Below are 64,659 nucleotides of genomic sequence, written 5' to 3' on the forward strand. Positions count from 1 at the left end.
GTTAGTCATTTTTAACTAGTCAATATATTATACTTCCAAGTTTGAAATCCTTTGGGATGTTTTCAGGGCAATATTAAGCTAGTAAGATATCAAATAGTCAATGATCACGTTTTTGTAAAACAATGCACTTGGTCACTTTCTCCTGTGTGACTACGATATAAAAATGTAACTATTAATCCCTTACAAAAAAGTAATCAAGACCAATGATTCTGAATTATGATAACTCTGTTCCTATACATCCCATTCACCAATTTTTTCAGTAAGAACTAAATACTATATTCCAGATTGTCATTTCGATAGTCTGCGCTGACATGCCATTTTTATGGGGATGTTAAGATAAGATACAATCGATTGTAGATGAAATTTTAAAAAAGGTAAATCAAAAATATTACAAACAAATTTTAAGGAGCTCCATTATAATAACATTAGGTAGAACAAAGGGGTTTAAAAAATGAGACCAATGCCATATGAGGTCAATGATTCGTATGAACTTGTTTTTGAACCTTTATGTAATTGCACCTTCAAATAATATCCAATTGTACAAAATCAGCATTTCCATATATATTTAAAAAAAAACAAGTTATACCTTTGCAGAGTCACGCCAGATGATTTCAAGGTACGTCCAATGGCAGCAGCAACATGGCATCCTAGAGAGTGTCCTATAACATGTAGACGGGTCTCGCGCAACCCTTGCGCTATAGCCTGTAGCAAATAATATCCAACTGCCCGACCAACCTTAAATTATTCACATAAAGAAACAATATTCACAACAATAGAAAATAATATACTTTAAATTTAATATATTGTCTATTCAATTCTGAACTAAAGATTAAGCAAACAAATTTTTAACTTTGGACTGACTGGAGCATTTCGTCGTAACGTAACATTCGCGGCGAGCATCCGACTTCGGTTGGAGCACTCGGAATGCTGTACTGACTATACGAATGAATGCATCGTAACGTGTTACGTAACGACCAAATGACTCCAGTCAGTCCCCACCTTCATACATCGAGCTTTCGAATAAAGTTTAAAGATGTAGTATAAAAATCCACAAAAACTGCTCAAAATGATATATTTAAATAAATCTCGACCAATGAAAATATTTGATTTCTTTAAGAAAAGTGAATAAATACATTTAAAATTTCACAAAACATATTTATTTTCTTTGATAAAAATACCCAACAGATTCTTTGTACTGTAATCAGAACGCTCCACTAGTCCGAACAAAGGGTAAATTTTTGCCATTCGGATTATAGAGATCCTGCTGTATTTCTTATAAAGTTTTATATGTCTTAATAGAATCAAAATCTAATGATTTAATGAATTTATAAAATTGTGCTTGATTAAAATATCTACACAACCCTGCCTTCCACTAAAATTCAGTTCTGCAAGGACATAAATTCTTCTTTGTTCTACTAGAAATCTTATCTTATCTTATAACCCTTATCCGCACCCAATGATGCATAGGGCACTGCATAGAATTGACGCAGTGTTATCTTGATCATTACTTACATGAAGGCAAGGTGATCACTCCTGCGCTTCAGGAACCAGTCCAGGGTAATATTAAATAAATATTACAGTGTAAAATCACTAATATTTAGTTTCACTCCCCCTGGGAATCGAACCCGGGACCTCCAGCGCGGTAGCTAAACACGCTGACCATTACACCACGGAGGCGGACTTTTACTAGAAATACCCGAGGATAATTAATACAACTGTAAAGTGTACCGTCAACGTGTTGGTTGCTGCATTGGTGAGATATGAATTAGTAGCCATGTTTATCCAGTCTAAGGTTATCACATTTGTGGACGGTCTCGCTTGGAGATATGCAGTCACCACCACCATATCTCTGAGTGAATTCACGCTTTGCTCGTATCCGTGAATATACAAAACAGTGTTTTCATTCTTCTTGTAACTTTTGGAAGACAATACTTTGGTCAAATTTGCCAGTACATATGTACTATATTGTTTTATGGTAGTTCTGAAATAGAATAACAATGTTTTAATATATAATTTATATTTCAAGCACTAACTTTGTGATTTTCCATTTTATAATTAAAATGTAACTTACAACATTTTGAGTGTATCCAAATATGTACTTGTTCACAAAAATAATGTGAAAATGTGACTTTGTTTTAAATATTTTATCATAACTTAATTATAATGTCTACCGGTTATTATCTAGTATTAATCAGTCTTGATAAAGAAGCGGTTAGTTTCGAAACCGGTGGACATTTTAATTAAGTTATAATAAAATATTTATAGTGATTTTAAAACAAAGTTACATTTTAATTACGTTTGAATATCTTTAAAATATCAAGATATTATATGTTTTAATGGAGTAGAAGTATCTTTTAAAATAAAGGAAATATGAAAGGGCATTTACGGAGATATTTGAGTTAATTGATCACTTTATACACTGTAATGTTCATCATCCCGCCCATTATCGAACATTCATATTACTTGGATTCTCTGAAGTTTTATGTATGTTTCGCCTACTTTCAAAATCCGCCAGATCCAATTTTATAAGATTTTAAAATAAATACTCTATCGGAATGCCAATTGTGGGTTTTATTGTTTAAAATATTCACATACTTGAAAACACTGCTAAAAAATACTTAAAACCAGCGTTGTACTTCAAATTCCGCTATATTCATGGAACTTGCCTTCTGACCCATGTCGGCCAATCAGAGAACGGGGATAGGTGAAAAATTAAGATGGCGTCATTATCGGTTTGTGTCTCGTGTTTTTTTTAAATACTGAAAAAAATCTAAAAAAAAATTAAAATTCTCTATTTTATAATATTTTATCTAAAGATAGACAAATCTTTTAAACATGAATGTTACCTGGAGAATTTTGCATGTTTTATAATAGGCGACACATTTACAATGTTGTTTTTTTTTTAAATGCATTGTTTTTTTATACACATTGTTAGTGGCAGTTTTTTCATCGACCCCAATCGTAATTACAAGTAACCTAATCACAAGTAACCGCAAATGCAAATCCGATGTGTACAATATTTTTTGGCATCCCTCGCTGCACCAAAAGTAAGCAAATAGAACGCTTATAAGCATCTCCCGGTCTCTACCAACAGTATGTAAAAGATACTTTTAAGCATTTCCTGCAAAGAATGTGCTAACAACTTCTTTTGTATCTCAGTTGAAACAATCAATGGAAGTTTAGTGCAACCAAATAATTAACAAAAATATTGGTTCCGAAATATTTGATAAATGAAAATGATGAAATACCACTTTTGATAACAATGATGGTCGATTGAAACACCACTACTTAAGAAAAGTGAAGTAATATTTGGATTATTTTCTTATGCATGACTGATTAATTATCATTGAAATAAAATATTTCAGAAAAAAATTGCATGTTCAATGTTGATTTGAACACAGAACCTCATAATTGCTAATCGTTCTAATACAATGCAGAGACAGATGAACCAAAAATACGAGTATGCAATACACCAAAAATGTATTTACCCTTGAAATAGTTTTTTTATGATATGCACTATTATATTTATATCTATCCAACCTCATAAAATAATAAGAATCAGTGACTATAATGGTTTGAGATGACTATCAGCATATCATCAATGTGCAAAAAATAATAATCATGTATGTTATACTAAAGTTACAATTGGCTGACGGCAAAAGGTTTGTTGGAAAAATATACACTGCGATAATATTTCATGTAACTTTGTCCATTGAATATAAAATATGCGCAGTGTAAAGGATACAGGATACAATTGATAAAAATGACAATTTATTAAGAATTAATTGATCATCAGCGGCATAGAAGTGACTTAAACATTAATAATATTATTAATTTTCTCCGCCTCCGTAGTGTAATGGTCAGCACGCTCGGCTACCGTTCTGGAGGTCCCAGGTTCGATTCCCAGGAGGGGTTAAATAAATTTAAGTGATTTTTCACAGTAAATTTATTCAATATTACCCTGGACTGGTACCTGAAGCGGAGGGCTGATCACCTTTCCTTCATGTGTTAATGATTAAGATAACACTGCATTTATATAATGCAGTGCCCTATGCACCATTGGGTGCGGATAAGGGTTTGAATGAAAAATAAATAAAAAATCTCCAGTAGGCTAAAAATTCATTTCATTAGCACTGAAAATTTAAGCTGTTATCCATATTGCATAACTTAATTTGATTTTATAATAACTAGCGTCTAAAAGTGCAAAACTAAATGGATCAAAAATAATAATTTTTATTGTGACACATACCCATTATAGAGCCTCAATTGAAGATCTTCGACAATGTTTTCTCTCTTGCTCGAAACTATAAGAATGAGTATAATATTATAAAATAATTAAATAGGCGTTTTGATAAGAGCTTTTCTAAAATCAGCAACAATGATTCTTAACTTACCTTTTTTATTACATCTTACAACTCATATCGCTCACTCCTTTCAAGAACGTTATAAATCAAAAACCATCAATATTCAGTTGTGCATGTTTTCAGAATGCTTAGAAAATGTACTATATCCCAGCAAAAGGGGTATATTTTTAAATTAATATTTACCCACTACTGGGCAAAAAGTGTTGTTTTTGCATTTTGAAGAAAAGGTATTGTTTAATTTTTTTTTTTTAAATACTAAATATTTTTCAAATGGAGAAAAAAACTTCAGGTTTTACCTAAAAAGATCTGTGGCACAGTAAAAAGTTCTGTAAGTGGCTTGATATTTATTTTTAAAACATTGCATTATATTTTTAAACTTTATAAATGTTCTCTTGAAATTTTTTTTTTTTGATTTATGACGTTCTTGAAAGGAGTGAGCGATATGACAACCAATTACTCAAACAAAAGTTTTCTTGATTTTTTTCATGTATTTTTTTGCCAGATGTCTCAATAGGTCTTACTTTCCATTTTGGCATAATAATGGTCACTGGACAAGTTAGCAATAAGTTTTTCAGATAAAAGACCAATAATGACCTAGGGACCAATAATGACAACGCGACTGCATTTGCTTCTGCATGCATTTTCTTTTCAGGTATACGATGTACTAATCATCGTGCTATCTTCTTTCCACAAGTACCTGATGGGCATCTATCTCTTTTTTTTTCGAACAATGTTTTATGTTGTTCATGCCTTTAGCACATTAAATGAGAAAAAATTCCAATGCATTTGCACCATTCGCACTCTCGTTGCACACAAAAATTTACATCATATCTCAGCTACAGCTTTTTGAAAGAGTAAAAGGTCTGTATATAATTAAAAGACACTAAACAAACTGATACAACATCTTAAAGACACCCATTAAACTTTCTCTAACAACGACCAATTTCGGTAAATTTTTGTAATTCATTACGTTCCCTGGAGCCTCCTGATTGACACCACTGTCCGTACATGAGAATTGCAATGTAGTACACGCATCAGTAATTTTAATACGGTCACTTTTGAGATCACAAACTGCATGTAAAATAATTTGGAATCAAATCCAACCATATTTCATATAAGAGCATTCTTACCTCAAAGCATCAATCTCTGACAAAACAAAATACATTAACACATAATTAATCGTACAAACCTGTACACCAAAATACACAAAATATTACAAAGAGTATTGCTTTAGACATTTCTATAGTCCTCAACCACATCACAGCTAATACTGATTTTAGATATACCTAAATTATCATAGCCTGATGGTATACTACAATATAGAGGGCATAAAGAACTAATGATTCAGGAAGGTAATTTATTGTGCATTACCATAATTGTAATACAAATAAATATTTAGAGATTTATTATTCTCATAGAGCATTTATTTAGTATGTTACATAGCATTTGACGGCCTAAAAAGGATTTTATTAATCTACCAATTTTGGAAATATCACTAGACTAGCTTTGATTACTTGAGAAAAAACTAATTTTTAATAGATCCCCATATTTGAAAAAAATGAGAGGTCCAATCGATTTATCATTGAATGCATATTTCTTAACTGCAAAATGTAATACTAGAGATGTGATTTGAAAACAAGTGGTCCAAGATTACCCATTAAAGAGTTTGTATTGAAAACCCTTGCTAAAATAAATTATTGAAGAATTTTATTTATTTTTGTCAGACATTGTAAAGTTTGAATTTACAAAAATAAGTCCTTATTGGGATTTCGCATGCAGAAAACACGTTTTACAATACTTTTTTCTAAAGAAATTTATTCTGAATTACTTGTCTCTCAAAATCATTATTTTGTTGCTACTTTCCTCCATTATTCATTTATTAACCCTTACTGGTCCAATGTCGAATCTCATTCGGCATTGATTTTTTGCTCTTAGGTCCCATGTCGGATGTTATTCGAAATTTTTTTCAGCATTAGTATTATTTATTTAAATTCTAGGCTTACATTTTTGTCACTCGTATCTATTACAACAGTATGTGGAGCAGAGGACAAGTTTTTTTCCAATTGGAATGTAACTGTCTACCTAGATTTTTTTTTTAATTTTGGGGGACCGGAAAGGGTTAATAGTTCATTAATACATTATTTAATGACATTATGGATAATAGAGGTGGATTGTAGAATTTTGATGCATAATACTCACAGTTCCATTTGCCAAATGTAGTATCTGTTTTTTTATGTAGATTTTGTTTTATTTATTTCCACATAGTTGATCTTGTTTTGTAGTCTATGGGTGTTTTCATGCAGTGTGTTATTAGTGTTTTTTTGTTGTTTTTCTTGAGATATGTGTGAGTGATTTGGAGATCTAATAAATAAAACACAAAATTAGATTCATCAGTTTATTTACCATATTTACGTACATTTAAATACAGTATAATAGTACATAATTTTACATTGACAACAGAATTTTTTTCCAAAAATCCAGCATAAGAATTATTTCTGCAACAAGTATTAAGTAAGCTAGTTTGCGAAAGACTCATTGTAGAATCCTCCATTTAAGAACACAAATAAAAAAATGGAATGTCGAAATACGAAAATACAGATATATTTCAATTAATCCATTTATTTATTTCATGAAAGATCTTTGAAAACAAAATATCCCATTATTAAAAATATCCAGAGTGTTTTGAAATAGTTCCAATTGTTGAAACAAATCATTAAGCATATAAATGAACAATTAAATATACATTACGAGGAAATTTGATAGTACGTATTATCGACAAAGTATTATTCTGTTGCCACGCATTTTTAACTCTAGTGGAAAATAAAATTTGAAATATTATAACAAATACATATTGTATATATTGAGTAAATTCCATTATATCTATATATATGCATTTATGATACACAAAGTACACCGATTTATGGAGAGACTCACAAAAGAGGAGAAACATTATCTTTATAATAAACAACACCTAGAAGTATTTCCCAAATAGATTATAGTTATAAGAATTTGTTTCATATTTTAGAATGAGAAACTGTTTACTCCAATTTATATATATTCCTTTATATGACCTAAAGTAAATATATTTTAATACGACCTTTCGAAAACATGGTTCGAAAGATAACATTTAGTGAAAACCGATGAAACATTTTAAGAACGGACATTACTTTAACATTAAATGAAAACTTCGATATACCATCGTAGGGATAAATTGTTTAGATGTCTTTTTACTTATTAAGGTAAACATCAACAGCAAATTTACATCTAAATGATGTGTTATTTCTTTTTTATGAGGCCTTCATCTTTTTATCCCGTATCTTTTAAACAGGTTTCTCACCAGACACGCAAACCAGATATCACAAATGGAAATTATAGGATTACATACATATAACTAAACTTATATATAAATAATCAACATACAAGTAAATTCAAATTTAATTATTATTTTAAATTAATTTATCTAAAGCTACTACACATAAGATACAACGAATGTATTGCCCAATAGTACATTTTCAAATAAATTTTAAGTAAATTATTAAATTATAAGTCTTCACGTAATATGTATACACATAGTTTTAAGCTAACGGTTAATGGCCCAGACATTGGAACATAGGCATAAATGATATGTTAGGATGAAATTATTGTAGTAACTAGATTATCATGGCCTTTTAGATATTTATCATGCCATATGTTGTGTATCAATACAGATAATAAACACTGCAATTTGATATGCAGCATATTAGACCCAAAAAAAGCATCGGAAGTTATAGCAATTGCATAAAAACATCAGTGACAAAGTTAAAGGCAAAAATTGTTAAAACATTTTTTTTATTTTGAGATTAACAAGATATCAAAGACATATGTAATAAACCATGTAATTCCCACCAGGCAAACATGTTTCACATGATTGTGTAGTTATAATTTACAATTTTTTTATAAACTTTGTTTAGTTGATTACACAGACAGACATGATTTTCCTGAATTGGCCGTGCTGATCAGGAATCTGACATAAGAATTTTAAAATCGATTTAAATTAACGGTTTACACCATGGCTCATTCCATGACCTGATAACATCAATCCAATGAGATTATGCATAAAACATTTAGCCAAAGGAGCAATCTATGCAATCACACATGTACCATATATGTATTAAACATACTGCTTATTCTTAAAGAGTATTTTCGAGAGCAAAATTACATAACTCTCACATTATCAAAGTTAAGCTGTAAGATGGACTTTAGTGATTTTGCACAAAGAAATAACTAATAACAATAGTATGAGTATTAATTATTTGCATTTTTTTTTGTAATAAAATGTTTTTTGTTCCCAAATAAACACATTTTACCGTTTAACCTTGAACCTTAAACTTGAGTGTTTGTACAAATTAAATAATCGAAGCTAAAAAAATCTCGTAGTTAAATACTTGCATAAGGAAGCATTTAGTATTTTTGACGATTGATTTTATAATTTTCGTCGGCCTCCATGGTGTAATGGTTAGCGTGTTTAGCCACTGTGCCGGAGCCGAGTTAGATTCCCAGTGGGGGGTGAACATAAATTTTAGTAATTACCTATAACGTTGAGATAGGCATTGTGTTATCAGAGGGACAGTTATAGGCAGGTTAATGTTTTAACTATATTTTTATTTTAAATTACTCATTTCAGTAATTTCTGCTATTTAAAATGTAAAAATACAGTTTAAAATATCACCCTTTTAACATTCTCTAAGATAAAGGGGTACCCATCTGAACGCTGTAGGGGAGTTGACTATATTTAATTATTACCCTGGACTGGTCCTGAAGTAACGAAGTCCTTCATGTAGGTAATGACTGAGATAACACTGTGTCAATATAATGCAGTTCCACACCATTGGGTGCAGATAAAGGTTAGAAGAATATTTTAAAATGCATATTTTTTTAGAGTAATAGTATAATATTGTTATTTCACCTCAATGTAATTATGTATAGGCTTTGGCGGATGGGTTTTACATGGTTATATCTCTAACATCTTATGTTAAACTTTACAATACACTGCTGAACAAAATGCGTTTATTAATATGGGTTACAAGTGGTACAGTCTTTAAGGAGATGGTTGTTTATTTCAAATCTTCATCATCGTCACCGAGTAAATCTTGACACTCCTTCTCCCACTGTTTGTCTTCAGTTTGCAGGGGCTTGTCACCTGCCAACACCTCATAATCTCTTAGTTCCGCTTCCAATTCTGTCTCCCATTCTTCTTCTAAACAATTACTTACATGAGGAAAAATCATCTACAAACTTAAAAAATGCCAGCATTCTAGAATTTTTGGAACACTTTGACAGAATACATTTTTCGATTCGACATTTCGAAGGAAAAAAATGGAGAATGTGAAATATGAATGTATAATATAAGGTTGGATACCATTTTAGAATTACTAATTAAATAATTAAACAGTTTGTCTTATGGGAACCTGTGATCATCAGAAGTAACAAGGATAAATTTAATGAAATGAGAAAAATAATATTTGCCTCTAATATGAGAACAGTAAATTTACAAAATAATCAAACAAATATTGAAGTATTTTATATTAAAATATGCTTCTTATTCGACACCGATGGTGCATAACGCGCTGCATCAAAAGAATACATCATCTTGATATAAATTACCAGCCATCCATGACAATCAATGTATTAGATATTATAGTTAAAAGATATTTTATTTAATGTGCCACATAAAACACCAGAGCATAAATGATTTATTTTTAGTTTTACAGAGAAGACCAATGAAAAGGCACTGCTGAATAATAATTTTACGCAGCCTTGCATACAAATTAACTATAAAGTAGAAATAGCTACCCTTAATAGAGATACCTTCATATAGTATCTGTCAAAATATTCCAAAAAACTTGAGCAAAAAGAATTCATACTCAATGAGAAGTAAAAAGCATCTCATCAAACAAAGAAAAAAATTACTTAAATTTTTGTAAATCATGCAAACAAATGCACTGAAATAGATATTTTAATTAATTATAAATATTTTAAGTCAATTCTTTACAGTTTTATTTTTTTAAATGTTAATTTACTGTACTAGAGCCATGTGGATATAATTATCAAAATGAAGACAGACAACGCTAAAAATAAAATAATGAAGTAAAAAGTAAGCATTTTACTTCACACATACCTCGACTATAATTTGTAAGTGATTTTTGAAATGTATTGTCAAATTACAATGATACTCTAATTTTGGTGATTTGCAATTATTGAAAATGCAATACCTACATATATCATCTAAGTACATAATTTATATTTATAATCATGATAATATATAACTATTAATTACATATACATACACGCGTTCATAACAACTTAGGTCATCAAAGTCTTGTCTCCCTTATACAGGAGACACGATATAACACTTTCAATCTTCAAAGGAAGCTTCAATAAAGACAAGGGTTTATGGTACCAATATATTCCGAACTCCTTTCAGTTCTTAACTAATTTTATGATGTATGCGATATAAAACTTGCGAAACGTTTGTATATCATTGTTGTTTTCAAGATTCAGATGATAATCTCATAAAAACTCGTAAATTTTCAAACATTTATATCTACGATACAAACCTATCTACCTCCCTTTTCCACTCTTTAAATTTTCAAATACCTCTTCAAAATAATGGTACCTAAATTGAAAATTGTAAGCTTTCCAGTGAAGATTTTACTTTCCGAAATACATATTACGAAATGGAAATGAATACACCGATGATAAACAGTTTTAATCAATTGGATGAACACAGATATTAAACAATTTGTCAACCATGCGCAAGAAAATAAACTCTCAATTGTTATAAGATGCATTGTTTAATTGCGAACATACGACGATTCCTTGTACGCATATTTACAATTTTCAAAATAATTTTTGGCAAATCATAGTATTGCTCGAAATATTATGTAAATAAAAATGGAAATACAATCATCTTTTTATGTTTTTTAGTGAATGTCAACCTTTACTCTAAAGTTCCTATGTTAATAATAATGATCATTAAAATAAATATCTACATATTGACATTATAAACTAAATAACTTTGAACAGAAAAATAGTTTATTTTTGTAAGAATTCAACTTTGAACATGCCATTCGGTATAATATGTAACGCAACATTTATCTTTAAATAAAAGTCATACATACCACTCAAATTCTGAGCCAAAGTATTGTAAATATAAATGCCACATTTTGAAATATGTAATACGGGTAAGTTTGCAAAAACAAAACCAACTATCCCCATGCTGTTAAAAAGTTGTTACATGAAAAAGCGTTATATTTTCAGTTAACAGTAATTGTATATATGATTGTGTGCCTTCGTACTTTGATACAGTGCAAACATATGTAAGCTTCGTAAAATCTGTTCTTATTTTAATAAATTCTAAAGACTTAAAATTACGAACAATACAGTTTGGGAACAAACACAATGGAAGAATATTACAGTTTGACATTACTCAAAATTAGATTTTAAAAAGAAAATGTTGTCACATTTTAATTACCTTAACAAAACGCTCAATTACAAAGTTTGTCTCAGTACATTAACAGCGGAGTATATATTAGTTTAAAATTTGTATAGTATTTTATTGACATGGTAACACATTGAATAATGTTAGGGCAGAGTAAAGTATAGGAATGCTTTTGTGTCGTCAGTTGACAGTTAACTGGTAAACTTCTTCCTTTAGGCTGGGACCACCGAAGAGACACCACCAAGAAAAAACACAATTTAAACCAAATCACCCTTTTGCTGATATTTACACAACCATCAAATGCAAATAACTCAAACAAAAATATAGCACAATAAAATATTTCAATAACAAATTCAAGACTTATTTCATCCGTCACCTACAAAGCTGTCTTTAAAAAACTTAGTATGTAAAAGCTCATTGATTTGAACAGTGATAAATTCGACCTTTGACGATTTTTATACAAAATTTTCAGGGAAAAAGACAATCAATCTAAGTTACCAATTTCATTTACTGCTTTTTTTCATTTTGTCAACAAAAATACAAATTTTATTTGAAGCTTTGGTCACCACGAAAGATTTCTTATTTATTTTTACTAAACCAAATTAGTATATGGGTTAGAATGTTAAAACTTTTATGAAATATTATAATATTTTATAGAAACAAGCAAAACCACACATTATGCACTATATCATTATTTTTATTAAAATAATATTTTCAATCACATTTTAGTCAGTGCGTAAAGCCATCATTTAGCTTCAAATAAATGTACTTGTATTCAATTTGAACCCTTTGATGGGTAATATATCTATTAGATCCACTGCGTCCAATTGTGTCCCACTGACTATTAAGCCAGCAGAGGGGTTAAAAATAATATATTATTGATTTATTTACAACATTTTGAGTGTGTCCAAATACTTGTTCACAAAATCTGGATTATCTCCAATTACAGGAGTTATTTTCATATTATTTTTTGACATCTCATCAAAGATGAAGAAGAATATGGAAGTCTGGGCATTTACGGGGCTTACGACCAATACATCTCACCAATAGATGTCTCTAGTGAAGTTCTAGTGATTCATGAACAAGGTTTCTAAATTGGTTCATATATATAGAACTTCCAAGAATTTGAGTAGTGTGGTTGTCAATAATGGGTAGAATTGGTGAATGTTACTTGTGTGTAAAGTGATCACTTAAACCAGCCTATGACGGTCGTAAGCCCCGTAAATGCCCAGACTTCCATATTCTTCTTCATCTTTGATGAGATGTCAAAAAATAATATTGATTTATTTATTGATGTTTCATTTGTGGGGTTAACAATTCAATATCAGAATACAAAATTCAGATTATTTTATATTAAACAACGGTGTAATTTACATGCAAGGAAGCCAGTTTTCACTAGTTGATATTGCTCAAGATTATTCTAGAGGAAATAAATATATAAGAAAATAATAGATACATGTGATGATCAATGAGTGTGAAGGATGGTAATTATCTATGAATTATGTAAATTGCTTGTGCCGAAACTCAGGTTAGTATTACATAGTGAATGTTATTAAATGATGAGAATAATAACAATATTAAAAAAATATCTATATTAAATTGACAGCATCATTCATCGGTTCTTATAACGCCTATATACTTGACAGAATAAGTAATATGTTTTAAAATTAAATTTTACATTTATTTCCTAATCAGATCAAAAAGAAATGTAACGTTGGTTGCATAAACAAAATAACAGCAAAACATTTCACCAAAATTATGTATCATTGGAAGACATTAAAAAAAAACTTAAAAATTAGTTTAATCAGTTATGTATGTACTTTGAATGTAACTAACTGTATTGAGTGTTAGATTGTAAATGTTGAAATGACATATTATCATAAATTTAACTACCAGTAAATACATGTTAATTTATTTTCAACCCTTGGTAGAATTATTAAAGAAATTGGCAACAACAAAAAAAACAGCCAATAGCAAAAAGCAATTTTAAAAAAAAATCAGTTACAGTAATAATAAATTTAAATGGAAGAATACTTTAATTATAAAATGCACAATGCTTTATTAAAACGATTTTCAGATTTAAAAAAAGTAAGTATTATGTTTCTTTTTTGTATATATTTAATAAAAATAAGTCTCACCGTCTTTATTATTTTTGTCAATTGACAGTCCACGGACCCTTTCTTCGGCCTCTTTAGAGGGGTCATTTTTCAGTTCCTGTTTTTTTTCGGACTCAATGAGCTCTTCACTTGATTTCTTAGTGTGGCTTTTTTTGTCCGAAGAGTCCGCATTTTCAACTACTGCTGTTGCAAAAGTGGTGTCGATGTCACGGGATGGGATGAAATGGGAAAATTATAAATAAACAAATCATACAAAAAAATATATACTTAGCTAGCAAATAAAAATTGAAGTTTTTAATTGCTTTAGGAAGCAATATTCAAGCTGAAATAAAATAAATTTAAAGATACTAATTTTGAAAAGAAAAATTAATACAGCACCTATTACAGTAAAACCTCGATATAATGGGCTTATTAGAGAGAGGGGTTGTCCATTAAAGACGAAAATCCGTAGTATAAAAAAAGGTTTTAAATAAATCAAAAAACCCTTTTTTTGAAAATATGAACAATATAATTAGATATAAATAAACAATGCAAAACACAAACAAAATTATATTTATTGCCTTCGGACACTCATCGTGAAGTGACGTTTCTGTTTGATATCGAATTAGCCATGTATAATATTAACAGGACATTATTTTTTTTACATTTGACGGGATTTTTCGTCCGTTTTATCCGAAGTTCGTTAAATAGGGGTTCGTTATATCGAGGTTTTACTGTACTCGTTAATAAACAACAATAAAAAACAGGAATTGTAAATACATAATACTATGCAAAAAAAAATCAAGTCATTATAATATGAGCTAGCTCTCAAATTATAATGAATTCTCTCAAAAAGCAAAACAATCTATAATCATAAACTATGTTTAATTATCTGATTTTTAGAGAAATTATGGATCCAATAAGATACCAACTTTAAATTTAGTCTTTTAAATCTTTTTATATTTGTCCGCCTCCATTAATTATTATTATTTTAATGGTCAGCACGCTCGGCTACAATTTTGGAAGTCACAGGTTCGGTTCCCGGGGCGGGGGGGGGATCAAATAAATACAAGTATTTTTTTTTACTCAAATATTTATTCAATACCCTGGACTGGGACCTAAAGTGGAGGATTGATCACCTTTCCTTCATGTGTTAACGATCAAGATAACACTGCGTTTATATGCAGTGCCCTATGCACCATTGGGATGCGGATAAGGGTTTGAAGAAGATTTTTCAAAAAAGTGGCTTGTGTTTGAAAATAAGGATCAGGTAGTGGTAGAGTAGGCATCGAACCACAAGACTCTGAAACAAAGTCTAAAACACTACCACAGGACCACAATCAAACCTAATAAAGTTAAGATTAAATATACTTAATCAATATATCTTATTTCAGAAGTTTTGAGATATTTTTAATTATTTAAGTAAATTCAAATATTTCCCAATGTCTTGCGGTACAAAATTTTTAAATTTTATGAGGATTCAGAATAATGTTCAATTTTACCCTAATTTACCAAGTATCGAGATTTTTAAAATTTCTCACCGATTTTTTTTCTAAATGAGTATTCGATATCGACGTGCCCTACGTAAAGTGCTCTAACAACATTTTTGTCAATTTCGAGATGTTTGGTGTATGTTATCACCTGACCGTTATCTACAAATATAAACAAACAAAAAAAGCAAGTAATAATTTAAATGAATGATTTTTTAATTTTTTACTACAGGACTAAAAAAAAATCTAATCCTGCAACATAACAAATTGATAGAGTACTTGAAAGGCTTTATATTTAATCATTTAGTAAGACAATGACCATCAATTTTTACATATTGTCATTATGGACCACAGAGTACCTAATGTTATTTTTCTTCATTGCCCTAAGGCGTTTGTCAAATTTTCCAATAAAAAATATAATATTATTTATACTTGAGTACTTTAGGTTACTAAGCAAGCAAGAGAGACAAAAATCTCACGAGTTATTTTTTATACAATTATGCAGTTTGCATAAAATGAACTCATTTTGGACATTTTTGCTCTGAAATAACAATAAAGGAATTAAACCTTAATTCCAAATGTATGAATTGATGATTTAAACTACTTAAATAAAGAACAATCAATCTGGGTAACTTTAGAGTCAGGGGCGACATTGAATAAAACTGAAATATTAAATATGGAAATTTTTATCTTACTAATAACCGGTCGAATTTACTATGTATTAATATTTTTATTAACTTTTATAAATACACTACCCTACTACAATATTTTTAAAAAATCAATCAAACTAATTGTAAAAAACAGGCGAATGTCAAATAATTTTAAATTTGATTATGGTGTCAATTTTAAAATACCGTTTTCCTATTTTTTTGAAAAAAATATGAAATTGATAAATTCAAATATTTCCCAATGTCTTGCGGTACAAAATTTTTAAATTTTATGAGGATTCAGAATAATGTTCAATTTTACCCTAATTTACCAAGTATCGAGATTTTTAAAATTTCTCACCGATTTTTTTTCTAAATGAGTATTCGATATCGACGTGCCCTACGTAAAGTGCTCTAACAACATTTTTGTCAATTTCGAGATGTTTGGTGTATGTTATCACCTGACCGTTATCTACAAATATAAACAAACAAAAAATATATATAAAATAAATTACGCCTAGTTTTCAGGCGTATAAGACGCTATTTATTTTGAATTTTCGAAATGAACAGAACTCCTAAAATGCTAACTGCTTAATTTTGACAAAGCATTAAGTTTTTAAAATGATTTAATACATTATTTTATCGTGTTTTTGAATGAATAATACGAGTTTAGAATTTCAGATAAAACCGTTAATAAAAAAGAATACGTTAAAATCTTCTAAGCTCTCTCCTGTAAAGTAACAGATTTGCAGATAGAGTACTTTAGGTAGGGGCCGTCGATATGAAATTCATCAAAGTAAACTCCAATATACGTAAGAGTTTTGACTATAACTTTCTTAACAAAATCAAAAGCTATTTCAAAATTGATAAAAAAAAAGGTTCAAAGTCACCCAGATTGAATGTATTTGTTTACTAAATAAAACAAGCGCATCTAGAGAGAATTTGGATGGTTAAGAGTTTGCAAATTAAAGAAGCGATTAGAGAGATATCTCCGAGTCTGATCTTGGACCGGTAGAATTACCTTGGGGTTCATCAACGCTGGCCAGTCGGGAGCCGGGCTGACTGTCGTTGGCTCCCTCGGTAGCCTCGCTGGCTTGGCAGATTAGCGAAACGCGGTAGAAATAATTCCTCCAGAAGTTTTCTTCCGTGATCCTGAAATGCAGTGTGGAAAACAATAAATAACCTCTCCAAGCTTCTTCAATCAGATAGAGAATTAACAAATTTTTACAATCCTCATTCCACCGATCGCCGTTTACAGAAGACTAACCAAAATTACCAAAATATATATCACTGAATCGAAGACTTTTTTATTAAGTAGTAATATTTCAGAGCATCACCGAGCATCCGAAACTATGGATGGAGCGCTCAGCTCGGTGTACTGACTGCCTGAATGCTCGCATCGTAACGTGTTACGTTATGACGAAATGCTCCGGTCAGTCTCCACCTTAAGGTTTATAGTGACATCTGTTGATTATTTGTTAAAGCTTTATTATAAATAATGTGCTGATGCGGTCAATACGTTAAGCAAGTGGAATTAGCCATTGTCACTCATCAACTAACGCTCGATCAGCCCCACATGAGATGTGTTAATATCTGGAACTCATGTATTGCTACTTACTTCTAATTTCGATTAACAAACTCAATTAACCTATTAACCGAATAAATTCTATTTCATATTAAATCTTAAAAAAAAAATATTTAAGAATTCTTGTTTGGATTTCAGTTATTTATTACCTTATAATACTTGTACATATTTATAAGAAAACATCTCACACATGTGTGTGGGTATACAACATATAATGGGGTAAAAAGCTTATTGTAATCATTTGAAAAGAGAAAAATAGGTGGTAAAACAATAAAATCAGTAAAATTCAAAAGAAAATAGTAATAGATTTAGTTATTAATGCATTTAAAAAAATCAAGCAAATCCTTTTGGAAAAGACAGGTAACAAGGACAAAATTGCCCTGTAGGTAGCTTGCAGGTTGAGGCATTTTATAATTGAGTTAATTTTATCTTTATTTTATTGAATTTTTTATGAATTTCAACGATAAATATTTATTCATTGTCAGTGCCGTTTTGTATTTTGGGGAATAATCCTCCTTAAAGGTTCGTCCTTCATCTAATTTCATATCGACAACTAAAAAAGAGATTTTTTCAGGCGCGCTTTAGGGCATTCTTTTAACAACTTCAATAAAGGCCGGTATTGCTTATAATTCTGCTCTCTAGGGTCTATGTTTTGTAGAAATATGATACTTACACTTTGGGCACCAGATCGAACCTCATCTTCTCTAAGTTGGGATCCTCAGCCATGATAAGAACGGCCACGGCATAAGAAATGTCGTAATCAAAGTTGAACTCCACACCTGCGGGAGGAGCACGAACGAAATTCCTTCGGTCCTGAAAGGTTAGTACACACACACATTAACACCTTACAGGCGGTTATTTTTTAAGCTGGCAGACCGCTGGCAATGGGCGAAAATCAAAGTGTTTTCTGCCCGAATTTGTTTTAAATCGCTATATATTCTAAAATAATAAAAATTTCTACTAAACTATAGCTTAGTTTGGTTAGTAATTTTATAAAATTACTAACCAAAAACCAAGTATTATTTTTAGTTCAATTTAATTAACAGAAAACAAAGTCAGTGTTAGGGCATAATACTTAAACTTTTGAGTAAAACAAGATTTCTATTTTATAACATTACAAATTACATATTTATTATTTTCACTAAGCCCAAATAACAAAATCTTTACAAGACCTTTACAAAATCTTTACAAGAGACTAGTATGTGGTATTCATATAAAAATATTGGATAATTCCTTCTTTTCTAAGGCAAAAGATGAGGCCGGCGCAGAAGGTAAAAATACACTTCGGCCGTTAAGCATCAATCGACGAAACAGGTTGAAATACCTTTGCAGCTAGAAGTGTCATTGAAAAAAAAATGTTATACGGTAAACACAACATAAACTGCTCTGTACTAAAGTATGGAGTTTTCCGTCATTCTAATAAAAATTGAGAAAATTTGCGCCCCGATGATTATATTTACAATTCGCTCACTCCTTTCAACAATGTCAATTTTCAGTTGTGTATGTTTTCGGAATGCCTAGAAAGTGTACTATATCCCAGCAAAAGTGGCATATTTTTAACATAATATTTACCCGCTACAGGGCGGATAGTGTTGTTTTTGCATTTTAAAGAAAAGGTATTGTTTTACTATTTTTTTAAATACACTAAATATTTTTCAAATGGAGAAAAAAACATGTTTCATGTTTTACCTAAAAAGATCTGTGGCACAGTAAAAAGTTCAATAAGTGGCTTGATATTTATTTTAAATACATTTGATTATATTTTTAAACTTTAAAAACGATCTCCTGAAAAATCAAGTTTTTGGACATACGACGTTGTTGAAAGGAGTGAGCGAATTATGACGCAGTTTATTTACAATTCGCAAGACTTTAAAATTTATGCAATATGGATGTACAAAAATGGGCAGGATGGTGAACATTATAAGTGTACAAAAGTCATCACTTAAGCCAGCCAAATGCCAGGTCATAAGCATTAGGATACTCGGACTTGCATCTTCTTTCATATAATAAAATGAACTTGAAATTGATAAATCATTCGTAGGGTAAATAATTCAGTGTCTGATAATAATTATAAAATTGAAAATAAAATTAGCTTCATGATCGAGAAGAATAATAATCTCCATGAACTTACTGTCGACAGGGAGAGACATTCTTCCTTGAGGGCAGCCTCGTCAGCCCTTCCGAGCCATGGAAGCTCCGCCTGTCCCTTTCCCCCCGCCTGGTTACGGATGAAGGCATCCTGCTCTTTGTTGAACTCCCCCAACAAGCTCTGAAATAAGGAGAAATAAAAAACTTTGTAAAAAAATGCATATATTAATATACAAAGAATACATAAATCTGTTACTGAGCAAGACTTAATGGGATTTTAAACAACAACAAAAAATCAAGTCAAAAAAGAGGATATATATATCGCATTTGTGAAAATTAATATACTAAAAAAAATATATTTATAGTTTTCCTAATCAGCACACAGTGAAGAAAAGCGAAATTTGTCAGATATGCATATGTATTCCTCTTCATAACATAAATAAAGGCAAATCATGTGCTTTAAGCCCCAGATCGTTGCATCTTAAATAATGATAAAAAAGAAACCAATTGAAAATAAATCTTTATTGAATATATTTTGCAATTGGCGGGAATCAAACCCGCGACGCCAATTTCGCAGTCGAGCGTCTACCTAACTACGCCACGGCGCTTGCCGTTGTATATTTATTCTTTAATTAAGGTTAACAGTAAAATGACAAAAGATAATTCAAGTAAAAATTAATAATAACCACTCATCATGAAGAATCTAAAATCAATTATTATTTTTAAGCGACGTTGTAATTAACACACAAGCAAAGCGGAAAATTCATCAAATTAACGAAAATAATTAAGAGAAAACGTGTATTTAATTAGTAATGTTGATCGTTCCCCGCAATTCATCAAAACTGGGAACAAAATGTTAATTTATAGTTCATATCCCATAGTGACATAGCACGATGGGACCAGGAGATCAGATTAACTCCGTGAAAATGGGATCACTAATAACACCCCCGGACCTACGTAGATAGAGTGAAGGGATTTAATTAAAACCATTCCGTAGCGCCTGAAATCCGTAAAGTCTCCAGTAAAACTAGAGGCGTAACAATTATTTACGGCAACTTCAAAAGCACCGAGTAATTAACTTAAATGGAGGCATTCAATGCGAACATGGAATCGTCCACCAAAATAGAAAAACAAATTTCGGACGCGAGAAAGAAAGTTTACATGATAATCTTCTCTGTTTAATTACAAAAGCTAATAAAAAATGCGAAAATATTTTTTTAAATGTAGATTAAATTGAAACAATATTTACGGAATATTTAATAATTTTTACATTAACATTGTGGAAAAACATGATAATAATTAAACACCTTTAAAAGATCACTTTTCGTATACTAGTTTCGAGAACAACGAATGTTCTCATCAACGGGTGAAAACACAACCTGTATGTACACCTGTTAATGAGAACATTTATAGTTCTCGAAGAGACTTTCAATCAGAACTCTACAAGTTTAACTTTAAACCTTTTTTATCGCTATTATTTAACAAATTGCAAAAATATTCGCCGTATATATGTATATATGTATGCATTTATTAGTATGCATAAATTTAATTTAATTTTACTTTTAGTATCGTGTTTAGATTAATAAACTCAAAAAAGTGGTCTTTTTTATGAATAATTGAAAAACCCTAAGATAAGAAATAAACCCTAACCTTAATATAAGAGTTTCTGCTTAATAAAAAAGCTTCCTTACATCTCACCAATAGATGTCTCTAGTGAAGTTCTAGTGATTCAAGAACAAGGTTTCTAAATTGGTTCATATATACAGAACTTCCAAGAATTTGAGTAGTGTGGTTGTCAATAATGGGTAGAATTGGTGAATGTTACACGTGTGTAAAGTGATCACTTAAACCAGCCTATGACGGTCGTCAGCCCTGTAAATGCCCAGACTTCCATATTCTTCTTCATCTTTGATGAGATGTCAAAAAATAATATGAAAAACCCTGATGGATAATTCTAAGTTTGCATCTAAATACCCTTAAATGAACATAGCGATAAAAAATATATAAACATATATATTCCCAACCTTTTAGATAAATTGGCATAACATTTTTACGACCGTAAAATATTTCGTTCCATTTATAAAAAAACCTTTTTTTATCTCATTGTTATAAAAAGACATGATAATTAATTTTACTTTACGAACTCGCAGAATGACGTCACAAATGCGTCAGCGCTGGGTCATCATAAAACGCGAGGGTATATTTCTGCTATTGTACCATTCGAGGTAACTAAAGCAGAAAAAAATGAAACGTTTTATTGTGTAGGCGGTTTAACCCATACGCGTCCGTAACAATACGATTAAAACTCGGCAATAACGAGACACGGATGAAACAAAAATAAAAAAGCATTTAAATTGGACAAAATAATGATAAGTCCACGTACATCGCTACTTAAAATATATAAAACCTGTTATTAAAGTTTTTTTTTACCTAACGTCCAAGTGATTCTAAAATCTAGCTACGGCTTATGCAACACCGCTTATCATGACCCTACTCAGGCTTCAACTTTTTAAGTTTCATAGCCTATGCCTACTCGTGAGTGGAATTTCTCTTTATAATTTCATGTAATTCGTGAATGAAAATTCTAGGCAAAAACACTCGCTTGTTATTTTCACTTCTTATGTAATGGTGACAAAATGTGAAGTTGGTGTAAAGTTAATTAAGCTTATCAACAGCTAAGTTAGCGAGGTTATGTTTAGGAATATATAGAGTGCAATGCTTCCCACTCTTCCCAAATCATCCCCTCACAATCCTGTCAACCACCTTTCTTTCGTGGCCACGAACTCTTTTTGGATTTGTATGCCTACTTTTTTTTTTTAAATCAAACAAATGTGCCATCTTAATCTCGCCAAAAGATATTAACTCTTGAGTGTTGGTTTTGCTAGAATTTTTTTTAAACCAATATTTATTAAATTATCTTTATTCCAATCCTTGGATGAAGTGTGCAAGTCTTTGAGGTTTATGGGATATACGTTTTATAAAATACAATGAAAAAAAACATTACATAAATGATTAAAAGAAATTACAGGATACTAAAAGCAAAATTAAATTAAATTTATGCATACTAATAAATGCATACATATATACTATTTTATAACCCTTATCCGCTCCTAATGGTGCATAGGGCACTGCATCAAATTGACGCAGTGTTATCTTGATCGTTACTTACATGAAGGCAAGGTGATCACTCTTGCGCTTCAGGAACCAGTCCAAGGTAATATTAAATAAATATTACAGTGTTAAATCACTAATATTTATTTTCACCTCCCCCCCTGGGAATCGAACCCGGGACCTCCAGCACGGTAACTAAACACGCTGACCATTACACCACGGAGGCGGACAGGACGGAGGCGCCATAAATACTATATACGGCGAATATTTTTGCCAGTTGTTAAATAATAGCGATAAAAAGAAATAAAGTTAAACTTATAAAGCTCTGATTGAAAGTCTCTTCGAATCCATAGTATATCGCTTACTGCTTTCATCAACGTCATATATCAAAAATCGTCAATTTTCAGTTGTGCATGTTTTCGGAATGCCCAGAAAATGCTCTATATCCCAGCAAAAGCGACATATTTTTAACTTAATATTTACCCGCTACAGGGCAAAGAAAAGTGTTGTTTTTGCATTTTAAAGAAAAGGTGTTGTTTATTTTTTTTTAAATATACTAAATATTTTTCGAATTGAGAAAAAACATTCAGGTGTTACCTAAAAAGATCTGTTGCGCAGTAAAAAGTTCAATGAGTGGCTTGATATTTATTTTCAATACATTTTATTATATTTTTAAACATTAAAAACGATCTCCTGTAGAATCGAGTTTTTTTTTAATATGACGTTGTTGAAAGGAGTGAGCGATACGTTAGGTTATAAACAAAAGTAAATATTCATAGTATGAATGATTTCTTGTGGCTGGTTGTATAGTCTAGTTACGAGAATTTCAGAAGTATTTTTTGTTTTATTATTTACTGACTGCAGTACCTCTGTTACGCAGTCGTTTTTATTACGATAAAAAAACCTTACGTGATTGACTTAACAATATCGATCAGAATGTTGATAACCGTTGTGTTCAACGAACTGTTGTACATCAATAATGGCGTTAGCGGAAATTAAAAAGCTTCGATCATATTGCAAAAGCATCACAGTGAAATTTAAAAAGCGAACGCGAAAAAGGGGTTTTACGCATCAGGAATTAAGGAAATATTTAAATTATAATAAAAAATACATGACGTAAAAACAAGAATACAAAATTTAAAACATGTATTGTTAAACAATCAACCGATCAAAATATAAGTATGTAAAAATTAGAATGTTTAAGACTCTGTCTCCTAAAAATATATGTGAAATAATTAGGATGAATCTCACCTACGTTCAAATGGAATACATCACAAATTAAAGTTAAACTTATAAAAAGCGTAATACTTCACAAATTGCTCAAGAATATAAAATATGAGTGAACATTTCAGTTTGGCTAGATGACGTCAAAAAATATAAAAAAGCCTTACTTATTCCATTACAAATTTAAGTGAAAATAATTGGTACACAAAAACACGCTAAAGTATACATATAGCGAGTTTAGATTTTAATTTATTTTAACTTTAGATAAATATTTTTAAATATGTACTAAGCGATCCGGTTAGTGTAATTTGTCAGAGACTATTTATTTTCCAGTCATAGAATAATTGGGTAGTCAGTCATGGAAGGATGAAAACTATTGCCTGAGCCAAGCGCTTCTGAGAGGGTCGCAGAAGTGGGGAGGAAAATAAGAACTGATATCTAATTAGTCTGGAATCAGCGCTCAAAAGAGCTCTAAAATCTGACTTGTAATTTCCGCATCAGATTTTGGTTTCGAACGATCCGGAAATTATCACTAAACGAGCCGTAAATTGTGACCAAATAAATCACGATTGTCGACCGCCATTTTGAATACTCTTTTGAACCCTTATCGAAATAATAATACTTAGAATAATTTAAATTTTAAAAAATAGGTAGAGGTAGTCACTACAAAGTGACTACCAAATCAATTAAAGACAATAATAAAGGGTTAAAATCATGAGTTTGTAATACATTTTTGTAAAATTTATTAAATTAAGAAAGATGTGTTGAGATGGTTTGGACATGTAGAACGAATGAGTGAGGAAAGAACGGTAAAACAAATGAGGCGAATGTAATTGAAAAAATGAGCAGAAGAAAACCAAGAAAAACTTGGCACGATCAAGTATGCCAAATACTTGAAAGTGGTCAGGTTAGGAGTCGAAACAATCGGCGGGTGCGTATGAGGAGATGCATGAACGTGGAAGAGGCGAGGAATGTTTGCAAAGACAGAGTGGTGTGGTATTCTCTCTGCCTACCTATTGTAGGCATATTGTACCTAAGTATTGACCTGCTGTCTTAAGGAACTTGAAATAATTCATACAATTTTTGCAAATCAACACCGGATCTTTAAAAGAAGATTGATTCTCCTTGCTTTTTGCACGGATTTTTTTTACTACCAAAGAAGACACAGATTTAAATGATATCTGGATGTGAAATTTTTCGAATAGGTTCTCGTACATCAATTTTTTTTTCATATTGTATTTGTATCGAAACGTCCAAAATATAACGAGATACGGTTGAGAAAAACACAAAAACAAATGGCGACATCATCAATCAAATACTAACATCTAACAATATATCAAAGAAAAATCAATACTACCTCGAAAATGTTAGTACGGAAAATGATGGATCGTCTGTTCCTTTATTCGGTTACTCCACTAACTGGATTCGAATTTTCTCACCGAAATTTTTCTTTAAAATCTTCACGTCAGATTTCTCAATTTGATTTTGCATAGCATCATTTATATATTCTGCGTGGAAATTGAACTGCTTTATATGTAAATAAGATATTTAGGAAATGGATATTGGTTTAATAAGGGCACAGTTGCCAAGTACGTGTGGAATAGTAAATTCGAGCCGTGTGTAAATGCGTAGGTACTCCAAGCTTAAAATGTTTCGCTTTTTAAGATGTTGGATTCGTTATTCGCTCAACGTACGCTTATTTAAAACTGAGACGCTGTTTATACACGTATAAGCGTGGGTAGCTCATTATACAGGGAGGTAGTTTCGCTACCAATTACCCTCGGCAAGTACTGAAAAACTACTTCACTAAGCGGATTGGCTTGAAACGAAAATCAAAACTTCTAAGTAAACGGAGGAAAAGGCTTTCATTGAAACACGTACTAATTAAATAAATATTTTAACCATAAAAAATAGAAAATTACGAAGTCTGAAAGTACTTGTTTTAGTAAGATAGTGTACAGATTTTAACTCGAATCATTTAAGAAAAAAATAATTGTACCCGCAGTTAATACAAATGACATCACTACATAAACAAAAAATGTTTATATCGGATAGTTCTTAAAAATTATAATATATACGAGTATTTAATACTTTAATTTATTACTAGCTCTACCCCTGACCACACTTTCCTGTAGCTCAGTCTGGTTAAATATAAAAGAAAGAAAAGAGAAAGCACATTTCTAATATGTTTAATTTCACAATGCTTGTGGACATACTATATTTTAGCAGCTCTCAAGAAGCACGCTATCCGCCATGAGTAATGTTTCTTGCAAATTGTTGTTACTTTCAACAGATGGCGCTGCCATTGCGGTAAAAAAGCACACGTTACTTGTCACAGATAAAACGTATATAAAAATATGCAGGTATTTGAATGCAATGCTGTGTCGAAATTTCATAGCACTTAGTGATTTAAGAATTTGAACAAACGACCATAAAAAAATTGATTATATAGGTGGCATTTGAAGTGCATATAATCAATACACATCAATCCTATGCAGTACTTTTTCACCACTAGTAACGGATTAATGAAAATTTCAACTAATCTTTCGACAAAGATACCTTAGTATTACTTTTGTACTATACTTAACCAGTGTGTTTTCTTATGATAGGTGCTACGCAAACAAATTTATTACTAGGCTCAGAGACTCTTAAAAATAATAAATCTCTCCAAACCTATTACTGACGAAGTAAAGGTCGCGCGATACTGTCCAAAATTATTATCGTGCTGAGAAAAATACGGCGAGGAAAAATATCAAGCTTTTAGTCTTACCTCAGGGAGGGATTACGTAACAAAATAACCTATCCCAAAGCAGACTAATTGAGGTTGCTTTTTCAGTGTCATCATTTAACACGGCAGCCCATGGAAAACAACCCCAAGTATATTTTATATTGCGATTAGCGAGTGATTAGTAGCCCTTAGTAGGAGAATAAAATATTAAATTTCCAACAAATGTATCGCAATTCCAGATTATTTAACACGTAGGGTGCGATGTACGCGCCAAGGAACGAACATATAACATTTTCCCTGGTGTGGAATACGCGATAGGCGCGTATAGCTAGTACTGAGTCAAACGGATTCAAAGTATCATGGCGTTATTGAAGTATACCTTTAAAGTCTTGACACAATATTTCATATCAGTGTGATGTTAGAATGTGAAGACGTGAAGACGTTAGAATGGCGACATTTGATTAGTTCTCAACAGATGGCAGCACCAACTAAGATACAAATGTAATTGTCCCAACATTGCATATATGCAAGTTTCGAAAATTATACTAATGGATAAAATTAATAAAACAATCGATAGAATGGTTAAAATGTGTATTAAGTGAGTGCGAGGACATAAGCCTTCCATAATCCTTTCATATAAATTCGTCTCATATTTCAATCAAAACATATTTCAATTAAAAATGTTTACCATAACGCATGAAAAACCGTAACGTGATAAAGTGATTTCAATGTTTTTTTAATGTTTTTAATTTGAACATGAAGAGTTTCAACACTGAGGTGTTCAAGCTGTAAGCGAGCTCATTCTTCCAAGGCATTTAATCTGATCCCTCGCACTGTACATATATACTAGGGCTCGCCCTTTCTTTTATACTTTGCAGATTCGAGCTTTAAGCTCACCACAGGAACTGGTACTATGTATATTTAACAACCTCGGGAATACTCGGGAAACTTTCCGCTAAATCAAACATCCAGAGGTAAGAAAAGAAAACCAGTCCTTTTTTAAGCCTCATAATTCCACTCAGTCTACATTAGATGGGAGAGAATGAAAAGTACCATCAATCATATGAATATTATGTAGGTACGTTTGTATGAAAGTTCTTTATCTATCAATACAATAAAATAGCAATACACACAGACATTATTTTTTATTTGATACTTTTCTTTGAATTATCGCGTCGAAATATTGAAACCCTTATCCACACCTCAATGGTGCATAGGGCACTGCATCAGATAAACGCAGTGTTATCTTGATCGTTAACACATGAAGGAAAGGTGATCAGCCCTCCGCTTCAGATACCAGTTCAGGGTAATATTGAATATTAATTAGAGTGAAAAAATCACGTATATTTTTTTGACCTCCCCCCCCTGGGAATCGAACCCGGGACCTCCAGAACGGTAGCCTAGCGCGCTGACCATTACGCTACGGAGGCGGACCAAAATACGAAACGTATATTGCGATCGTAGAAACTTACACGGAAACAGTTTTACATCGTGAGTTACAAATTCTCTTCGTAAACCACGCGTTCAGAAATTTAGTCACACATTTTTATTAAGAATTTTACTTTCATTCCCAAATTACATGTTACATCGTATGAGAAAATGATAATATAGTTATATGCAAGAAGATACTTACTACTTCTACGTATGCAGATTTGGGTTCCCACTATTTTATTCAACGTTTCATTGTATTTGATTGTACAGAATGCTCTTAGCATATTGCGTTTTGTTCTTAGATCTCCAACCATTAAGAAAAACGAAAAAAAGAAAAAAACATAACATCTAAAAATTACTCAGGTAGTGAACTTCTGGTCTGAATCGTTTATATTATATCGCTCACTCCTTTCAAGAACGTCATAAATAAAAAAAACTTGATTTTTCAGGAGAACGTTTTTAAAGTTTCAAAATATAACACAATATATTGAAAAATTTATCAAGCCGCCTATTGAACTTTTCACTCAGCAACAGATCTTTTTAGGTAAAACCTGAAGGTTTTTTCTCCATTTGAAAAATGTTTAATATATTTACAAAAATAATTCAACGATACCTTTTCTTCAAAATGCAAAAACAACACTTTCTGCTCTGTAGCGGGTAAATATTTAGTTAAAAATATGCCTCTTTGGCTAAGATATAGTACATTTTCTGGGCATTCCGAAAACATGCACAACTGAAAATTTACGATTTTTGAGTTATGAAGTTCTTGAAAGGAGTGAGCAATATATGAAAGAAGATGGTGATTACAAGTATAGCGGTAGGTACACGCAAATATAATTAACATTCACAACGTATAATTTGTAGTGCTACTTAATTTGTTTAACTCATAATCCATTAGGATTTATTAAATTTAATTTAGCGCGATGTAACCTCGGGAATTTTCAGTAAAACACTTTAAAATGATAAATAATAAACCTGATGTACCTGATGAATGACTTTTTTAAGTAAAATAAATGTTTGCTATAATTGAAATAACTTTTCTGTTTATATTTGTATTTTCTTAAGGGTAAAAAGACAAATCGTCAGTTGAAATATTTGACTTACGAATTGAAGCAAATAAACTTCAGCAGTCAACAGTTTTGATCGTTAATGCCAAATATACAAAGGAATGAATTCAGTCGAAAGGGTAGATCAACAAAGAGATTGCGAAGGATAAAGGAGTGTAGCCACGATTTCGACTATTTTCTTCATTCGTTTCCTCCTATACAAGCCAAATCCTGGGTAATCCCGAATTGAAAAGAAGCGCTGCCAAAGAAGTGTACGCTGTCTCCCGCTTGTGAACAGGGACTGGGAGAGTTCAAACAGTTCTTATTGGGCTTTTAATTGTAATGTTACGATTTCTATGGTTAAGTACAAGGATATTTAAGTCCATAAGATATCTTTAAAAAGTCTAAAATCTAGACCATCTACTACATGCAACTAATGAGTGCGGATTTTCAATATACGAGATAAGCCTTAAAATATAAACAGCGAAGATTTTAATGTTTAAAACGAAATATAGTTTTTTATTTTTTTATTTTACCAACCTATGAATCGTACCTTCACCACGGTAGCGGTTGCCAAACGTGGTAACCACTACACTATGTGGACAAAGTGAAATAAAGATTATTTTTTAAAATAACACAATGACACAATCAAAAGCACAAAGTATTAGGGATAGTTTTACTGATTAAAATAAGTAATTTCATTGAATGATTCGGAAGTCACATTGAGGTAAAATCTATCCATTTTTTTATTTTAAGTTTAACTTAGTAAATACCACTATTTTTTAACATCTTACAGTGTTTGAAAATGGTGCGGAGTGCATCGAAACACGTGTCACAATAAATTTTTAGAAAAAGAGGTATTGACTTAGTAAAAATTAAATTGAAAATAAGTCAAGCACGTGTTACTTATGTTACGTGTGAAAATTTAAAGCCTTTTTAAAATTAAAATAAAATAAACTTGTGCCTAATTCCTCGATAATACTGTGAGAACTTTACCCCAAAGTTCTCGCAGTTATTACCGACGATGTGATGCTTTGTGAAGCGCCTCTGCGATATATACATTTTAACGGAAATCCTCGTAGCATTATCGAAGTTACCTTAATCATTAATATAATAATACAATACATTAGCTAGCTCAAGAAACTACGTGGTTCAATATATTAAATGTGTCCTGAGATACTTCTACTCACGCACGGGTCTTATTGTCGCCGGATCGAAGGAAGATATTCCAACAGCTAAGCCCCAAATATACCCGTACATTATTGATTGTGTGTTACGGAAAATGGCGTGATAAGAACTCATACAGAGCAGCTAGCGTACATTAAATCTAAGCAGAAAAGTCGGCTATAAGTTCAACATGTAACTACACGAAAATAAACATAATATTGACACAGCTTTTACACTATACATAGAAATACTAAATCATTAAGTGATAATCGATTACGGAAATGTTCGAATGGTTCGATGTTAATTGGTTGGTTAATTTATTGAACAGGTTATTGGTTATTTCTTCTTATTTGGCTCTTATCCATAAACAAATGGTGCATAGGGCACAGAGTATATTTCATTGGAATATATTTTGTGACATGGGTGAAGGAGGTCATGGCGAGTGACGTTACTATGAGATGAAAAGGGTAAAAAGGAAGAATAAAAGGTAGGAAAAGAACAACTATTTTTTAAATATACTATAATAATGCGTCAAATTCATACTGACATATTGTATGTTATTAGCGATTAATTTGGACCAGCAGTGAGTGAGAAAAGAATAGTAAAACAAATTTACGAGACAATTGTTATTGTAAATAGGGGCAGAGGAAGACCAAGGAAACCTTTTCATGATCAATTATTTCAAATTTAAAATGTTTTGGTTAAGAAATGTAATAATCGGCGGGTTGTATGAGGAGACTCATTAATGTGAAAGGGGCGAAGATTGTTTGCAAAGACTAAGTTGTGCGGCGTTCTGTTCTCTCTGCATACCCCCGCGGAAAGCGTCGTGATGCTTGGTTAGTTTTTTTGTATATACCAGTATATAACGATATTTAGCTAATGGTTCAAACATTCATATATAAATAAAGCAACTTAATAATGCATTTTATTATCCTGGAAAACCCTTAATGTAAGTGAAAGCTTAACAATATAAATTAATGTTAATGTAGACTTTTTTAAAACCTCAACCCTTATAATTTGTTGAAATAATTATTCTCTAAAAGGGTACTAATTAATTTAACCGCTTAATCGAATCATAAATTAGAATTACTTTCTGAAACGTGCTGAAAATTAAAATACATAAAATGAATCGGACATTTACTGCGAAAGTGCTGAAGAAGGCCACTGCGAAAGATAACTAAGGGTTGTAAAATAATATTTAAAAGGAAATATTGATTAAACGCGAAATAATTATCGTTAAGGGCGAGATCTCGAGCGTTCAAATCACAACGCATTCGGCCGCGCTGGGGGCTGGAGGTCTCTTCGCGCTCGTTTTTTATTACTAAATACATATTTGAATTTGACTTTTTTAGAATATATATATATTGAAAAAATATTTTTAAATTGTTTTTTCTTTCAATATAACTCATTACCTTTCAATAACTCTTTACTATTCAAAACCATATATTCATTTTGAAGAAAAATTGGTTTGATTACTTTGTTTGAAAATATTTTTTTAAAGATTTTTACGTTATTGTTGTTATATTTATGTGTGATTTATATAATATAATAACAACAATATAGTTTTTTAAGCATAAAATTTATTTGACCAGCGGTAGCTGGTCATAAAAATTTTTAAAAATGTGGAAAAAACCTATATATGTAGTTATTTTATTATTGATAATGCAGTTCCATCAAATAATGTCAGTCCAAAACTTAAATGTGGTTGTTATGTTATCGAAACACGTGTCCCAACGATTTTAAGAAATAGTGAAAAACAAATTCAAAATGGATAGATTTTTACCAATTGTTGAAAATACCGTTGTTAATTAAGGAACAAATGAACATGGTAACAAAACGTTATAAATCGCAATAAACCAAAACAACCCGAGATACGTGACAGCCGTGTGAACCGTCCAGAAGCCTGATTACTCGCGCCGTGGATTACCCAAGGGAAGACGTAAAAAGCAAGGTTTAAATGCTTTTACATGCCCAGTTTAATGGCGCTCCGAGGAAGGTTATCTCCCCCAAAGGATTTAAGCATTTGATCGTAACAAACAATTATCTATGTAAAATACAACTACCCTTATACAGGTAACTAACTAAATTACCGCACCTGGTAGCAAACAAGATATTTTATTTATTGTTTCGGCATTAACTTTGTGGTAAGACATGTTACAATAATTAAAGAAAACACTTCGTTTTTTACCACTTGAGTTTAATTATAGACTACATGTTTCAGAAGCTAAACTTCCATCATTCAGGTCTGTATAATAACTAAAATATAAAATATAAAATTGTTCTATAAATAAGGATAGGGGGAAAGTAAGGGGAAGGGGTTAGTCAAGGAACGGAGTTTGAAAACAAAGGAAAAATTGAAAGCAATGGCGAAGAATTTTGAAACAATATATTATTTAATAAATTATTATTAGAATTCAGGTTTTTTTGTATTTCTAAATTTTCAAGATAATTCATAATTTGGCCTTTATATGGAACAAGGTGTAATAATTTTAATTTATGGGAGTGAAATGAGTGATTAGTATCTATTATATGATTTGCAAATTCCGAAAAATAATTACTAACAAGACCGCTTTGATGTTCTTTAATTCTAATCTTTAAATTTCTCGCAGTTTGGCCAATATATTTTCTATCACAATCTCCACACGAAATTTCATAAACACCACTTTTTTGTAATAAATCAATTTTAGATTTTGAGTTATCGAGGATTTTATGTAAATTATTATTTGTATAATATGCAGGTTGGATATGGGAGGGTAAGATTTTCGAAATATTTTTAGTTATTGAACCCGTATATAAAATTTTTCGCCAAGATTTATTTTTTATTGAATCATTATCCTTATTTATAGAACAATTTTATATTTTATATTTTAGTTATTATACAGACCTGAATGATGGAAGTTTAGCTTCTGAAACATGTAGTCTATAATTAAACTCAAGTGGTAAAAAACGAAGTGTTTTCTTTAATTATTGAAACAAGATATTGTTTTCAATTATTTTTTAAGCACTATGCGATTATAAATTTTATCACTTACCCAACAACTTTGTTATTAAATTACCTACTTTAAGTCATTTCTTTGCTTTTACAGAGCAACACGGGTATTTTGAGTCTAATATTATAAAATGTATGTTATAAGTAAAAAATTAAAACATTTTTTTTATTATTATTTTATCTTGTAACATGAAACTTGAGAATAAAAGTTAAATTTATAATATGAATGTGTGACTCAAATTTTAAACGTTTGATTTACAATGAGAATTTGTAACTAACGATGTACATTTTCCGCATGAATTTTTACGACTGCAGTATCCGTTTGGTATATTTCAGTGAGATAATTTTTTATTGAACTCTTGATTGAATATAATGTACAATATCACCTTTATTTCCACAAATTGATATATCATGTTTATCATATAATTCAGTAGGTTAAATTATGTAGTATGATATTTGGCTTTGAGGTATCGTGAGGTGGGGACGACAACGAAGGCGATACTGGAATGATCATGTAAACAGAATGTCAGATGACATACTTCCATGTATCGCCCTTCAAGGAATCCCTGAAGGACGCAGACCCCCAGGCAGACCTCCAAAAGGTGGAAAGACAGCTGGGAGTCAACATCCCAAGAGCTACAAGCGGAGGCACAAACAGATCCTTATGATCTAGAAGAAGAAGAAGATATTTGGCTGTTTTTATTTTGTCAACTAAAATAAACTTATTATCATAGCACAGAAGTATGCAATTTTTTTTAAAGCTACCAATTTTAATATTCCTCACTTAACACTCTCCTTATCTGTTATCATCATTAATTGGTACTACAAAAAGTAATCGATGAATGATAAGGAGAGTGTTATATTACCGTACCACAAAGTTAACAATGCGCTCAATGTACAAAATATATGTTAATATCTCTTCTCCTTGAATTAATTAACTACCTTCTCCGAAGTTTGTTTTGGGATGTTTAGGTTCATTATCGCACGGGAATAACATGGAAAATATACATTTTACCATTTGTTTTCAGAAATTAAATAAAACAAACACAAAAACCGGAGGAAAATTTATTATATTTGAACAGTAACAGCTAAAGAATAACTTGCTGGTTATTCGAAACGAAGAGGGAAGAATTATTTCATACATTAAATATATTCGTAGCAGAGATAAAATATGAATAGAGATTTAAAATGAATATAGATACCATATAAAATTTAGATTCCACATTTTTCAAATTATTATTTGTCTAGCTGTACGTAAATAAGCACACGTTGCTAAGGCTCAGCCTGGTTAAATGGAAAAGAAAATACACATTTATAATACATATATCCAATTTCACAATGCTTGTGGGTATACAATATTCAAGCAGCTGTCGAGGAATACTCTGTTCGTCATGAGCATGCAGTAGTATTGCTTTCATTTTTATAACGTGCAACAGATGGTGCTGCCATTGCCATAAAAAATGTATTATAAAAAATATATTTCACCCGTCGCGGGCGTTTTTACCTGAATGCAATCAAATGTGTCAAAATTTCAAGTTGGTAGATTAACTTAGTAGTCTCAAAAAAGCTGTATTTGATTTAAAGATTAATACATAAATTAAAATGGAGTTCAACAAATTAAACGCCAAATCAATAAATAAAGAAAACTTATTTAATAACAAGATTTAAGGTTTTGAGCACACGACAATGTACACCTTTATTTATATAGATAAACTAACTAATCATCACGCCCCGACAGAGGTAGGCAGAGATAATAGAACGCCAAACCAATCTGTCTCTGCTAACCTTCTTCTGTCTTGCAAAAAATCGTCGCCTCATACATATATATGGTAGATAAGACGCTCAAACGAAGCGAGCAGCCGAGTAATGTACTTATATCATGTATGTTACGTGCAAAAAGGTGATTCAAAGGAGAATGCTAACATTGGAGCGGCTGGGTCGATGCACACGAAGTACGGAGTTGAAAGCTCGTGCAAATGGACCGAGTTGAAGCAGTTCCCTAAGAAAGTAAAGTAGCGATGTACCGAGCTGCCAGGGTGAACCTATTTAGCTCGCTACATTAACCAAGCGAACCCCTTATCGGGGAACTGGGAGAACACGTACTCTGCATAATGACTACAGTGACACAGATATCCAGCAGGAAATTGGAAAACAAAGCTCTCAAAAAAAATCGTTATCTTCGTTAAGAGACGATTCACTTTTAAGCTTTGTATTAACTAGTGGAAAAATCACACTCTAGGGGTCAACTCGAGACAAAGCATCTATACTTTTTTTTCATATTTATTATTATTCATTTAAATATTCATGTAAAATGTAAAAGAAGATGGAAGACTGAGCATCCCAGGGTTTACGACCTGGCCTTTGGCCGCCTTAAGTCAGCTTAACACACTTCGGTCAGTCCTTTCAACAACGTCATATGTCAAAAATCGTCACTTTTCAGTGGTGCATGTTTTCGGATTGCCCAGAAAAGGTACTATATCCCAGCGAAAGTGGCATATTTTTAACTTAATATTTTCCCGCTACAGAGTAGAAAGTGTTGTTTTTGCATTTTGAAAAAAGGTATTGTTTAATTATTTTTTTGAAATATACTAAATATTTTTCAAATGAAGGAAAAACATTCAGGTTTTACCTAAAAAGATATGTTGCTTAGTAAAAAGTTCAACAAGTGGCTTGAAATTTATTTTTAATACATTTTGTTATATTTTTAAACTTTAAAAACGATCTCCTCCAAAATCAAGTTTTTTTATATATGACGTTGTTAAAAGGAGTGAGCGACTTGTGTATCGTTCATCATTCTGCCCATTAATGAACATCTATATTGCATAAAATTTTCAAGGATGTAATTTTTTTCAGTATAATATTTATTTAATATTACCCTGAAGCGTGAAGCGTACCTTCGAATAATTATCAACCAAATAACTAATAAAACTAAAAAATCAACTAAACTTTATGAACCATTGGAAGCGAATGTGGGTAAGGCGATGAATAGAAAATGAATGAAACATAATGCGCTGTTTTTGGTTTCTTCCATATGATAGTTTCAATTTTGATAGACGCGGAATTTTGGCTGACGATGGTGCCCTCAGTTGAGAATTTGTGAAGTAAAGCCTTAAAAATTTAATACCTGAACATAGGCGAGGTGAAAGCCAAATCCAATTTCATGAGCTCTTTGATTAGACTTAAATTATTTTCCAAATTATTTCGTTTAAAAAACGATAGAAATTTCGTCTCAAGCTAAGACACCTATGATACTCGTATGTATTATATTGATATATCACCCGTAGGGTAAATAATACAGTGTCTGACAGTATAAATAAAATAAAAATGCAAAAAATGTTAACCTTGTTTCTGACATAATTTTAACGACAACATTTGGACACACTCAAAATGTTGTTAATAAATTATCTGGTCAAATTATAAGCTTAAATAATAAAAATGAAAATAGTATTTTCATGTGTGTGATTATAATCCAGGATTCGAACCTCACATACTAATAAAAGAGTTTCTGCTCAATAAAAAGCCTATTTTCATCTCACCAATAGATGTGTGTGAAGTTCTAGTGATTCAAAAACAATGTTTCAAAATTGGTTCATATATTTAGAACTTCCAGGAATTTGAGTAGCGTGGTTGTTAATAATGGGTAGAATTGGTGAATGTTACACGTGTGTAAAGTGATCACTTAAACCAGCCTATAACGGTCGTCAGCCCCGTAAATGACCAGACTTCCATATTCTTTTTCATCTTTGATGAGATGTCAAAAAATAATAGTTTTAAGGAGTTCCAAAATATTTATATTTTGTGAAGCATGTTTCTTTGCTTCGTTTATACTTTTGCAAGATGTGGACGCTGTTGCTCATGTTTACAAACCTGAAAACAGTGTGACACAGTGACCAATAGCAAGCTGGATTAAGCTTTATCAACAAACGTGCATATTGTGGGATATTTCCTGTTTTGCTATTGATAATCCAAGTATGTAGGTAAATGTTCAGCTTAATTATAGCGTTAAACGACCCGTCTTGGACTCGTTAATCTTGTAACACGTTCCCTGTTTCTAAAAGGTAATTACGAACGCACCTTCTATACTACATAGTTACACTCGAATGGAGAAATAAACATACTGCACAGAGCATTACTACCTGAACGCAATAACCAATAACTGCCTAGTAAATCAGACAAACGTTTTGTAAACTTTTGTAAAAGTTGACAACAAACATTTTGAGTGTGTCCGAATACTTGTTCACGAATCTAGATCATGTCTAATTATAGGAGGATTTTTCATATTATTTAAATAATATGAAAAACCAATAGATGTCTCTGGTAAAGTTCTAGTGATTCAAGAACAATGTTTCAAAATTGTTTAACATATATAGAACTTCCAAGAATTTGAGTAGTGCAGTTGTCAATAATGGGTAGAATTGGTGAATGTTACACGTGTGTAAAGTGATCACTTAAACCCGCCTATGACGGTCGTCAGCCCTGTAAATGCCCAGACTTCCATGTTTTTCTTCATCTTTGATGAGATATCAAAAAACAATATTTTGTAAAAGTTGTTTCAGAACTCGACAGATTAGTACCGAAACAAATACCATATTAGCGTTTTGTTTATACTTACTCCATTGTGTGTATATCATGCAATACATAAATATGAGATAAAACGAGAAAAAACTAAAACCACAAGGGTAAGAGTAACTTTTTGTGCCACCTATTTTATTACATTACAAATAAACTACGAAGGGTCCACTTTTAGGCGCAAGGAGCAGATCATGACCGCAGAATGTGCTCGGCAGTCGATTCGACAACGATTCAAAGAAATGGTTTATGATAGATTATTGATATATCAACTAATATGAAGAAGCGTTTTAAGATATGAATATAAAAGTATGGGCTTTTACAGTGCTTTCGACTTGCAATGGGCTGATTTAAGTAATCATATTATGCATTGTGTAACATTCACCAAACTACTGATGATTGACAACCAAATTACTCAAATTTCGGAATGTTGTAGACTCGTATATGCTTATCGTAAGTTGAAAATATCAACTGATTTTTTCGCAACATTTGTTGAAATATGTAAGTCAGCAAAATCCGTTTAAAAAGCGTAAGGGAAGAATGTATCCAAAGTTAGGTCCAGAAGCTTATTGTGTAAGTTATTAAGATGCAATATTTCTATCGCTTTTAATTATGGAGCGTTGAAAGAAAAAACAGAAAAGAAAGCATTCCAACTCATAAGATGAAATGAAAATTTCATTGCCAAAAGCTGATTTTTTTCGCTGTCTACTTTTCACAAATGATGTATTCTCATGTAATATTTACAAAATCAAAAACCCCGCACCGTAAATTACATCAATCTAAATAGACGCCTCGAATTTCATTACGTTATGTTGAATATCGAAGTGCGGCTCACGGCAGAATGCTGGAGTAATAAGACCTGCTCTCGGCTTCCGTTACGGCGGTGACTTCATAAAAATTCAATTTACCCATCGGGAGACGCTAAATTAGTTCCGGTACACGTTCCGGTAGAACGTTCCGGAACAGCCTTCGGAACAGAAAGTCTTCGGAAGTTAACGAGGGAATACGACCCGTTGGCAAAACAAGAAAATAATGCGCAAAATTTTAAATGTAATTTTTTTTTTATAATTTTAAGAGTCTGTTGGAGCTATAATAAGGGTGCTTTAATTACAAAAATGCAGAATAAATTAGTTTTTTAACAACATTTTGACTGTGTTCAAATACTTGTTCACAAATCCGGATTATCTATCTAATGAAAAGGATATTTTCTGGCGTTTCTCATGTATGTGATTAAAACCCCGGATTTGGACCTCACATACAAAAATAAGAGTTTCTGCTCAGTAAAAAAGCTGCTTCGTCTCACCAATAGATGTCTCTAGTGAAGTTCTAGTGATTAAAGTATAATATTTATATAAAAAACTACCAAATAAGAAATCGAGTTATGTGGTTGTCAGTCATGGGTTGAATTGGTAAATATTACACGTGTGTAAAGTGATCACTTAAACCAGCCTATGATGGTCGCAAAGCCCAGCAAATGCCCAGACATTCATATTCTTCTTCATCTATGTTGAGATATCAAAAAGATAAAGGTTTTTTTTTATTCGTATATTTGTTATTTGCCCTAGAATATTTTCCTTCCCTATTATGTACAAGCATTTATAGCATATTTAGTTTATATCCATCAATCAAGATCCGTCACATAGCTCATTTATTTGTCTGATTCATTTTGTCAATACATTTTCCAAATAAGACACCACCAAATCCAATAGATCCCATCGCCTCGTCGATTTTTGTCAACATACCCTCTTTTGCACATTCTCTTTCGAATTGAAATCTCTCCCTTTCAACAATTGGACATGCCGACATCATATGAGGGTCATCCTGTGATAACTTGTCATCAAATTCACAAGTAGAATCTTGTCGAATCCCAAAACGGAATACATTAGCTTAGTTCGAATGTGATCATTTTAATGCAATTTAATTATTGTTTTAAACGGAATAACCCACACGGCTTGTATTTAAAAGGTAGAAAAGTAAGTATGGGGGAAGTAAATGCGAAAAATACATGACAAACCACCCACACCGATTAAAAAAATAGATTTCTTCAATTCATTTTGCAACAGATGGGAATCTAATCCGCGACGCTAGTTTCAAGCGTCTACCCGACTACGCCACGGCGTCTGTCAGTGAAATGATTCATTCTTCATTTCAAACCCTTATCCGCACCTCAATGATGCAAAGGGCACTGCATCATATAAACGCAGTGTTATCTTGATCGTTTACACATGAAAAAGAGGCGATCAGCCCTCCGCTTCAGGTACCAGTCCAGGGTAATATGGAATAAATATTAGAGTGAAAAAATCACTTATATTTATTTGACCCCCCTTGGCATCGAACTCGGGACCTCCAGAACGGTAGCCGAGTGTTCTGACCATTACACTACAGAGGCGGACAAAATATTATTAGACCTTCAATAACATTCTTTGATATCATGAAATCAAATATGTGTATTTTGTGACTTTGCAAATAATTGACACAATAATATTTGCCGTGAAAAGTAAATAAAATATGATATTCCTACTTTGATAGCCTTGTATAAACGTAATCTTATTATTTACTATTGAATAGTGTAAACAATTACACATAATCAACTTTAATCAAAGGTAACAGAGATAATGTAATGAATAACTGTGTTATAATTGTCTCGACTTGATATAAATGGTCTATCGTTCGAATAAAGAGTAATTTCAAGACTGTCGGAAAGTCGTCTAATTTTCTACTTAACATATTTGATAGTGAAGATGTGACAGGTTAAAAAATACGCATGCTTTTGTTTTCGAAACATGACCGGCAGTTGATTTTTAAAAACAAATGGAATACCACCATAGTTTATTTTATGAATATAAGGAGGTTTGATGGACAGTTACGATTCTAATGATATACTATTTATCATTAGAATCTTAAGGGTCCATCAAACCTCCTCCCTTAGTTTTTCCCTCCACCTCCTTTCCTAAACTACCTTTTTCCTTTGCCCTCCTTATTATCATCTATTGTTATTTATGTTTTTTTTATGTCAATTTGTAATTTATGTTTTTAAATGTTCAAGTACTATCTGCCCTGATTGCAAACAGCTATATATGGTTTCAAACGTTTTGATCAATTTCACTAGTCTGTTTTTGGTTGGTTGGAAGATATTGCTTTTTAGCAATAAGCCCACTAATGTACTTACTTGTTTTCTGTACATAAAGTTTAAATAAAAATAAAACATAAGGTAAAGTATACGGATACGGTGCGGCTCGTAAACACATCGCAACGTTTTCAGAAAAATATATATAAAATACGAGATGAACATTAATGGGATTGGAAAATTATTCACGAGACTGCATACAGGTCATAAAATTTAAACTTCGCAAGTTTCTACATTATTTTATATACTGAAGCGTAAAATATAAATGCAATTTGAAGCAGGTGAGTTTAGGTCGCTTCTGAAATACGAGTATCTCGAGAGAGTAAACGAAGTAAATTATAGAAATGCGAGAGAATGTACATACCCAGTATATGCACTTAAGTAGTTACAATTTATAATACCACAAACTTGATAACGTGGATTAACAAGTTGGGAAGCATAAAAGTATACAATGTTGAAATTTTAAATGAATAAAATATGAATAGAATAAGCTAATGCTCTTTCTTAAAATGACATGTTTGTATTTAACAAAATAGCCTTTTAATTGTATATATATATATATATATATATATATATATATATATATATATATATATATATATATATATATATATATATATATATATAAAAAAAAAAAAAAAAAAAATATATATATATATATATATATATATATATATATTGTCCGCCTCCGTAGTGTAATGGTCAGCACGCTCGGCTACCGTTCTGGAGGTCCCGGGTTCGATTCCCAAGGGGGGTAAAAATAAATATAAGTGATTTTTTCACTGTAATATTTATTCAATATTACCATGGACTGGTACCTGAAGCGGAGGGCTGATCACCTTTCCTTCATAAGTAAAACGATCATGATAACACTGCGTTTATAAGACACAGTGACCTATGCACCATTGGGGTGCGGATAAGGGTTTAAAAAAAAAATATATATATATATATATATATATATATAAAACCCTTATCCGCACCCCAATGGTGCATAGGGCACTATGTCATATAAACGCAGTGTTATCTTGATCGTTAACACATGAAGGAAAGGTGATTAGCCCTCCGCTTCAGGTACCAGTCCAGGGTAATATTGAATAAATATTACAGTGAAAAAAATACTTATATTTATTTTACCCCCCCTGGGAATCGAACCCGGGGCCTCCAGAACGGTAGCCGAGGGTGCTGACCATTACACTACGGAGGCGGACATAAAGGCATATAGGCGGAGGAGTGATAAATACTAGTATTTTGTAAAATTGACACGTGTTTCGATGCATTCCGCATTATTGTCAAACACCGCGATAACGATGCGGAATGCATCAAAATACTTGTTACAATTGTTTTTTTTTTTAATTTTGATATTTAATAAATGTGGTAAAAATATAAAGATATTATCACAAAGTGACTGCCGAATCAATACATGAAATATGCTTTCGTTGAAACGTTACCTAGCATCCTACAAAACAAAATAATACAAGAGATCATAGCTATCAGAAACATGGAATTATACACAACTACACATGGTCTTTTTTTATTAAGCCTCCACTCATTTATGAGTGATTTTAACACATGCTCTTAAATTCAGGGTTAAAAAAAGATTGCCTTTAAACAAAAGAAATGATATTGATAATAATGAATAGTAAATCCACGCAAATCCATGTTACGTAACTCTCCACATATTACTATCAGTTGGTTATATGTATAATAAATTATTTCTTCATTAATTGATTCGGCAGTCACTTTGTGGTAATATCTATCCATTTTTAATTAATGTTTTACTTAATAAATACCACTATTTCTTAAAATCTACTGCGACACGTGTTTCGATGCATTCCGCATCATTTTATACGGTGTTTGAAAATGATGCGGAATCCATCGAAACACGTGTAACGGTAGATTTTAAGAAATAGTATTTAGTAGTAGGTATTTACTAAGCAAAACATTAATTAAAAATAAATTATTTCAACTGGAGAGAAAAATCATGAAAATATTTTTGGCTCGCAGCTAGGTCGCGTTTTTGTGTCTACTATAATACACTGAAAATAAAAAATAATAATATTGTAAAATAAAAAATAAAAACAAAAAAAACATTTGAAGAAGCAATGGATTGAAAGATGTCGATATTGACAGTTGACATGAACGATATACTCATTCTAGGAAAAAAGTTTAAGAATTCGAAGTGAGTTGGTAATTCACGATCTCTTTAGGGATTCAATAATTTCTCGAGATTAGTTGCTGAACTTTGCAACACCCTGTGTATAGTACGAAACGTTCACTAAATTTATTATTTTATTATAACCCTTATCCGCACCCAATGGCAAATAGGGCACTGCATAGAATTGACGCAGTGTTATCTTGATCATTACTTACATGAAGGCAAGGTGATCACTCTTGCGCTTCAGGAACCAGTCCAGGGTAATATTAAATAAATATTACAGTGTAAAATCAATAACATTTATTTTCACCCTCCCTGGGAATCGAACCCGGGACCTCCAGTACGGTAGCTAAACACGCTGACCATTACACCACGGAGGCGGACGGAATAACTAAATAGAAAGGCGAAACAATGTATAAAGTACAACCCTATTGGAAGCACTTAGAACAACAAGGTTCTAAGTGCTTTTCTTGGGTGACTAATGAAATTATGAGATATTCTGTCAGTATTCAGATGCGGGTATACCCTATCGTAATCGGCTGAAACTTCACTTGCCATATGCCAAATAATTTCAAACGCTTCCAAACAAGACAGAAGCGTTTTGGGATATTACCCTACTCATTAATTAAACGCCACTTTCGTAAAATATTTGATTATGTCCGCTAACTAAATGTCGCCTCCGTGGTGTAATGGATGGCGTGTGAAGCTACTGTGCCGTAAGACCGGGGTTCGATTCTCAGGGGGGAGTGAAAATAAATATTAGTGACTTTACACTATCATATTTATTTCATACTATCCTGGACTGGTCCCTGAAGCGCAAGAGTGATCACCTTGCCTTCATGTAAGAAACGATCAAATTAAAACTACGTCAATACAATACAGTGCCCTGTGCACCATTGATAAGAGTTAGAAGGAAAACTAAAAATAATATATTGCTTACCAAAAAATAATACAATGTCTTTGTGCCTACGCCTATATAAAAGACAAACACAGCAGACACTAAATATAATATTAATAAACAAATTTATACTGTGTAAAATTAAAGTGTAGGGGAAAAATTTTAATAATTTGATTACAAAAAAGATCGCCCCCGGGTGGGCTCGAACCACCAACCTTTCGGTTAACAGCCGAACGCGCTGCCCATTGCGCCACGGAGGCATGTCCGCAGCGCGAATATATTGCCGCTTATCAATCAACGCATTATCAAAATGTCAGTAATATTACACCACAAGCGAAAATAATCTAGAGCCCGAAACAGAAATAATCAAAACACGTTATCAGGAAACAATAATTTATAATACATGTAAATAATATATTATCGGTTAAGTATATGCAGGTTTGCTGAAATTATCGCAAGTAATATTATCAAATATTAGTTTTTCTTTCATAAAACGTTTCACCAAAATAAATTACTATTTTGGTAGGGCCTTTGGTGAAACGTTTTAAAAAAGAAAAGAGAGTTTTTCATACTCTCTTTTCGTTACTATACTACTCGCGATGTATTAAATTAAAGACATCCACTAATATAACAATTTTGAGTCGTTTTTACTGATGAAAAAATGCGATAAAACTTTTCACTTCAATATATAGATACTTCAGGCTAAACAAAAGTAAGTAATTTAGTAGTTAAGCAACATCAAAATGTAAATAAAAAGATAATAAATTAAATTAAGATCAAACTTTGTGTCGTACCGTTAAGAATTAACTAAATTTTAAGCTATGGCAATAAATTTTGCAAGTACAGCGAAAGCGATATAAAAGCCATCAATCTTATATTGACGAGACTACAAAACTTTTGGACAAGATTAATGTAAGATTGGTAATTTGTATGAAGGTCTTCGAGTAAGTATATGTTCGTACAATGAAGATGTTTTATCCAGAATGAGGTATATTGTATCCTACAGATGTAAAGCTACTTCACCGTTTTGTTGTAACGATTCTCGACATACTTGGAAGTTATTAAAGTATTTTAGTCAAGAAAAGTGTCCCTGCCAATTTGGTTAGGTAAGGTTAGGTTAGAGATATATTGTATCATATATATCGCTCACTCCTTTCAATAACGTCATAAATCAAAAAAACTTGATTTATCAGGAGAACGTTTTTAAAGTTTAAAAATATAATACAATGTTTTAAAAATAAATTACTAACCAATTATTGAACTTTTTTTTTACTGTGGAACAGATCTTTATAGGTAAAACCTGAAGGTTTTTTCTCCAAAATTTAGTATATTTAAATAAATAATTAAACAATGCCTTTTCTTCAAAATGCAAAAAGAACACTTTACGCACTGTAGCGGGTAAATATTAAGTTTAAAATATGCCTCTTTTACTGGGAAATAGTAAGTACATTTTATGGGCATTCCGAAAACATGCACAACTGAAAATTGACGATTTTTGATTTATGACGTTCTTGAAAGGAGTGAGCGATATGTAAAGGTTCTTCCTCGATTTGTTGTAAGAATTCTCAACATATTCAGAAATTAGTTAAGTATTTTAGTCAATAAAAGTCTCCCTGCCAGTTTGGTGAGGTGAGGTTAGAGATATATTGTATCCTATAGATTTAAAGGTTCTTTCCCACTTCGCTGTAACGATTCTCGATATATTCGCAAGTTGGTTAAATATTCTAGTCAAGAGAAGTGTCCCTGCCAGTTTGGTTATTCAAGAGGCAAATTGGGTGCGTAAACAAGATAGACAGAGGTCAACAAAAATAGAATATTACGGCGCCACAATTTAATGGGAAAACTTATTCGCTCTGCGAAACTCTGCAGCACTTTTCTAATCAAAATGTGCTCGGTAAAAGTTAAGACAAACTTTAAGTGGAAATTTCTGCATAAAAATGTGTCTGTGTTAAGAAACGCACGTAAATCATTGCGGTGTGCTAAAATGTGGGGAAAAATAATGTATTCGTAGTATAATAATACTATACGCTGTTGCATTTTCGTCTATAATATTTTAGATTATTCAGTTCATTTAGTTTATTTAAGTTCACAAAAAAGGTATCTACCAAATAAAATCTTTTCTCAAGCCAACACTAAAGATGGCTGTCATGATTTTTTATTTATTTGATAAAATAATTTTTTTTAATCCGATTTAATAAAATCTCTATACATTTATACATTTGGCACACTTACAATTACAGTTTCGCTGTGCCTCTCCAAAAAAGAGACTGCGCTCTTGTGCTTGGAGAGGGAAACTCAAGGTCTATTGTTTTATTCGTTGAAGGTATAATGGTATTTTTCTTTTCTTTTATATATATTTTTTATGATTAACATGTAATAGGCATTTATTTTTTCTGAATAATTTTGATATATTCTAATTGTTTTCTTTCTTTAGGGAGTTTATTGAAGTATTTAATTCCCAAATATTTGAAGTTTTATTGAAATTGTTAATTTTCACTGGAGTTGTAAAATCATTTCGGAATCTCGAAAATAAACTTTTTTAAATAAAAATATTTGTCACTTTTTAACAATTTTCGCGTTTGCGAAAATTGCGTTTTTATTAAAAATGGCTTCTATGTTTGGGAGTTGAAATTTTGAAAATAATAATTTAAAAAAAAGTTTTTTTTTTAATTTGACTTTGATTATTGTTCTCTGGATTATTTTCACAGAGTTCAGTATGTTATTGTAAGTTCCTCCCCATCCAACAAATGTGGACTGTCGTGCCAAATTCTCATAACACGAGTGCTTTTTTTAGGTTTTGACTGATAAAAATAGGTAAAAACGCTCAAAATGTTTCATTGCGTGTCGATTTGCTAAGCTAAATTTAAACCTAAGTATAATCTATTCTTTAAGGCTTTAAATTAAGGTTTTACCACGAAGTGAAACTTAAATTTAAAATAGATAGATATTACAATAAAGTGACTGCCGAAACAATAAATGAAAATAATATGGTCTCAATATTATTAATATTTAAAGCATTTACTTTGTGGTTAGTCATTTTTACTTATTTATTTTTTTACAAAAATGTTACTAATATTAGTATAATCGGTGGTGGTTATATACTAATATTGTTAAAAAATTTGTTTAAAAAAAATAGTGAAAATAATATATTCAATTCAATAGTTCTAAAATTCTACCGTGTTATATCGTATCTTAAGAATAAAACAATTACGATACCCAACAATATTACTTATCGCTATTTGCTCGAGACGTACGATCGTATAACTGTTCACAATACGAAGGGAGGTCCAAATTTAATTAAATGAATCCCCCGATGTACACAACACAACTATGAATAATGAATCTCCGGTTCGGAGAAACAGTGGAAGAAGTATTCATTTCCGCTCTTACGTATAAACCAGGTAAAAGGTATAGTCTATAAGCAATATACAACGGTTTTATTGATTTAACGGTATTGTACAAAGCTGACTACGTATATTTAGAAAATACCAGTTTCTAAATACAACGGAGTCTTGGTTCCAACGCTAATGTATGGAAGCGAAGCGGCAAAAGAAGGGTAATAGTAGACTCAATGTAGATTAAATGAGATCCTTCAGACGAATGTGGCGCAATACGAAGTTCGAATTGTGAAATAAAGAAAAAAACCAAGGCTGAGATAAGTTTTATCGATAAAATTAAAAAAGGTGTTTGGGATGGTTTGGACATGTGGAACGAATGAGTGAGGAAAGAACGGTAAAACAAAGGCGAATGAGGCGAATGAAGATTTAAAAAAAAAAAGCAGAGGAAGACCGAGGAAAACTAGGCATGATCGGGTATGTCAAATACTCGAAAGCGGCCGGGTCAGGGGTGGATATTATCGGTGGGTATGTATGAGGAGATGCATGAATGTGGAAGAGGCGAAGAATGCTTGCAAATACAGAGTGGTATGGCGTTCAATTCTCTCTGCTTACCCCTGCGGAGATACAGCGTGATGGTTAGTTAGTTAAACCAAGTTATTTTAAGTATACACTATTCAACCCCCTTAGTTTTTTTTGCGCCTCCCTGTACACTTAATCAGTATTTCGTATAATTTTGAACACTATAAAGTTTATGAGTGAACTCGAGCAAATGTTTCGATTCGCACGAGTCGTGTTCAGAGCCTGCAACGGTTTTATGGCACAGTTCAGCGGAAATGCAGGCAACACAGAGCAGTCACGTGCATATAACATACGAACATACTCGTATAATAGCAAAATGGAGTCAGCAGCACTCAAATCTATTGAAAACCTTTCCAGTCCCCCGCCCCGGTCGTAAATAGGGCAACGAGAAGCGCGGACGTCATTTAAACCAGTGGTCCTCAAACTTTTTATCGCCGCACCCCTGCCAACTTTTGATAATTTTACCGCGGCCCCCAGAAGGGGATAAACGTAGATTGTTTTTTTTTCTTTTTCTTTTGCATTTCAAAATATATTTTTACATATCACAATATAAGTACAAAAAAAATATTCATACAAAAAAAGATCCCACAAAGGCATTGTGGCCACCTGTGTGTGGGTATATTTTTTTTTACGTTATAATAAAGGGCACTGGTAAGAATACAATAGATATCAGAAATAAAAATAGATTAAAAGTGTTAATATAAACTACAAATATTTATATAATTTAAATGTAACTTTGTTTTAAAACCACCATACATATTTTATTTTAATGTCTACCGGCAGACATTATAATTAAGTTATAATCAAATATTCATAGGGATTTTAAAACAAAGTTACATTATTTATAAAATTTAAAATCACGAAGTTAGTGCTTCAAATATAAATTACATACAAATATTTGATTTTAACAGAAATCAAAAAATAATAATAAAGATTTTTTGATTCGGCATTAGGTCTATGGAATGACGTGTTGATTTTTTTTAATTAAACACTTGTATAAAACCACTTATTGAGTTTTGTTTTATAACACACAACTAGTTTCGAAAACTACAGTTCTTTTCATGGACAAGTGATTAGTAAAACTCATCACAGGTATATAAAAACACGCGCGTATTAGAATGCAATACTGCAAAATTTCAAAGCAAAAAAAATTACATGTTATAAGATTTTTATCAAACGCTGATTAATTTTTAAATGTACATAGAAAGGCAAAGACATGTACGTACTTGAAGGCAACGTTGTGTCAAAATCTAAAAGCTATCGGTTAATTTTTTGAGAAATTAAGATTTTGAACAAACGAATATTTATTTATTTTTTTTATATATAGATAGACACATCCGCGCATTTGAATGCAACGCTGTTTCGAAATTTCAAAACTGTCGGTGAATAACTTGAGGAGATTTGAGGTTTTGAACAAACGAACATTAACATTTTTATTTATAATATAAAGATTGCTTTAAACTACTAAAATGCTGATATATTCATGAAAAAAAAAGAAGCGAACATACGTCAACTTATCAACAGCACAATTCATATATCGCTCACTCCTTTTTACAATGTCATAAATAAAAAACTTTAATTTTCAGGAGATCGTTTTTAAAGTATAAAAATATAATAAAATGTATTAAAAATAAATATCAAGATATTTATGAAACTTTTTACTGTGCAGCAGAGTTTTTAAGGTAAAACCTGAATGTTATTTTCCGTTTAAAAAATATTTAGTATTTAAAAAAAAAAAAACAATTCCTTTTCTTCTTTAATAATAAAACAATACACTTTCTGCCGTGAAGCGGGTAAATATTAAGTTTAAAATATTCCACTTTATCTGGGATATAGTACATTTTCTGGGCATTTCGAAAACACGTACAACTGAAAATTGACGATTTTTGATATATGACGTTGTTGGAGGGAGTGAGCGATATGATTTAAATCGACCGACGTAAGATTTTAAACCTTGACCTTTGAGTAGATAGTGAAAAGTTTACCCTAACAACTGGAGTAGGTACCTAATCGAAAAAACTTATCCAGTACATAAAATGTTTGTTAAAACCACTCGCAAAAGTTGTAGAATATCATTTTTGTTTTATGAAAAGAAAAGTTCAGTCATCAAACAACTGAGTGTGTATAAAAGAGAAATAAAACAAAATTTTCGTGTATAACTGAGTTGCCAATTACACGCGTAAAAACAACTTTCGTTTCTGTACCGCATGTTATATTATCAGGTCCTAAAAACCATCCAACTTTTATTAAATAATAACGAAGAAGAACGATAATGAAATACAGTAAAACCTCGATATAACGGACTAATTGGATGGAGGGTGTGTCCGTTAGAAATGAAAGTCCGTTATATTTAAAAAAAAAGGTTAAAAGAAATCAAAAAACTTTTTCTTTAAATATGAACACTATTTAGATATAAACAATACAAAACCCAAACAAAATTCTATTTATTGACTTCAGACACTTGTCGTGAAGTGACGTTGCTGTTTGATATCGACGCACTTGCTTTCAGTAATCCTGTTTTGATAAACGAATCAAGTTTTGTTAAAGCCGTAAGAAAAAAAGGTTTAAAATACATATTTAAAAAAATATTTAACCACTGTTTAGATATAAACAATACAAAACACAATCGTATTTATTGTCTTCAGATTAGCGTCGTGAAGTAACGTTGCTGTTTCATATCGACGCGCTTGCTTTCTTGCTTTCCTGCTTTGAAAAACGAATCAACTTTTGTTAGAATTATTAAAGAAAACACTCGTATTTTTACCACGTGAGTTTATTTAATTCTACCACATTACAAAACTATGTCCAGTATTTGTTAGTAAATGAACAATTGCATACATTTTCACTTGCAATTGTTTCACTCTAGGGGGGAGATGTAAAGAAAAGTGATTTTTTTAATTTTGAATTTGGCACTATATTGGTATAACTTTTGTTTTGTTAGAACTTTTGAAGAATTCTGTTTTTTTGTTCATAATGAACTCTCTAAAATTACAAAAATGCACACAATATTTACTGACCAGATTTTTTCTCCGTTATATCTGAAGTTCGTTAAATAGATGTCCGTTATGTCGAGGGATTTACTGTAATAATAAATAACGACATCGTATTTTTCATTAAACATTAATGATATTATTCCGTGCTTGTGTTATACAATACGAAATAAACGGTATATCTCAACAGTTGGGAGGTATAACTCTAAGGCGTAATGGAGGGTCGAACCTTAATTTACAGTAAATGAAAATTATCGTCCGGATCTAACGGGAAAGATAAAATAAATCGTTAATAGTTTCCCGAAAGATACGAAAAATATATACAGAAACAAGTAAATGGAAACGTTTAGTTAACCAAAAGGGCAGTAACCGATCTCGAGATTAAGATATATTTTATTAGGTACAAAAATATAAGAGTAATTTATAAATTACGTGTTAAAATGAAGGAATAGGATTATTTAATGATATTTAACATGTCGCTCACTCCTTTCAAGAACGTCATAAATCAAAAAAATTGATTTTCAGGAGAACGTTTTTTAAGTTTAAAAACATAATACAATTTATTAAAAATAAACATCAAGCCACTAACCAAACTTATTACTGTGCAACAGATTTTTTAGGTAAAACCTGAAGGTATTTCTCTCCATTTGAAAAATATTTAGTATATTTAAAAAAACAATTAAACAATACCTTTTCTTCAAAATGCAAAAACAACACTTTCTGCCCTGTAGCGGGTAAATATTAAGTTAAAAATATGCCTCTTTTGCTGGGATATAGTACATTTTCTGGGCATTCCGAAAGCACGCACAACTGAAAATTGACGATTTTTGATTTATGACGTTCTTGAAAGGAGTGAGCGATGTGTCCAAATGTTTGAATATAAATTGACATCAAGAGTTTTATTTCATATAAAAAGTTGAATAAATATTTATGCTGCCGTGTATAACGTGATTGTTTAAACCAGCCAATGTTTATTCCCATATAAAACAATATATTAAATTGTCTCTGATTAAAATCACTGAAATATTATTGATAACAATGAATTAGAATGCATTTCATGTAAAATGTAGCGATATTTTAGTCACATACTCCATAGAGCGCTTTAATTTAATTGTGAAATAAATATTGGCGATTCGATCAAAAAGAGGAAAAATATGGAACTTGTAAAGTTACTAAAACTGCCTCCTTCTTTTGTGAAAATTTTAAGGAATAAAATTTAAAGGATTAAATATAAAACATTCAAGTTATGTTTTCCAGTACACGAAATTTTAGTCTTCACTCCATGTTTCTATTTATATAATGGAAACTGCCTTTGCTTTACTGAGATCTTTATTTATTCTCGAAAAATGAAATCACGATGTGATAAGTATTTCCAAAGAGCTGTGTCACGTCTCATTTCTGAGAAAATCGGGTAAGATGGGGTGATAATATAAATCATTGTGTTTGTAAAGTTTTCTTACTAGAAAAAAATACACTATTGTACATAGACTAAGTATAAGATTGTTAGTAGTAGCAAAAATAGCATTGAACTGTAAAATGTAAATATGTTTACCAAAACACAGAAATGGCGAATGTTGTTAGAAAAAGGAGCGGAGGAAGATCGAGAAAAACTTGATACGATTAAGTTTGTCAAATCTTGAAAGTGGTTAGTTAGGTAGGAGTCGTAATAATCGGCGGGTATGTATGAGGAAATGCATGAATATGTAAGAGGCGAAGACTGTTTAAAAAGTCAGAGTGGTATGGCGTTCTGTTCTTTCTGCCTACCCCTGAGTGGAGCGGCACGATGGTTTGTTTTTTTTTTCTTTACTCAAAATCCATTATATACATTATTGTTTTTTTTAGTCTTCTCACTGTTAAAATGATGTTTAATTTTAGCTGCTGTGAGGGGTAATAAAAGTTACTGAAAATATAGAATTTCATACAAGAGATGATTAACATGAAATTAGATATCTCTGTTAATTCTTTGTACATCTTCCGGCACTTCAGCTATGTGCTTGTAATCTTAAAGCGAAGATATCCGAGACGATGAAGAAATAAGATGAGCTAAAAAGCTTTCGTTCAACCAGGTTCTCTTGGGCAATCCCGTCACGTACCTCGAAATGTTCGAATGCTGAGACGAAACAAGAACCGCCCTAACCGCCCCTAAAACTCCGAAGTGCCCATTTTAAGACCCGCGTACGGCACTTGGGATAAAAGGAAACGAAAAAAAATACCTCCCAGAATCATATTTTGACCCAATTATTATTATGTTAACCTTTCGCTACCTCGCCGCGCTTTAAAATGCGAAATTCCAGTTAATATTTTAAGTAGGGCAGCATTCAATTATTATTAGCGAGAAAGTTCGTGCGCCTAAAATATTTTTACGCTGGTAATTTTGACGATTTATCAAATTTAATGAAACTCTGGAATATAATGAACTTTCCAAGTATCTCCAAAATTACGCGTACTAATACCGTAGGATTTAAAACGAGAAAATCGGGTATAAACGCGGAAATAATTTATCGATAAATTTACAGCGGAATAAGGATGTAATAAAATATAGAATTTTTAAAATATAATAATAATTAATTTGGATAATTTATATAGCGCCATTTTCGTACCTCGATAGCGGTTAAAGATCTAACCTTCATTTACCCGCAAGAGGACATTTTTATTTTGAATGCGCACTTGCTTTTAAACCGCCTCGCCAGCCCGAAGTAAACTGAAATTATATAACGACACGGTATACTGAACGTGGCCGTACGCTTTTGTTTGGTTGAAATGTTTTTTTTTCTTAAACTCCTATTCGTACTCAGAGAGTACATTACATAGAGAACGGCATGAGATCGACGTAGCGTCAACAGTATCGCTAATTACATGAAGACGATCAGTCCCACGCTCCAGACGCAAATGAAGAAACTCAAAGTGAAGGAAATAATTGCTTTTGAGAAGAAAAATCGGATAGGAAAAGGAGAACAGCATTGTGTGCATTCTGACCCAGGATCGATTCCTTGAAATGTCAAAATAAATATTAGTAATATTTTACTCTAATATTTGTTTTATATCATCCTGGACTTTAACACTTGGCCTTCACGAACGAGTGTTAAACGACCAAGATAGCTATTAAAGATGTATTATTATTTTTTTTTTAAATATATATAGTCATATGAAAGATGATGGAAGTCTGAGCATCCCAGGGCTTACGACAAGGTATTTGGATGACTTAAGTAATTACTTTATACACTTTTGTAACGTTCACCATTCTGCCCATTATTGAACATCCATATTTCATTAATTTTTGGATCTTGCATATATGCGATGGTATTGGATCCCATTTACATGTGGATAGTAATTCAATAGATTTAGAAGTAAATTGAAATACCAATAATATTGATGTATCATCCGTAGATTGAATAATCCAGTACCTGATAATAGATCAAGAGATAATATATGAATAAATAGGTCAAGATAACACTGCGTCGATGCGATGCAGTGCCCAATACACCATGGGTTAGAGATTTTTTTTCAATATTCAGAAAGTCGTTTTGTTCATCTACTCCGAGCCAAAGACGACAGTACAACACGCTCATTCAAAATGAGATTTATTTTTACGTTACATAAAAATACGTCGTTGTTTGCGAGATTTAAATATATATGTTTTTAAAATACTCGAGATTTACACACCGGAAATTATTGTACCAAGATCAACACTCCGCTTACGCGTCATTAGCCGTAACATGTGTGCAAATTATTGATCTAACAACGCTGACTAAAGTAGAACAATCCAAGTAGTAGAACAATCTCTTTTATATTTATATACGGTAATTCTTGCGATCTGTCTGTGTGGGTTCCGTAGTGTAGCGGTTATCACGTCTGCTTTACACGCAGAAGGTCGCCGGTTCGATCCCGGCCGGAACCACTTTTTTGTACTTATTTTTTTATATAAAAAATATATATGTATATTTCTCCAATAATTTTTTTTGATATGCGTATCTATTGTATTTGAAAAATTGCAAAAATATAATGTGAAAAATTGTATTCCATGTCAATCAATGTGACAAGATGTCAAATTTGATGTATTTGATCATGAAGTCAAAGTAGCATGGTAATGAAAATCACTTCCGTATTACACTGTCTGTCGAATGATTGTCATATTTAAGTTAATGTGGCATTCGTCAATATCTTAATCAATATATCCCTATTGAGCATTAGGAAAAATACATTTGAAGAAAAAATATGCCTTTTCATTATTTTTATTTAAATTATTATTATTATCATATGTATAATTATTACTGAACATATTTTTTATTTATAATTGGTATTAAAATATAAAACATATTGAACGTAGCCAAATGTGATGATTTTGAAATAGTCAATCAATGTGTGTCAATGTTTGGATCAATATATAGCTATTAAGCATAATAAAAATATGTTTTGAATATTGAAAGCATTAACTTTGTGGATCATATTGATATATTATTTCGAGAAATAAAAAGACTTTGTGTTTTGATCCACTCACATTTTTATTAACCAACTAGTTTCGGCAACAACCTGTTGCTCTATTCAGGGTTTAATTCAAGAAAATAAATTAAATAAATTAAACCCTGAAGAGGGCAACAGGTTGTTGCCGAAACTAGTTGGTTAATAAAAATGTGAGTGGATCAAAACACAAAGTATTTTTATTTCTCGAAATAATATAAGAAAAATACCCTAAAAGAAAGAATAAGCCACTTATATTAATTACTTATTTTTTTACTCATTTAAAAGCACTTTACATATTTTTTTGAATTTGGCATTGAAATGTAAAACCGACAACACAACAGCAATTTGCTTATACATACATATTGAACGTCAGCAAATGTAATGACTTTGAAACAGTATATTAATGTTTGTGGGTAAGTATCTCAATCAATATATCGCTATTTGACATTAGGATTAGATACCTTATATAAAGAATATATATTTATATATTTATTTAAATTAAATTTTAAATTAAATTGTAAAACCGAAAACACAACAGCCATTTAAAAAACAGCATATTAAACTGTGTAAAACGTGATGATTTTGAAACAGTATATTAATGTTTATTGTACATTTGACAACGTTAAACAATATAAATACAAAACACTCTCCTTATCATTAATTGTTCGCTTTATGTAATACCACTTTTAAAAAACACTTATTCGTGACTAACGGGTTTCGGAATAATCATTAAAAGAAAGAATTTATTTTTATATCAAATATCAAATTGTAATAATTTTATTTTAATGATCTGATGATTAAATGATTTTCCATAACCGGTAGTCACGAATAAGTGTTTATAAAAGTGGTATTACATAAAGTGAACAATGAAAGATAAGGAGAGTGTTTTATTACCATACCGCAAAGTTATCAATGCATTTAATATACAAAATAAAATATAAAGACAATTTATACACGACAGTAAAGTCAAGGAAATATATAACAACAGGAAATATATAATCTCATACAATGGCGTAAAGAGATGTCGTTAAAATCCACATAAGAACGTGAACATAAAACTTTATATGGTTGATGAATGACGAATGTCATGTGTAATAAAAATCGAGTACTTATTGACAGAATTCGCACTCGAATATACGGCGAACAAACCACAGGTAGCTCATTAAAGCTTTGCTTTATTGTAAGTGGAGGGAAAATGCTGGAAAAGCCTAATTATGACCTATTAAGAGTTTTATCGTTATTTGACATGCTTACATTAACCACATGCGTAATTATAATAATACTAACTGTAATAAAAATAAATCAATATACATATAAATTAATTAATTAATTTCAACATTTCAAGTCCGTAACGCAAAAACCATTCTCAAAAAAACAGCAATTCTTAAACTATTAAAGAGTGATAAAAATTTTGATCTAAAGAAAAACCCATCTTTAGGATCCCAAAACGATTTTAAAAAAGCAAAATGCAATACCAAACGATTCTAAAATAACTTTAGATATTTGGGAAGCAAATATTTCAAAAACCTTCCAACAAATATAAAAAAAGAAGATATTTTAATTCTAAAAAATAAATTAAATGCCTTTTATAGATGTTAATCGAAATATTCAAAAGGGATATACATACTATAAAGGGTAAAAATATTTCCCAGGACAGGAAAGAAGTTAATAATTTATTTCAATTAAAGATGCTAGTGTCTTCTTTTGGCTCACGATCGAGTCAACGCGGTGTCGAATTGATCGTGATAATATGAAGGAAAGATGGGTTAATCTTGTATTTGAGATCGTGGAATATGTTTGATAAAATTCAGGTGACGTAAGTGAAAGTCCTCAAGGTGAAGAACATCGCTGCCATATGAAAAGGCAAGGAGTCTATAGGAGAATAACAGCAATGGCTAGGACAAACGAGGCAGCAAACCCGTACTCGCACTAGCTTGTGTAAATTGCACGTTGCTAATTTATACGATGCCAATTTATATTATGGAAGCAATCAAAGTTGAAAATATAAATAATTATGAGGGGGGTGAAACCATCGACCATACTAAGCTGTCATTGTGCCACAATCCAACTTTATAAATATTCATATTAAGGTTCTCTTTCTTATGTTAAATTTTCCTTTTATTAGTCCGACAAAATGAGAACTTAATTCAACCATTAATTGTGTGACTAGGGTAAAAATATTCACTCGCAAGATAATAATAAAAAGAAAAAATATAACACAATAATATTATTCAATGTAAATGAATACAACAATCAAAAAGAAATAAAAATGAACAAAAGCGTTTGAAAATCCTCGATGCAAAAACATTCCGAAACATTTCTCGAACAATACTACGTTTTCGCGCAATTTGAAAGAAGAAAGATTGCGTTTTTCCACAAAAGAAGGTCATAGGGAAATCCTTGGGGGTAGAAAATTCAATGCTCACACCATTTAACTCATAGGGGTGTGTTATCGCATGGGTTGACATCGATTCCTTTCGGCTTGATTGAAAGCGGGGGAGTCACCTAACGACCGTTGTAAAATCATATTCGCGGCAGAAAAGCCCACATAAATTTCCAGGTGTTAAGTTATACCAAATCGTTAAATTATATCACTCGCATATTACACTAGTTAGCGAGATATTTATTCACCCCAATACATATTGACATATCGTTACTGCTATGATGTCTCAACGTCATCGGAGCAAAGAAAATATTTTTAATTTAATCAATATTTTTAATTCAATCAATTAAATCAATCAATGAATCGACAGTGACTTTGTGGTATAGATATTACCACAAAGAGTTTTTAATTTAAGTTTTACTTTGTAAATGCCACTATTTCTTAAAATATATTTAAAATAAGAATCAGCTTCTACCTCCTCTTCATCTTTCAACGTCCCAAAGACAAAACTCTAAAATTTAGACTTAGCCTCACATACGATGTTTGAAAATCATGCTGTATGCATTGAAACACGTGTCACAATAGATTTGAAGAAATAGTGGTATTTATCAAGTAAAACTTTAATTTAAAATATTTGAAAACAATTAATAAAATAAAAGTTTACAGATTTCGAGATTCCGAAGCTTTCTATAAATTTAAAAACCGGACCGAATCGTAAATCACCCCCACTTACCGTCGATTAGGGTCCTGAAAAAATCTGAAACTGAAAATACATTTCAGTAAAGATATATCAGGAAATTACCTTCCCCCCATCGATGAATGGTAGAATAACACAGATCGTAGATTAGAGATACTTTTATGTACATATAATAATATGACAACGAAGTATATATCTCTTCCAATTAATCAAGCAATTCATGTATTTCTATACACTGGATTTATATTAGTAAACATCCCTTTTGTTAAGGATAGGAATCATGTAATACAAATACTAAATATCTTGTAATTCAATAATCCTTTCGAATCATGATGAATTTGAGGGTTGCGCGGATACCGAAATGGATTAACTAATATACCTTTTAAATCTATTTTGCGAAAATAATATTTCAATTTAACAGGGTCGTTTTATGGCAACATCTCAGTAATATAAAACGGTCCGTTATCAGATTAATGGGGAACGGAATAAATTACACTACTCTGCCGCGAGGGCTTTGAATTACAAACGAACCGTTCAAGAAAAGGGGGATTTTGACAATTCGGGAAAGAGCAGACAAGGACCGTGGGTGTCCTTTTCAGTAAAAGTCAAACAGTGGGAGCCTCCGCATAAAATATTTTCAATATACAAAGTAAAAACAATAAAATATTAACATATTCAAACATGTTAATTTTTATTTATTGATTTGGCGTTCAATTTCTTGAACTCCATTTTAATTTATGTATTGATTTTTAAATCAAACAGATTTTTTGAGTCTACTTAGTTGTGTTTTTTTTTAAACATAAAAATTAATAGTGTGACAATTGTTTCGCCTAGTTATGGCATTTTCAAACGAATGTAAAGATTAAATGGTTATTTAATCTTCACATTCGTTCGATTCCCAGTGGGAGAGTTAACAATTATGTGGTTTTTCACTCTAATATTTATTTATAATTACACTGGAATGGTACCTGAAGCACAGGGCCGACATCTTGTTTTAATATAATAAACGATCGACTAAACATTGCGTCAATTCGATGCAGTGCCCTATGCACCACAGGGTTGCGGATAAGGGTCAGATGTAGCAAAAACATATTCAAATTCAATTCGTGCGACAAGTTATGATTGATCATATTAAATTCATCAAGCCGCAACTTAAATCTAAATGAGATATTACTGACTTCTTCGTACCTCAGTTAAATGCCATTGATGTGACGGGGCTGTGGTTTCAACAAGATGGCGCAACAGGCCACATGGCGGGTGACACCATCAATTTATTACGGGAAATTTGAATTTGTTTACCTTTAAAAATCACCCTATAGAACAAAATCTGAAAAAATTCTATGAGCAGCCATTTCATATATGTATATATAAATAATTTCATTTCTTTAAAATGGCTTTTTCTGAAGACAATTATGAAAAGAAATCGAGTGAATAAAAGCATCCTGGTGTGAGAACTAAAGTGAAATAGCTAATCGGAATTCTCGCATGGGTATTGTTATTTTTTGACATCTCATCAAAGATGAAGAAGAATATGGAAGTCTGGGGATTTACGGGGCTGACGACCGTCATAGGCTGGTTTAAGTGATCACTTTACACACGTGTAACATTCACCAATTCTACCCATTATTGACAACCACACTACTTAAATTCTTGGAAGCTCTATATATATGAACCAATTTAAAAACCTTGTTCTTGAATCACTAGAACTTCACTAGAGACATCTATTGGTGAGATGTAAATAAGCTTTTTTACTAAGCAGAAACTCTTATATTAGTATGTGAGGTCCGAATCCTGGATTATAATCACACACATGAGAAACGCCAGAAAATAACATATTCTTCTTCATCTTTGATGAGATGTCAAAAAATAATATGAAAATAACTCCTGTAATTGGAGATAATCCAGATTTTGTGAACAAGTATTTGGACACACTCAAAATGTTGAGTATTGTTGTTTACAAGATAAATCTTCAAGAACAAGATAGTTTTCAAGGAGAAATAGTTTAAGATTCTCCGATGAAGGGTAGGAGAAGATAAAACGAGAAGTGAACGAGAGTAATAGAACAATCAACAGGGGAGTGCTTTACATAACAAAGTCATGAATATCCAGCCTTAAACCATAGCGCTCAATAAAATACCGGCTCAGGCTGAACGATCTCAAACCGAATCCGTACAGACTGACTCATTACGAACCAAACAAATGGACCAAAAAGAAACCAGTCATTGAATTTTGTGATTAAAGTACTCGAATCTCGATTAAAATTAATAAATCAATTGGAAAAAATCTCTAACGAGTGAAACAAAGAGAGCAATCAACATTTATCTCGTACAAAATATATAATTTATGTAGATACATCTTCGTATCTTAAAATTAAAAAAAAACGAATCGCACAGCATCAACGCTGAAAATTTGAATATAATCTTTTGACTTCAAGTCAAAAGATTCAATCAATATCGCTTTATATTTTTTTCAAATACGAACAGTAAGAATTTCTGACCTTACAAATATCATCCACCTTTCCCTTTTGTCTATTCATTTAAATATTTATAGTTATCCTCACAAATCAAAGATTCATCGGGTACGTATTCACAAAATAATGTACATATGTACAGTATGTTACGACAGCTTTCCCAAGATAAATTTTCGATTTCATTTTCTGACAAAGCTCAAAGAATACCTAACGCTCGAGAAAATAAAACTGTTTTTTTTATATTCTTAAAATTTTGACTATATTATATTGAAAACGAATTTTTAATTCGTACAGTGTCTCATCGAAAATTATTATTATTGATACATAATTTCGAGATCATGTAATTCAATTAAAATAATTAAATTAAAATAAATATATGATAAAAATAAACATAATGTCAGACCGTGACAATTTCATTTTTATCTACATTTGACCTGATGATGGAATGATAATTTCGAAACCGATAGTCATGAAAAGTAGTGTTTTTTAAGTGGTATTACAGAAAGTAAACGATGAATAATAAGGAGAGTGTTATATTACCATACCACAAAGTTAACAATGCTTTTAATATAAAAAATATACATGCTTTCGGTTTTGACCGTGTGTATAAATGTGTATGTGTGTGATTTACGTAGATTCCAGTTCAGAGTATTTGTCAATACAAATCGTGTGTCGGATAACACAAAATCGCTCCCATGTGTTCACACAATGGAACGATTCAAACGCTCTCATAGCACTTGCCGGGTCTGCCGCCATCTAAGGGTTGACTCCTTCGTATAATGTAGTCAACGCTCCATGCAGAGATAATACCCCGTGTAGAGACATTTAACACGTCTAAAACCGTATTGTTATGAATTAATTAATTCTGAACTTCAGGGTCCTCAGCTCCCAAGTTAACTTAACAAATTAAGTTAACAGGATTTTCATAATAAATACATTTACGAAAGGTAAGGGCGTGCATTCCATATAGTCAGAAAGCAGTGCCTATCCCAACTTACCCGCGTGATATATAAAAACGCAACCAGGACCTACCCTACCTTACTAAGTAGTACCTAGCTTACCTTACTACCTACCTTTACTGCCTACCCTAATTAATTATCTACCCACGCCACTGACGAAAGGGTAAGCGAGGTAAAATGCGAGTAAAGATAAATTATATTTAGATAACCGTAATAAAGGTCCCGGGTTCGATTCTTAGAAAAATCAGTTAAATAAATTTGAGTGATTTTTCACTCCAATCTTTATTCAATATAACCCTGGACTGGTACGTGAAACGGAGGGCTGATTACCTTTCCTTCATGTGTTAAAGATAAAGATCGTTTATGTAATATGATGCAGTGCTTTGTGCACTATCGGGTGCGGATAAAGGTTTGAAGAAGGAGAAATTTTAATTATTAATGTACTATTTTATTTTATTTATTGTTTCGGCATTAACTTTGTGGTAAGACATCTTACAATGATTTAAGAAAACACTTGTTTTTATTTTATGTATTAATTTTAATTTATGTATTAATTTTAAATCAAACACAGATTTTTTGAGACTACTAAGTTGTATTTTATAAACAAAAACACATAAAAAATTATATTGTGACAATTGTTTCGCCTTGTTAGGGCATTATCAAACGAATGAATTGTTTTTATGTTACTATACAGACCTGAATGATGGAAGTTTAACTTCTGAAACATGTAGTCTTTAATAAAAACTCAAGTGGTATAAAACAAGTGTTTTCTCTAATCATTGTACTTTAAATTATATTTGCAGACATAATTTCCAACATTTATAAAATGGTTTTCACAAAAATTGTGGTCCCTTATCAAAACACGGTCCATGTGAAGGGCTTAAAAAATTAAATGGTAATGTCATATTAAACTCATTCTGAAAAAGCGTCTGAAATGTTTCAGGCAAATAACATTTAACGTAATGTCGACTGAAAGGAAATGATAAGCAGATTGCCTGGGTTCGGGCTCAAAAGGGATTACGATGTGTTTTTACAGTACATACCATCAAACAAAAACCAAAAAGCAAATGTTGTTGGGTTTTTATTAATTAATTTACGTATTCTAGTCGAGTGTGGCTAGCAGCGGCCGAAATTAGTTCGTGTCGTGTTTTTACGAACCGCCAAAAACGACTCGAATTGCTATATTCATACACCATATTTCGGCTTGTAAAATCATTCGCTGAGCCAACCAACGAGTCACGTTTCCTGAATATTTATTAAATTTGCAACCCTGGATATTCACGAGGAGAGGACGATTCCGGATCAATGGATTGGGGATCGGGAGTTTTTTTTACAAAAAGGATAGTTGGAGTTCCAGAAATGAGTGGGTATAAGATGGCCTGAAAACACGACAAAAGAACGACGAGCGAAAATAGCAAAAGGGATCCTTGAAAAATGTCATAAAACTCAACAAGATTGTGAGTAAAAAAAACAACAAAAACGATTTTCTTTTTGACTAAGTACTACTACTACTAACCCTTACCCGCACAAATGGTGCATAGGGCGCTGCATCATGTAATTTAAAAAAAAAAACTAACTAACCATCACGCTGCTTCCCCGCAGGGGTAGGCAGAGAGAATAGAACGCCACACCACTCTGTCTTTGCAAACATTCTTCGCCTCTTCCACGTTCATGCATCTCCTCATACATACCCGCCGATTGTTACGACTCCTAACATGACCACTTTCAAGTATTTGACTGTCTGTTGCCTTTTGTATGCTGACGATGCTGTTCTTCTTGCCGATAGCAGAGAAGACCTGCCGGCGTTGGTGATAAAAGTGTATCATATTGATGTTTTTTTTTAATTTAATAATTTATTATATGAAGACAATGGAGGTGATTAGTCCTGCGCTTCAGGTACCAGTCTAAGGTAATATTAAATAAATATTAGAGTGGAAAACACTTATATTTATTTTGACCCCCCCAGGGAATCGAACCTGGATTTCAAGCATGGGAGCCAAATGTGCTTACCATTAATTATACTCTGGAGCCGGAAAGACTCAATTAAAAAAATTAAAAAATAAAAGAAATAAGAATAAACAAAAAATAAAATGAAGTAAAATTAATCATTGCGTATCCTTTAATTACATCAAATTTGAAAGTTTATTTATTATACAAAAATATTATAGAAAAATATACATTAAGAGCTTCAAATAGGGTGATCAAAATTACAGAAATATTTTAATTCCTGATTTCATTAATAAATCTCTAAAAAGGTATTAGATTAAAATACTCAAAATGTAATTACTCCCCAACAATCAAAAAAATATTTTTTTTCGTTAACAGCCTTTGTAATTGAAGGGAACTAGACCATTAAATTTAATTAAAGATTATAAAAACTAATTGAAGGAAAGGTTACCAACTTAGAGGGGCTTATCTTAATAAAAGCGTAAAGAAGTATTAAAACGGATTAAATTATAGAACTAAGTGAAACTGTAATTTTAATTAGAGGTTCTTTCCCTAGCGACTAAATACAGGGCAAAGGGAATTTAAATCGAAACTGGAATTGCGCTTCATGAAACGATATTATTACTGAGCGTTAAACTAC

At 31.5% G+C, this 64,659-nt stretch overlaps 1 protein-coding gene and 2 non-coding genes across 3 annotated transcripts; 1 reads left to right on the forward strand and 2 right to left on the reverse strand.

Moving 5' to 3' along the window:
• Positions 1–4,264: 4,264 nt before the first annotated feature.
• On the reverse strand, positions 4,265–19,931 carry LOC148301095 (synapse-associated protein of 47 kDa-like; the record flags this gene model as incomplete). The annotated part of the gene is made up of 6 exons (XM_088273830.1): positions 4,265–4,304; positions 6,564–9,600; positions 13,983–14,144; positions 17,099–17,229; positions 18,336–18,475; positions 19,794–19,931. Coding segments are annotated over 5 exons (714 nt in total), but the record flags the coding sequence as incomplete, so codon positions are not given.
• A 24,451-nt stretch (positions 19,932–44,382) lies between these two features.
• Positions 44,383–44,455, reverse strand: TRNAN-GUU (transfer RNA asparagine (anticodon GUU)). Its single transcript has one exon. It is a non-coding gene; the product is annotated as a tRNA-Asn (tRNA).
• A 10,472-nt stretch (positions 44,456–54,927) lies between these two features.
• Positions 54,928–55,000, forward strand: TRNAV-UAC (transfer RNA valine (anticodon UAC)). The gene has a single exon. It is a non-coding gene; the product is annotated as a tRNA-Val (tRNA).
• Positions 55,001–64,659: the final 9,659 nt, after the last annotated feature.

Source organism: Brachycentrus maculatus, unplaced genomic scaffold (assembly GCF_059751285.1).
Source record: "Brachycentrus maculatus isolate JH-2025_06_01 unplaced genomic scaffold, ASM5975128v1 h1tg000611l, whole genome shotgun sequence".
In the NCBI taxonomy this organism is placed as follows: domain Eukaryota; kingdom Metazoa; phylum Arthropoda; class Insecta; order Trichoptera; family Brachycentridae; genus Brachycentrus; species Brachycentrus maculatus.